We start from the raw sequence: 72089 nt of genomic DNA on the forward strand, positions 1-72089 counted from the left end.
CACGCCAACGATTACTTCTACTTCTATGGCTAACGCGTTTAGCAATAAAGTAAAGTAATTTACATGGCGTTATTCAATGACACCCAGGTCATACAAAATAATAAAGACAACTCCTATGGCTCCTGCCGGTTGTCATACTCATCGACATGCAAGTCGTGATTCCTATTACAAGAATATGATCAATCTCATACATCACATATAACATTCATCACATCTTCTGGCCATATCACATCACATAGCACATGCTGCAAAAACAAGTTAGACGTCCTCTAATTGTTGTTGCAAGTTTTTTACGTGGCTTGTAGGTTTCTAGCAAGAACGTTTCTTACCTACGTATGACCACAACGTGATATGCCAATTTCTATTTACCCTTCATAAGGACCCTTTTCATCGAATCCGTTCCGACTAAAGTGGGAGAGACAGACACCCGCTAGCCACCTTATGCAACTAGTGCATGTCAGTCGGTGGAACCTGTCTCACGTAAGCGTACGTGTAAGGTCGGTCCGGGCCGCTTCATCCCACAATGCCGCCGAAACAAGATAAGACTAGTAGCGGCAAGAAGAATTGGCAACATCTACGCCCACAACTGCTTTGTGTTCTACTCGTGCATAGTAACTACGCATAAACCTGCCTCTGATACCACTGTTGGGGATCGTAGCATAATTTTAAAATTTTCCTACGCTCACCAAGATCCATCTATGGAGTATACTAGCAACGAGGGGAAAGGAGTGCATCTACATACCCTTGTAGATCGCGAGCGGAAGCGTTCCAATGAACGGGGTTGATGGAGTCGTACTCGTCGTGATCCAAATCACCGATGACCGAGTGCCGAACGGACGGCACCTCCGCGTTCAACACACGTACGGTGCAGCGACGTTCTCCTCCTTCTTGATCCAGCAAGGGGGAAGGAGAGGTTGATGGAGATCCAGCAGCACGACGGCGTGGTGGTGGATGTAGCGGGGTCTCGGCAGGGCTTCGCCGAGCTTCTGCGAGAGGGAGAGGTGTTGCAGGGAAGGAGGGAGGCGCCCAAGGCTGTTGTACTACTGCCCTCCCCCCCCCCTTTATATAGGCCCCCTGGAAGGGGGGGCGCCGGCCAAGACCCATCTGGAGGGGGGGCGGCGGCCAGGGGGGAGACTTGCCCCCCAAGGCAAGTGGGGCGCCCCCCCCACCCTAGGGTTTCCAACCCTAGGCGCAGGGGGGAGGCCCATGGGGGGCGCCCCAGCCCACTAAGGGCTGGTTCCCTTCCCACTTCAGCCCATGGGGCCCTCCGGGATAGGTGGCCCCACCCGGTGGACCCCCGGGACCCTTCCGGTGGTCCCGGTACAATACCGGTGACCCCCGAAACTTTCCCGGTGGCCGAAACTTGACTTCCTATATATAATTCTTCACCTCCGGACCATTCCGGAACTCCTCGTGATGTCCGGGATCTCATCCGGGACTCCAAACAACTTTCGGGTTTCCGCATACTCATATCTCTACAACCCTAGCGTCACCGAACCTTAAGTGTGTAGACCCTACGGGTTCGGGAGACATGCAGACATGACCGAGACGCCTCTCCGGTCAATAACCAACAGCGGGATCTGGATACCCATGTTGGCTCCCACATGTTCCACGATGATCTCATCGGATGAACCACGATGTCGAGGATTCAATCAATCCCGTATACATTTCCCTTTATCAATCGGTATGTTACTTGCCCGAGATTCGATCGTCGGTATCCCAATACCTTGTTCAATCTCGTTACCGGCAAGTCTCTTTACTCATACCGTAATGCATGATCCCGTGACTAACTCCTTAGTCACATTGAGCTCATTATGATGATGCATTACCGAGTGGGCCCAGAGATACATCTCCGTCATACGGAGTGACAAATCCCAGTCTCGATCCGTGCCAACCCAACAGACACTTTCGGAGATACCCGTAGTGTACCTTTATAGTCACCCAGTTACGTTGTGACGTTTGGCACACCCAAAGTACTCCTACGGTATCCGGGAGTTGCACGATCTCATGGTCTAAGGAGAAGATACTTGACATTGGAAAAGCTCTAGCAAACGAACTACACGATCTTTGAGCTATGCTTAGGATTGGGTCTTGTCCATCACATCATTCTCCTAATGATGTGATCCCGTTATCAATGACATCCAATGTCCATAGTCAGGAAACCATGACTATCTGTTGATCAACGAGCTAGTCAATTAGAGGCTTACTAGGGACATGTTGTGGTCTATGTATTCACACATGTATTACGATTTCCGGATAACACAATTATAGCATGAACAATAGACAATTATCATGAACAAAGAAATATAATAATAACCATTTATTATTGCCTCTAGGGTATATTTCCAACACAACCGTGGCTGACGGTCCCGACGATGCGGCCGTTTCCTCCGTTGGCGCCGGCCACGGCTGCGACACCGACGAGCTGTGCGATTGCAACTTCGGCGACATCAGCCGTCGATTTGAGACAGGATTGCAGCAGACCCATGGTGGCTGCAACGGCTGGTTGCAGCACTCCCCCCGGCGAGATTCTCCGGTTGTAGCGCCGGTGAGCGCTGCCGCGAGCGGCGCATCCAGGGCCTTGTAGCGCCGGCGAGATTCAATAGACAGTTTGTGAGTGGTTTGCAGTCAACGCGTGGTGTACGGGGAGAGAAGAGACGTGTGGTGAGTGCTTCTCGGTTGAGAATTGGGATAAGCACGAAGGGTGGAAGCTGTGATGCGCGAGGCCCACCTGGACACGTGTCAAACGTTAGACGCGGCTTACGCTTGGGATAGATCATCCGGCTGATTTTAACACTTTCCCATTTCATAACTGTTCCTCTTGTGGTAATTAGCAGAATTACAAGCACGTGACTTGACTTTCTTATTTATTTATTTTTCTTTGAGCGAATGCGCATCATAGAAATGTTTATTAACTTCACAGTTAATAAAATGTTTATTACAAGCCAGAGTCACCAACTACACAAAAAGGACCGGAAAATGTTTATTAACTTCACAGTTGACAAACTTGGTGTTTCCTCTGTGAGTGATTCTTTGAAGTGCAGTAATTTCAGTGCGAAAAAAGAACATGAAAGACAAACTGGTGTTTTAACAAGGAAATCAGGCTCAAAGTTACAGCCACGCTCTCTTCAAGTAGCATCAGCCGTTTTGAAGATCACGAGATACCAGAGTATCATCAAGTACAACAATTAAGATTTCAATTTTAAACTTCAAAAGGCTACTAACAGAAATACAAAACATTCAAGTGGAGCAAGCAGCTGAGATATCATCCTCACAAACTTATTTCATTCTTTTCTTTAGAAAAAAAGCATCACACAAAATTCAAACAAGCAGGATAGTACTCCAAGTTACATAACAGTTCTGCAACTTATGACTGAATCTTTGCCATCCCTCACGCGCGCTTGCTCTTTGTGACTCAACAGGATATTCACACACCTTCATAACCCGGCCACGAGACCTCAGATGCCAGCAGACCAATCGTGGATTTCGCCTTCTTGCCTGCCAATAAGTTGAGGATTCAACAGCAACCCTGCCTACCAAAATTATATAGACATATAGTTCTTGCTTCTATCACATCAGACATGGCAATATTGTGGCTACCACGAGTCAACATCTAGGCATCAAAATTTTGCTTATCTAGCACACCGGAAATTCAGTTTTTTTCTCTCTTAAATTTTCTAATAAAAGTTTACAATCATGCGCTAGAAAAATGAATTATATGCTCTACTTTTTTCGAAATGTGTTGACATCTTAAAAACAGCTGGGAGAGGAGGCATTTCAGCCTTGATATGAGTTATTAATCATCTCATTGCATTAACCAAGATAATTGCTGGCCAAACAGCTGGTACAGTACTTCATGCTCTAATAGTACCTTGCAGAAAACAATTTCATTAGTCACCATCGCACAAGAGATAGCACAACAAGATCAGCATATATCACCTTCATAATTAGGAACCTAGCTTATGCCTGCCTGAATATTTGGAATCGGGCCTATCCAGCAATATTAGGTAAAATAGCATTTCAATGAACGGGAAAATCAGGAAAGACAAACTTAGCGCTTCATCATCTGCTGTTAGATTTAGAATAATTCATTCGTAATTTCATATACTACATGTAGTGGGATCAAACCGCGAACCTGTCCAGAGTCTGCATCCCATTTTTCACTGATAGTAGATAATAATTTTTCTAGGAAAAAGTCTACTTTTGTCATTCTGTTGCCTCGGTTTAATATAAACCTCCAAATTTGAGAACTTTCTAAAATTAGCACCCTCGACCTCCAAACTTTAGAACGTTCATTAGTGACTGAAGTAAGAGCAAGTAAAAGCTCATCCAAGGGCCAAGGCTCCAAAAGCCAACAACAAACAAACATAAGACATGACAACTATTACAAAAAATGCGACTAAGGGGGGAAAACCCGTCCCTCAGCTTTGCATTTGAAGTAGTTGGTGGCTTGAGTAGTAGTATGATGATGCACTAGCCATTACGTTTCTGCTACACCAGCGCCCTCACCATTGTTCAGTTGCGTCGACGGGCCTGGTAATCATATAATTATGGGTTAGAAAGTATGTGAACCTTTGTATCTATCATATGCTATAATAAATTAGTCAAAATAGGTCAATAACAAAGTCGTTAGTGAACACTTCAAAGCACAGTAAAGGCATCCCAGAAACCATGTATGAAAGAAAATACTGATTAAGGCCACTCCTTTAATGTTAAGATAAGCATTTACCTGCAGTATAGACACTGTCGAATGGATGATATGAATACGAATACTCCCTCTGAAATTCTACATCAAGTTGCTTGCATTGCATTGACTCAAGTTGAACCGTAAAGACACAGGTGTACCTCCCGCTGTCCACCGATATAAGAATCGCATTAGCATCCTCGGCATACCCCAAAACACACGAGTTCCATCCCTGCATCGATGACGGCAGATCAAGGATGAGGTCCATGTTAACGCTCTTGTGCAGCACCCATTTCGCAACACCGTGGGAATCGACCTTGCGGTTCCACATTTCGATGGTAGGGTAAAACAATACGGCAAGGCCAACAGCGCCATCCTCTCCCCGGATGATCCAGCTGCTGCCATTACCGATAACCAGACAGGAAGGACTCTTGATCACGGCAAGGCTCTGTGTATCCAGATTTAACTCTAGTATGCGATCCCCTGGCTCAGGCAGCCACCAGTAAAGGCAATTGCCCACAAAGGTGCCGGCTTTACTGGTAAAACTACATCGTTCAGTACTGGTAAAACTACATCGTTGAGTAGTGGAGATGATGTCTCCCCAGGAGCCGGGCGCCGAGGAGTAGATCCGGGCGTCAACTCGGCCACCGCCATTGGAGCAGCTTACAAAGACCAGCTTGAGTGGGCTCTTTTCGTCGCAGAGCACAGCCCCGTTGGCGTTGTGTGCGCCGTCGACAAAATCAGGCGGGAAGGCCACGCGGAGGCGGTCGCCGGAGACAGGGTCAAAGACGAGGAGCTCGCGCCGCGTCCAGTTGACGACGAGGATGCGGCCGGCGCGGCACCCCAGCACGCGCCAGGAGTCCCCGGAGCGGCAGGCCTGGAGGGAGAGGCGCTGGGCGGGGATGCGGTCGGGGGGGTCGAGGGCGGGGATGAACAGGAGCGTCGAAGACTGCTTCTCGAAGACGCCGAGGATGGGGGGTTTCCGGCAGTGGTGCTCGCGGAAGCGGCGGCGGAAGTCGGGGGAGGCGGCGAGGCGGCCCCAGAGCTTGCAGACGGCGGTGGCGCGCGTGAGCGAGAGGGCAGCGGGGGGAGGCGGAGGAGGATCTCGCCGACGAGGTCCTCGTAGTCCAGCGGCGCTGCCGCCTCCGGCGAAACACGGCGGCCGCGCCTGGCCATCTCGTCGCCGCCGGCGTTGCTAGTGTGGGAGGGAATGGGGAATTGGGGATTCGAGGGTTTTCAAACGCAGCTCGGGGAGAAGAAGCAACGCGATTTTTTTGATTTTTTTGAAGACCCGTTTGGGTTGTGGGGTATACTGGAAAAAAATAGATTTTTCTTAAATCTATACTTTTTTTTACTAACTAGCAAAAGAATTCATGCGTTGCAACGGAAGGAAAAATAACAGATGCCTCTAACCAATAACCGTGACTCAACACCCCAAGAGGTCCATGTTATTTATTCGAACACGGCATCCGATCTGTGTTGCCGCTTATTTCCTCCCACCCGCACAGACGGTGGCATCAGTGCTCACACAATCACAACATGTTTGAATGTGGTCAATCATAAGGCGTCTCTCTCTCCGCATTAGATGAGAAATCTGCTTTCCTTTTTTCCATGCAAGGTTTTGCCAGCGCGTCCATGTTTTGTCACAGATGATCTCTTTCGTATCCTATCTAATTTTACTAAGGTGTTTATTTTTAATCCGGATCTACAACGATACAAAAGAGAGGCGGTTCGTGCATTATTGATTAAGGCATCATCTTAAATAACATGTTTTAAATGGTTAACAAGTAAAATAACATCATATTAAAAGGTCTACTGACTCCCGACCCCGGCGTCGCCCTCAGGCGACTCGAGGGAACCCTAGCCGTCGGTCAGCCGACGTCGCCCTCTCCTACCTCCCCCTCGCCGCCGCCAGAAGATGCGGCCAGGCTAAGCCTGCGCCACGGACGGCGGCGGCGAGGCATTCGCTGCATAGCGGCTTGGTTTCCTCGGTGGTGGGAGGCTCTCGTTCCCCCGGCTCGGCGGCCCAGCCGCAGCGGCGGCTCCCTGCGCGGATCTCGCGCTTCCGGATCTGGCTGGCACGGGTGAGGAGGGGTGGCGGCCCTCCTCCCTCTGCTCGTGGACGTCTCGGCGGCTATAGCGTTCTGGTGGTTGGCTTCTCCATGGATGCCTTGTGCTGCGGCGGCGGCCCATAGTGTGCAGCGACGGCGACCCGCTGTGTGTAGTGACGACGGCTACCGGCGCGGATCCGGATTCGGCCGATGCGGATGCAGAGGGGTGGTGGCCCTGCTGCCCCGGCTCGCCTGCTGGTTGCGGTCCTTTGGCTGCCTGAGGTGGGGGAATGCGCATCTGGAAGGCGGCCAGGTCTGGCTTGCCGGTGCTGCTTCGGCTGCCGGTGAGGAGTGGTTTTGTGGTGGCTCTCTGAGGGTGCTGGCACGGTATCTTCGTGGAGGTGGGCTGGTGGTGACGGGTGCTCTGGGCGAAAGCTTGCCGGGTTCTTGCTGCCCGGCAGCGTCGGTGTGTGTGGGCGTCGTTTCACCTTCTTCGAGGCGCCGTCGTGGAGCCTCGTGGCCGCCACCCTCTGATCTTGCTCTTCGGGTGAAAGCCTAAGGCCCGGCTGGGTCGGGCGACGGCGTCGTCATCGTCGCTTTCCCCTTGGGGGCGCCGCCTTGAAGAGCATTGGGTCCCGTTTGCGCGCTCCATGGGCTGGACGCACATGACATTGCGATCGGCCGGTGTCCGGCCGGTGATGTGGATGTTTGCCTGGCTTCTTGTGTGGCAACGCTGGCGGCTTTGAGCGGAGTTGACTTTCTGATGGGTCTTGGTAGTGTTGGGTAACGTAGTAATTTCAAAAATTTCCTACGCACACGCAAGATCATGGTGATGCATAGCAACGAGAGGGGAGAGTGTTGTCCACGTACCCTCGTAGACCGAAAGCGGAAGCGTTAACACAACGCGGTTGATGTAGTCGTACGTCTTCACGATCCGACCGATCAAGTACCGAACGCACGGCACCTCCGAGTTCAGCACACGTTCAGCTCGATGACGTCCCTCGAACTCCGATCCAGCCGAGTGTTGAGGGAGAGTTTCGTCAGCACGACGGCGTGGTGACGATGATGATGTTCTACCGATGCAGGGCTTCGCCTAAGCACCGCTACGATATTATCAAGGTGTAATATGGTGGAGGGGGGCACCGCACACGGCTAAGAGATCAATAGATCAATTGTTGTGTCTTTGGGGTGCCCCCTGCTCCCGTATATAAAGGAGCAAGGGGGGAGGCGGCCGGCCTAGGAGGAGGGCGCGCCAAGGGGGGAGTCCTACTCCCACCGGGAGTAAGACTCCTCCTTTCCTTGTTGGAGTAGGAAAAGGGAAGGGAGAAGGAGAAGGAAGGAAGGGGGCGCCCCCCTCCCTAGTCCAATTCGGACTAGTCCATGGGGAGGGGTGCGGCCACCCTTTGGGGCCTTTCTCTCCTTTCCCGTATGGCCCATTAAGGCCCAATACCCCGTAACTCTCCGGTACTCCGAAAAATACCCGAATCACTCGGAACCTTTCCGATGTTCGAATATAGTCGTCCAATATATCGATCTTTACGTCTCGGCCATTTCGAGACTCCTCGTCATGTCCCCGATCTCATCCGGGACTCCGAACTCCTTCGGTACATCAAAACTCATAAACTCATAATAAAGCTGTCATCGTAACGTTAAGCATGCGGACCCTACGGGTTCGAGAACTATGTAGACATGACCGAGACACGTCTCTGGTCAATAACCAATAGCGGGACCTGGATACCCATATTGGCTCCCACATATTCTACAAAGATCTTTATCGGTCAAACCGCATAACAACATACGTTGTTCCCTTTGTCATCGGTATGTTACTTGCCCGAGATTCGATCGTCGGTATCTTAATACCTAGTTCAATCTCGTTACCGGCAAGTCTCTTTACTCGTTCCGTAATACATCATCTCGCAACAAACTCATTAGTTGCAATGCTTGCAAGGCTTAAGTGATGTGCATTACCGAGAGGGCCTAGAGATACCTCTCCGACAATCGGAGTGACAAATCCTAATCTCGAAATACGCCAACCCAACAAGTACCTTCGGAGACACCTGTAGAGCACCTTTATAATCACCCAGATACGTTGTGACGTTTGGTAGCACACAAAGTGTTCCTCCGGTAAACGGGAGTTGCATAATCTCATAGTCATAGGAACATGTATAAGTCATGAAGAAAGCAATAGCAACATACTAAACGATCGAGTGCTAAGCTAACGGAATGGGTCAAGTCAATCACATCATTCTCTAATGATGTGATCCCGTTAATCAAATGACAACTCATGTCTATGGCTAGGAAACATAACCATCTTTGATCAACGAGCTAGTCAAGTAGAGGCATACTATTGACACTATGTTTGTCTATGTATTCACACATGTATCATGTTTCTGGTTAATACAATTCTAGCATGAATAATAAACATTTATCATGATATAAGGAAATAAATAATAACTTTATTATTGCCTCTAGGGCATATTTCCTTCAGGTAGTAGGTCTCTTTCGGCGTGTTCGAGGGGTCGTCGTGCCTCGCTTTGTCTTCCTGAAGTCGGAGCTGCTGAGGAGGGGCCCTTGCGGTGTCGATGACACGAGACGGGTGGTCGGCTCTGGCGCTGGCTCGGCGCAAGCCCAACACTTTTCCCTGCAATGCTCGTTGACAGAGTCGGAGCTGCCTGGTCACCAATGCGTGTGGGTGACTGTTTGGCATCGGCCGGTGTAGGACTCGACGCTTGTTTGCGGTGAGGGCTTCTTCGATGGTCGTTGATGGTGGAGTCAGAGTCGCCCTCGCGGAGGCATGATGACGATGACGCTAGGCTACAACCTCGACGACAATTTTCTCCTCGGTGGCGTGTGCGCGTTCTGATAGAGGCAAAGGTGTCCCGTCTTTCGATGAGATGGTGGCTATCATTTTGGAGGAAGTCGACTTTGACGATCCGACCACGAACGTGTGAGGACGTCGCGCCTTAGCAATCGCTAAACCAACTCCGAGAGGTTATTGACCACGCCGGAGCACGATCAACCTGACCACGAAGGTCTGTTTCCTCCAGGCAAACGAAGAACAAGCAAGAAACTAAGATTGCAATCTGGATATTGCGAATATAAGAGGAAAACTTTATTGATCAAGGTGGGGTTCTGTGACGTCTTTGTCTGGTCGTTGAACACAAACGAAGTACGCGAAGTTGCAACTATGACAAACTTTAATCTAAACAAAACCCAAAGTCTAAACGATGCCCTAAGGGCTGTATATATGGAGGAAAAGAGGGGGAATTTCGTGGCCCTTGGAGGAGGGGTCCGAAACCAACCCTAACTCTTGTTTCCCCACACATACGGACTCTAAAAACAACCTATATTGAAGTATTTCGAAATTACATGGGCCTGGCCTAAAAATAAGGTGACGCAGCACCTAGAATAGCCTCTGGACGAAAATTATGAAGTGGCATCTTGTATATTTCGTCCAAGGCTTCATGCACTCATTATGGTGGCTTCAAAGTCCTGAAATCATCACTTGAAACTCTGTTCTTGTCTCCCTTGCGCATGCCATCAACTCCATACTTGTTCTTGCTCCAATGTTCATCCTTCTCCAAGCTAGGCCCTTGATTTGTAAGCAAAACAAATGTATCCAATTTAGGCAACATCATATTCTCATGAACATTAGAATCATTACCACGAAACGAAAGTACCGGGTAATTTAATTGGCGTGCGCGAGCTCTAGTAATCGGTCCAGTATGTATAGTAGTAGGGGCCGTGGGTGTAACAATGGTATTGATGTCCTCATCACGTTCTTGTGTGGGTTGCCAGGTCGCCCAGTGTGCCTTGTTTTTGTGGGCATGATGTAACAGTTTTCGCCCGATTTCCCGATAATTAACTGGTTAATTCTCTTCGAGCTTTTTTAATGAATCGGGTGTTTCAGAAAAAAAAACATCATATTCAGTTCTACATATTTTTTCAATCAAATTTCATATATGATATATAAAAATCAGTGTTACTGTTTAAAAGATACGACTATTTTTAAAAACATATGATATATACTGCGGGTTAATTAAACTAAATGTCAGGGTATTTTCCGCAAACAACAAACAACTTTTCTGGAGTCACTTGAACCCGGACTGCAAGTTGTTTTGAGAGAAACTGCTCGGGGTTTTCCGCAAACAGCGAAACAGCCAAGCGCACCCGCACAGGTGAATATCCAAGCCTTAACTTTCGTTCCCTTGACTGATCATGTATCTGCCTTCGGTTTAATTTTGAACTCCTTCGCAACTTTATATTTCAACAACATGATTGGTGCAAAAGTACATAACTAAAAAGTATCACCAAAAACTGCAACTGTTCTTCCAGCCCAACGTTTACAACAGGGGCCAACTGTAAAAGATATTCTACTCCATGAAGAACGGGATTACAAAGTTATCCATCTTCTCTTTTCTCTCAAGCTCGTCCTTCTCAGCGATCTGCTTCAGCGTAGTCCACCCTTTTCTTGCCCGCTTCCTTGAACTGCCAGCCGGCTGAGTAGAATCACCTGGCGCAGATTTGGTATTCGAAGCTGACTTGCTATAACTTCCAGGGGCCTTGCCAGCAACTGAACCATAATTCTGCGCTTTGCTGTTCGGTGTACTTCTAGTCTTCAATGCTTCTACTGAAGCTATAGGCGCGGCCACTTCCGCCAGTTTGTTCTTCTGAGGAGTAACAAAGTTTGACCCAGCTAGAAATTCTGCTTGAGAAGTGACATCATGTTCGCATGTACTAGTATTTTTAGAAGCCGCGGGCTCAATTCCATTCACACATTTATCACGTGCGCTTTCTACTTCGATTTTCTGCAGGATGCCTTTGTGTGCAGCCGCTAACTGACCACGATCCACCATTGAGAAAACTGCCCCTTTCTCCATTTTATAATCTTCAGGAAGATTAGATTTAGGCCCATTACCTTGTTTATTATCCTTTTCAAGAGTGGATATTCTCAACCTGGATGATTCCAGTTGCGAGGCTGCTGTCACAGAATGCTCGATCCCCTTTTTAGTAGTTACTGTTGGCGCGTTCATATGTTCTGCTTTCAACATTGTGCTAACAGGCTTTCTTGATGATAACAGTACCTTCACGATACCCTTTCCACTACCCCGTATCAGGTTTTGGTCTCCACAGAAATGGCATGCATAGACAACACTATTTTGGCCAGGATTTGACTTCTTGCGCCGTTTTGCTTTCTTTTTGTTGTTCTTTATGCGGATTGTGCAGTTGAAGCCTGGCTGTAAGATTGATTCACACCTGCAATGTTTGGATAAGCTTTCTTCAGAGGTCCATATAAGGCTTATTGATATGGACAAAGGTACAAAAATAGAAAATAAAATGCAGCACAACTAGCAAACAGCATTAACCACGTACATAATCTATAAACGTAGAAGAATATCGTAGACCCTTCAACCTGGCCGCTGATAAACTTAGTGTAGATCAATAACCTTCCCATGTAAAAGTGAAAACAAAATTGAGGTACATCTAATTCGCTCAGTAATTATTCTGCCTATGTGAACCAAAGATCAAAACTCGGATAATACGCCTGAAGCCTTCCCATTTTACTCTAATCAAAGATTATCAGCAACAGGCCAACAATACAACCATCATATCAACCTAGAAAACATCTACCATATTGCTCTGGAAAGCTCATATAGACATGCTACTTTGCTAGAACAAGCATTTTCCCGAAAACAATGTAATGCTAGTATGATACACATGTCAAACACAAATAATTATAACTCCAATCAGATATTATCAGAAACAGGTCAACAATACAACCATCATGTCAACCTAACAGACAAAACATGCGTATTGCTCTGGGAAGCTCATACAGACATGCTACTTTGCTAGAACAAGCATTTGTCTGAAAACAATGTAATGCTAGTATGCTACATATGTCAAACACAGATAAACTATAACAGAAGTTAAAATGCGAAGGTAATAGTCAGATTGATACGGTCAAATAACTAGACAAACGAATGCATAACTTTTAAGGCCACACAGTAAGCTCTAACTCTCACCTCTGGCAAAGGAAGGTGGAAGCACCTACGGGGATCCCGGCCGCCTCGGCGTCCGTGGCGAAGCGGCGGCCCAGCAGCGCTCCGATCGAGCCAACTCCCGCCTCACCGCTTGCCCACGCCCCCAGCCGCTGCAGGTGCTGGACCCTCAGCAGGGAGGGCGTGCCGGCCGGCGTCTTTCCGGAGGTCTCCTCGCGGAGCGACAGGGCCTGGTTCATGGGCCTGGATGCCGAGGAAGGGCCAGCGCTGCCCGGCTTCTTCCCCATGTAGAAAATTCTCTGGTTACACAGAGGGTTAATTAGTCAGACAAATCTGGGTATCTACTTCAACACAAGATAATGCATATTGTACTAACATTTCCCCACAATCTAAGAAACCCTAAATGGCCTAATAAAAATAAATCCACTCGGAAGATGCAAATAAGATGAAAAACAGTGAAGAGAGAATATATTAATACTCCCTCTGTCCCAAAATTCTTGTCTTAGATTTGTCTAAATACGGATGTATCTAGTTACGTTTTATACTAAGCACATGTGTCTATAGCATTTATTTCCAACGAGAAATTATAATCGTACATTGATGAATGAAAATCAAACTAATGCCTACTAATTTCTCTATTCTACTCTGATGCTATTTGGTGGTAATTCGCTATAGTATCAATTTGAGTTCAAGATATGAATGAATAGACAGGAAACTGTAAATGAAATTACCAAGAACGGCGCCAGTCAGGGGAGCCAGCGCGGGAGTGGACGGCGGCCGAGCAGGCGGCGGCGCGTGCGTCCAGTCCTGCGTGCGTGTTAGGTCGCCCAGTCAAGCCACCAAGCTTTGGGCCTCCCTTTGACAGTCTGAGTGGGCTGAACTCCGGGCCCATGAGAAACTCGGTGGGGAAAACTTCACGGGCCGGGCCTGGACCCACTCCTCCCGGTACAAGATTTCTGTTCAGTAGTTTCTTTTGTATTAAATAAAAAAAAGCAAGCAGCAGACTACATCTCTCACCCCTAAAAAATTGGAATTTTTTGAATTTTTCTAGTATTTGTTTTGATTTTTTTCTGACCGGGTGCAGATGAGCCTGGGCACCGAAACGCCGCACTCAAAAATTGCACACTAGTTACACAGAAAAATGACATTTTTATATAATGCAAGAATAAGCATATAATAGTGATTTTTTCATTAAAAAAGGGACGTTTTAAAAAAAATGAAGAAGTGGCATTGATATTACCATTAAAGAAGAAATAAAATAGAAACTAAAAAAATCAAAATAATGAAATTTTCTAAGAAAGAATACATTAGTGGCTTTGGTATTGCCCTTTAAGAAAATGAAATTGAAATAAAACCTAAAACAAAATCAAAATAAAGAGGATTTGTGAAAACATGCACTTAAGGCGCTGTTTAGGATTTGCCAAAATTCCAATTCTACATACCCACCCTCTTGCTTGCCTAAGGTCGCTGGCCCACGAAGAATCCAAGTCATTATTATTGCACCCTGATAAGTCCAGAATTTTTGGAGAACGTTTTTTATGGCAACTTTAGTTGACGCGAGGATGTCAAGTTTAATTGGTAAGCATGGCAATTCCGCCTACAGTTTGTTTATTTTTAGCCAGAACTTTTCATGTGTGCCAACTAAAGTTGCCATAAAAAATAAACTTCACCGAAAATACAAGGAATTCCAGGCTGACTGGCTGAAGCATTAGGCTATTCTACCGAAACAAACATGTACTGTATGTATGTATGTATGCCTTTTGACAGTGACAAAGCATATCTTGTGCTACTGAAAAGCCTGGATAGAAACTGAAGGCATTGCAAAAATTAAAGCAAGCCATGTTCAAGGCAACCAACACCATTTCATTTCTCCTGACCCTATAGAATCAGAGATTGGCTTTAAAAAGGGGTGAAACCATGAAATTTACAAACATCAGCCCAGTGGCGACACTATCGAACTGACCGGTCGATACAACCCGCATGGGAAACCGCGTCCACATTTACAAGTTTCACCGGATATTTATATCATCTCATTTGAACCCTTATGTCAATAACGTGGCATATACTCAATATTCCTATCGTATGCGTGCTATATATATAACTGTACCATATACGTACGTGTTCCTACAAACTACTGGAAGCAGAGTTCCTGGTCTTCAGCCGTCGTCGGGGAAGTCTTCCAACCTCTGCCCGATGACAACACGCTCATCCCTGACAGAATCATGGAGTTCTTCGAAGCAGAAGATCCAGAACAGCTTGGCGCGAGAGCAGAGCGCACTGAAGAACCAGAACAGCTTGGCGCGACAGTCGAGCGGTTTCAAGACCCAGAACAGCTTGGCGAGATGGCAGAGCACGCAGAGGCCGATGCAGCCCAGCCACGCCGAGCGGCGCACCGTCGAGTTCACGGCGGCGGAGTAACCGAGACTCGGAAAGACGCTCCCGGCGAGCACATAGGGAACACCCAGAGCGGCGAGCAGTTTCGTCGCGACTGGCACGAAAATATCTCGGAAGAAGCACGGCAGAGGCATCATCGCCCCTCGAGGCCAATCCAGCTTCGCCCGAGTAAGCCTCGGGACCCGTGATTCGTCGGTTAGATAGGCCAGGAATGGTGATAATGGCCAATGAACCTTCAAGATATGCATGCAGATGACTGGTCAGTTAAATAAATGTTTCCCTGTTTTCGACCTAAATACTACTCCCTCCGTTCGGTATTACTTGTCTCGGAAATGGATGTATCTAGAACTAAAATACGTCTAGATACATCCATTTCCGAGACAAGTGATTCCGAACGGAGGGAGTACAACCTAGTTTGCATAATTTGGTAGTCAGCTCCATGCTACCCCCCAAGAGTGGCAAATAGAAAGAATAATAATTCTGAAATTGCTTGGGGTGGCATATGATACAAGGGGAGAGGTGTTACTATAGTATGAGTTTGACAACGGGCATAACAACGATAAGCAAACTCTGGAAATGAAAATTTGTGCGTTTTTTGTTTTGTTTTTTGTAATTCACTTTACGACTGATTACTATTTGAGTGCAATCTAACAAATTATTCCATCTCTAATATTGTCAAGTTTAGCACATGCAGTACAACAATGTAGGCTAAGAGGTCACAGAACGACAGGGGAAGTTTCAACTCACCCATTTTACCCAGATTTTCAGCAATAGCCACCCCAGGAACCAAGTGTAGAACAAGTCTAGAACTGGAACACCATCATCAGGCCCAGTGAATGGCGATATTAGCGATAAATCAACCAGCAGCCCGATCAGGAAGGGAATGATGGCAAACTGAGAGCAGACAGCTTTGAGTTATTTTACTGTATCATAAAAGAAAAAAAAGAAGGAATCGGCCTGAAGTAAACTGCTCACCCATAAGAACACAATAAGACAACGATTCAAAGCTACAAGGTGCTTTCTCCCAGAACTCATGTAGGCAAATAAGTCTCTTGAGGTGGCAATAATAGTTGATATGATGCCAAATCCGACAACCAAAGCAAGTAGATCTAGCAGGAAATATTGCACCAATAAGCCAAAGCAAGGTAAATATATTTACTTTGTTTACAAAGGAAATCCATGAATTAAACATTACCATTATTGGACTTCAATCCACCTGTAAGTGGCAGCTGAGGGATGGTAAATAACAGTGCACGCCCCACTGAGATTGTCAAAATAAGCACAGCTGAATTGCATATCATAACAGTCAAACACCCAAGCATCACATGCAGGATTATGCGAAGTGAGACCAATCTCCTTGTGCAAGGGTAAGTATTGAGAACACCTCTGCGTCTGCAAAAAATTTAATTAATTAAATTGTAAGTATAAAATATGAGAAGACAGGTACATCCAACAAATTATGAGGTTTCTTGTGCTGTTCTGAAGAGTAGTTGTTTTTTCGCGATCAAGCGCAAAAATAGATGTGCTTCAGTTTTTCCCATGTCTCGCTGTGTGACGGATGCTGTTTCTTGTACGTCTAGTGTACTTGATCTTTGGTGCGAGGACAATCTGTCTCTTACAAAAGTAGCCTATATTTTCCTTTTATGTAATTTGTTTGTAAGAATCATTATGGTGTCATTAATGAAATCGGTGAGTTATCCCTTATTTGAAAAAGAAAAAGATTGACACTACACAGAGCCCCAAAGGAACATGATAAAGCCCTCGTGAGAAGAGACATATCTTGGAATCAAAGTGACGCACGCTGACAGCTTAAAACTACCGCGTATCCAGTAACCACCAGAATCCAAGTCTCATAAATCAACAGTGAACACTAAACTTAGATGAAAGTAAAAATTAGATCATATCAGAAAATGAAACAAAACTACGGGGGTTTACCTTTTATCCTTAGCCTCATTAGTGCTACCATATTTGTCTTTTGGTGCGACACTGCTCCCACCGTCATGATCAAAAGCTCCATTGGGCCAGACAGTCACCGAAACTGACAGGCCAAGAGTCTGTCCAGTGGGAAATGTATAATGCATCACCTTCTTCACTATCCACTCAAAGCCTATGAGTGCATGCGTATGGCCAATGAGAAACCTCACTAGAAGAACACCACAAAGCGAATCTGTGTAGTTCTGTGGTGCTGACCAAAATGATGTGCCCTTTGTAGGAATATTGAAGTAGCTGCGGATCACAAACATTACAATAAGGTGTTGAGTCACAAAAAAATGGCATCTGGAACGAAGCTGAATACTTACATGATATCTACTAGGAACTTCCCGGTTGACAATCGACCGGCAATTTGAATAGGAACAACAATGACCATAGCAATAAGGATGATGCCAATAAAAAGACCAGGAAGCTTCTTGAAATAAAATTTGTAGAACGGATCACGGATGTTTACATTATGGTCGACAAAAGGAGATGTAACTCCTGGCCTCAAAATCTAGTAACAGAAAACATCATTCGTTATAACCCTGAAGCATCCATTGAATACACTATTAAAATGATGAGATGACAAATCCGATGCGACCAATACCATGGAATGAAGTCCAGAGAATATGGAGACTAGATCCAAAAGTGCGCATCCAATAAGCCATTGAAGAGCAGTAGAAACGTAAATCGAAGCAAACAGAGGTTTAAACCTTTCAAAGATGGTTGCATCAAACATTTTTGAAGTGCAGATATCAAGTGACCAGGCAAACAACAGTGGCCATATTATAGCTGTGTTTATGAGGTTAAGAGAAATATTCACAACAATGATAAACTTTATGATCCCGCTGAAGAATATATCAAACAGACTCTCGAAGAAAATGTCCTCGCTCCTCAAGTATTGATGAAAAGTATGCAGCCCAGCAAAAGTTGCTCCCAGTGAGAAGATAAATCCATATCCAAATAGGAGGGTAGAAGGTGTTGAAGCATATGAGTCAACTTCAGCTCTGCACAATAGAGCAATCCTTCCAAGTGTGAAAGGGAGAAATGCAAATATACAGGCTAGAGCCATGTCACCCATTACCACCTGATTACATATGCATATTGTTAGAATTTTGCAGATATGTAAAAAAGAAAAGCAGAAAAAAATGTGAAGCATCAATTCCAAAAGCATGGAACGAAGCCAAAACCATGTAAACAAAGCCCGGTTAGGATTAGCCTAAAAAAATACTACATTAGCACAACGAATAAAGTGGCAAAATGAACAAGTTAAGCAGTTGTGGAACTGGATTAATGAGCAGAAAGGGTTAAAACGCTTTCAGACTCTCTGCTGAGTGGGCTGGACCTTTTCTCTCTTGCCTAAACTCCCCTGTTTAGGCCCCTTTCCTGTTGCACATTACCCCCACCCACCCACTCTCCTTTCTCATGTATATACGTGTACAGTTTCTCCTTGTTTAATACAATTTACTGTTGGGGCCTGCCCTACAGTTTCCCGGTCAAAAAATATACAAAAGAAAACTCTGCGCCTACATTTTGGAACGGTCCTCCTATCAATGTATTTATCAGTACTGATTGACAGCCGGCACAATTGCAGGGCAGAAAACAGAGTAACGGAGTGTCATCTTTATTTGGAGTTGCATTAGCCTTGTAGAACAACTCATACAAATTTCTTCAATATGGGCATCCATTACTTCTTCACTATCTAACCAATGTGGGGAGCCATGGCAACAAGATGGGCTAAATGCTACCCCTCCTCTGTTCACAAATATAAGATGTTTTAACTTTTTTCTGATTCGGATGTATATAGACAGGTTTTAGTGTGTTTGTTCACTCACTTCAGTCCATATGCTGTCCATATTTGAAATATCCAAACCATATTATATTTGGGAACGGATGGAGTAGTACAGAACACAAACACACTAATTGGTGCTTTGCTAGTATGGGGAAAATGTAGGAGGATCACATCACCGTAGCATAAAAACGATATAATAATGCTAATATAAGTACCAGCAGATGTACTACGTACACTGGTTGAGGAGCAAGAAGAAGAAGAAGCATACCGACAAGGAAAACCGAAGGAGGCGCAGCGTGACATCTTGGCAGCGGCGCAGACGTGCCCCGTAGTTTGCACGAAACGTGTGTTCTGCCTTGAGCGCGAGGTGAGCAAGGGCGGCGGGGCCATAGAGGCGGATCGAGAGCAGCAGACGGAACGCCTCGTCGCGGCTCCTGGCGAGCGCGAGGCGCCATGTACAGAGGCCGGCGAGCGCCCAAGCGACCAGGGCTGTCAAGATGAGGTACAGCAGCGCTAAGAGCAGGCACACGGGCCTCGCCAGGGCCGGGGCAGGGGCCGGGGTGCCCGCGGCGTAGATGGGGCGGGTGAAGATCTGGCGCCTGCACACCTGATGATCAATCAATGGAGCACATCATCAGACACTGCACAGCCTAGGAAATGTTAGTACTATGAAATGTTCAGACGCCCCCCGAAAAAAACCACATCATCGTGTGAAGATTTTGCGGCGGAATCGAAGTGGAGCAGGAAGAGGAAGTAAGCGCGAGCACGGCGGCGGGACGGATCCGCCGCCGGAGTCAGGGACAGGCGACGAGGCGACGGACCAAATTCGGGGCATGATCCGCCGGGGGAGGCGGGGGAGGAGATGGAGATGGAGATGGAGATGATGATACGTACCTCGCACAAGGATTGGCGGCGGGATTTGAGCCACCGGATCTGGCAGTGGTCGTGGACGAAGCGCATGCTGCCCTTGCAGCCGCAGGGGCGGCGCAGCGGGCGGTCCGCGTCGGCGGGGTCCCGGCAGATGCGGCACTGCTCCTCCTCCTCCGCCGCCTCCTCGCCCGCCGCCGTTCTCCGCAGAACGGCCACGGCGGCGCCCATCCGTGCCGTGGAGCTTGGAGAGATAGTGGGGGTTTAGGAGGGGCAGAGGGTGAGAGGGGAAAGGAAAGGAATGTTCGTCCAACTCAGCACTGGAGTGTGACGTGGCGCGGACGCGGAGGCTGGCGTGGTGGGAAACTTTGCACTTGGACCCTGTTTTATTTGCTTCTTCACTCTCCCTGCTTTTTCTTAACGAAGTAAAAACGTAAATGCTTATACATATATACACATACACATACGCTCTGACACTCACCCCTACCCCTATGAGCACCTTCGAGAGGCTGAGTCGGCACATTATCTTGACCTTCGTAGTCGATGGGAACATCTTCTCTCACTGAATACATCGCCGGAAGGCCTAAAATAAATACGATACATGAGCAAGGATCGAGGCGGCACATCCTTTGTGGTGAGCTACATCGATACCCACAAGTAGGCCACATAAAAGCACCAGGAGGGAGTTCTAGGAGCGCCTGCAGGACATGGTTAGGACTGCACCTGTTGGCGAGAAGCTCTTCATAGGAGGAGACCTCTCAATGGCCACGCGGGTGCATCTAACACAGTTTTTTGAAGGGGTTCATGGGGGCTTGGCTATGGCAGGAGGAATCAAGAAGGAGAGGAGGTCTTAAGCTTCGCTCTAGCCTACTACATGATCATAGGTAACACTCTCTTTTAAAAAGAGAGAATCTCATCTACTAACTACTAGTAGTGGTAATTGACTTCGTCTTCTCAAGAAGAGAACCTTGTGAACCCCCTCGCACGAGGTGCTCCCACGTCAACACAAAACAAAGAAGGACGTATGGAATTTATTACCTCACCATGAGGGCCTGAACCTGTGTAAACTCCCTGTGCAAACACCCCTTTGGTTCTCCCGACTGTCAATTGGTGACAGGCACAGGCTGCGTTGGCCGGAGACCAACTCAAGATCGGATCTTCCATAAACCCTGGTGAACTTGCGATGGGGCAAAGCCTCACCTTTGGCTCTAATCTCACCTTCATTGCGGACGGTGAAGGATGGGTAGACACCAACCGGCCTCTCTTCCCGACTTGCCCCATCTTCTTCGGGAAGCTCACCTTCGCCATCAACCTCTACGGCGACCTCATGCTCTACGTCCTGCCAATCCAGTAGACTGAAACGCGGCCTCCGACTCAGAATACGATGATGTTCCTCCAATAATGCTCCCGGCCGAAGCCCGGATCGCGGCTGCCAGGCCAGAACGCTGGTCCGACAGTGCAACAACCCACCAGCATGTCCTCACATCACAGCTGGTCACAATGGTATACACGAACTGCCTGCTAATCGACGACCACAACCCAGAAGATTGCATCTGGGGCGGGCACATCCCGGGCAATGGTGCCTCTTTTGTAAGCCTGATCTTGCTTCCGGAAACAGAGCGCGATGACGACTGTTGGAACAGCCCCGTCGGTGCATCACCAACAGACGACAGGACGCCACCGCAGGGTTCATCATCAGTTTGAAGCACGAATAATACAGTATATGACAAGACATGTACATCCAACACATTAACTCGGGTGAACCAACCCGTGGTTGGATGGTTAGCGGGACTGTGGTATCCCTAACCCATCGATTTATTTCAGGATTTCCGGCGATGCGCATTCAGTGGGAGGAGACGTTCACATCAATGATGAGGTGCCTACAATGACTTTGTAAATTTTAAGATGATATGCCGGCTCAGTCTTTCGAATGTGTTCATAAGGGTAGGGTGTGCATTCATAGGGATGAGTATATGCATGTGTATATGAACGCTTGCGTCTGTACTGTGTTAAAAAAAACACATTAACTCGGCTTGACTCGTTAGTCACCGCGTTTAGCTCGTGAGTTCCGAGCTTAAATTCCACCCCTAACTGCAGGTCACACTCGCAGAGGACCTCGGACAAGGCAGCCTCAGAATGCCTCGCAGGTCTGCAGAGACCGTTTCTAGTGCTCTCCTGATGGAGATCAAGTGGAGGGCCAGCCATTTTTGCGACCGTGAATTTCAAGCATGAAAAACAAAAACTCAGAATTTCTAAACCATTCTCGAGAGAATTTTCGTTATTCATAATTAGTTTCAACATAGTCTTATACAACAAAGGATAGTCTTCAGCACCTCACACACACACACACACACACACACAGACTGCCTTCTTGGTAGTAAGAAAAACAGCTTACATATAACAAATAAGTTTGTGCTTCATTGGGTTGGTCTAAAATTATTCAGCACATAATGCAGATATCATCTCATCCGGGTCGACAATTTTCACCGTGCACCGTCCACATCACCTGCAAACACATAAGAAATAAAACATGCTCACCTTGGCCTGATCGAAAGAAAACCAGAAATCAAGCAAGAAATGGATAGGCTGTGCATAAAAGAACGAATAAGACAAAATTTTACATTGACACACTACAAATACAACATGCAAGAAAATTTGCACAGAAATAGGATGTAGGCGTACAACTTTCCTAATAAGCATAAAAGGAGGCAAGCTAAAGTTTCGGCTCCTCAACGATATGAAACCTGGTCTAATACTAACATATAATCAGCAAGGAGTATTCACGGATGAGACAGAGAATAGAAACAAAAGTGAAGGCAAAAGCATACGGTGTCAAGAGATCGGCACCTGTGGTATAAAAGCCAGTGTAGGGGAAGATAGTTGCAGGGACTTGAGCCTCAAAAACTTTGTTGCACCACATTGACTTGAGCTCCACTGCAAAGACACCCTCTCTCGTCCACATAAAAAACATATCATCGTCCTCAATGAGACCCAATATCCTGACCGGACGCCCACTGGCAGAATGATTATTTACCAACGGCACTGATGACACATTCGGTGGAAGGAATGCATCCAACTGAATGGTCCTGCGCAGCACCCATTCCATAACACCCTCCGGACCTGTCTCCCAAGCCCATAGGCGAAGGTTGAACTCCGTCAAGGCAGCAAGGCCTAGCCCACCGTCCTCTGCCTTCATGATGTGGACATTCCTTCTGTACACACTATGTGTATCTTCTGGACACTCAATATGGTATAATTTACGCGTATCCAACTCAAAGGCAAGGATATATTTTGACTTCAGCGGCCAGTACAAGATGTTCCCAACAAGGACACTAGGCCTTGAATCAATATCAGATGGTGTTGGTGAAGAAACCATCTGGTGCCAGCTGCTACTCTCTGACGAGTATCTACAGGCATAGGCATAGCGTGTGCAAGTGAATACCCACACTACGAGAAAAGGGCAAGAGTGGCAGTCACCACTGTCCTTGTGGCCAGCTGCACAAAGCACTGTAGCTTGGCTCTCAGGAACAATGCCATGATTAAAACGCCGATCAGCATCCGGAGTAGCCGGTACATATTGCCTGTTGCCAGTCATGGGGTTCCATACCTGGAGCTGAGTCCAAGTTGAGCTAACGAGGAGGACAAGGCTGTGGCGGCAGCCAAGGACCTGCCAGCAGGGGTCAGGTAGGGAGAAGGCTGCCGTTGAGACACAATTAGGAGGGTCCCCTGTGGGGATAAAACGGGGGATGCTAGTGGAGTTGCTGAAGAAGCAAAGCACAGGGAGTTTCTGATGAAGCATGCGAAAGCGGCTGACGAATTGGCGGTTTTTGATGAGGCAGTGCCATCGCTTGCAGACTAGGGACGTGCGAATCAGGCAGGTGGGGTGTGCTGGGAGGCAGAGAAATATCTCGATGAGCAGATCATCTGGCAGCTGGCTTGATGAGGCAGGCAACAACCCCGAAGGGTCCATCATCTTCCTGATCTTAGAGCAGTTCTAGCAGTAGTAATATTTCAAGGTTTGTTGATTCTTCCGATCATACATCCCGGTATCTCAACTTACTCCAGTTTGCTTCAGAAACACATGCGCAACCGCTTTAACCTCTGCTTCTCAACTGCTGCTACAATTATTCTGGCAAGAGGTCGGGAACATTGACCTGCGCATCAACAAACTCTGCCAGTATACAGAGCATTGAAATTTGTTAGCAGCAAGTTCACAAATATAAGGCCTACACTGAAACAAATAAACATGTGTTCTGACGTTTAGCCTATATATTTTTCGTGTCCGCTTGTATCCAGTTTAGGATAATCAAATCCGGCAAGACGTGGTTAAAACATCTTGCCGGTTTAAATACATACAGAATTACAGATCAATACCCACTTAGAACCAGATCCGGGAAACAGAAAAACTAGAACAAAAACCGGCTGTTCTGACGAGCATCAGTAAGCTGCAGTGAGGATAGGCCTCTGTATTTCTAACAGCCTTTGTTCGTTTGCTATTTGAGTTCAGTTGTCATGCGAAACAACAAAAGATTTGCAGATCCACGATGCCCTACATAGGATTGATACTAACTAGCATAAAAATCTGAGTTCGGATACATGTTGTCGATGCATCGGAGGCAAACTGAATTTTTTTAATCCGAGCGCAAATTTCATATGCAAAAATCAGAGTTGATGCGTCAGAGGAAGGCAGGACGGCCGGATCTGGGAGGGAGGAGGAGAGAGCGGCTGACCTGGTTGTCGGGGCGGGGCGGATGGGTCCAGCGGCGGGTCGCCGGCGGCGTGGGAGTCGGCGGTGGGTCGGCGGAACTTGGAAGGGGAGGGAGGGGCGGAGGCAGGGCTCTTGGGGCGTACTTGAAGACTTGCTGGGCTTGGACGACATGGGCCGTGACCCATCTGGACACGAAAGAGGAAACCGTGCAGCAGCCGAGAGGACCGTTTGCTCAAAAAACAAATATAAAAAGCCGAGAGGAACACGAAAGGAAACATAATTGGACGTGCTAAAAAAGGAGAGAGAGATAAATGGGCTCGCGATGAACAGTAAAATCCAAAAATATTTAAAGTAAATTCAGAAAACTCTTAAATGATTTTGTGGCGAGCTTTGTTAAATGTTTTGAGCGGCTGCAAAATTTCATTATAAAATGACGTTAATGGAAATCGTGGCAAAGAAAAAAAACATAGTCAGCACTTCAAAATAATTTTGAAAATAACACTTTTGAAGCACCGATTTTGTTTTTCTTCATGATTTCCACGAATGTCGTTCCATAATGAAATTTTGTGTGCACTCAAAACATTTGTTAATGTTTGTAACAAACAAATTTTAGAATTTTTATTTTTTTTAATTTTTTTTCAGATTTTATTGTTCAGCTTGAGCCTAGAAACACCATGCCCGATTCCCAGTCCTATGTATCTTATTATTCTAAAAAATAAATATCTTTTTCTTCCTTCAAGTGTAGCTGCTCCCCACAAGCCATATGATTTGTTATGTAAAGCTCCCCACAAGTGTAGTTTTACCATCACTCCATATCATGCTGGGAGCGGGGAGGTTGGGGAAAAACTATTCAGGGACAGAACTTTGGGGGAAATTGCAAGGGACTCATTTCTATATATACACGTGACAACTTAGTTGTAATTTTCTTTGACTAATGGGACCGCGCGAGGAGAAGGGTGGACGCCGGAGTCGAGAAGCTCGAGGAGCCTCTGGCACGTGTCAGGCTTCCTTACCAACATGAAACCGAATCATATACAAAAATAAACACTTTTAATGGCATCTCTGTCCCATCTTAGGGCTATGTAACATCGCAAATTTTGGAATCCAAAAAATACTTTGTTTGTTTGTTTTATCTCTACTACTTATAAAAGAGCAAGCTCAAATTCCCCTAAAGTCTCCAATGCATATGTGTTTTAACTTGTTGTAGCTAAGCTCCCTTCATTTACTACTAAACTCTTCCATGCATTAACAAGCTTCCTTCATTTAAGTGTTTTACATAGGTTCACGCGTATGGCATTGTTTCTTCACGGGGTCACCAAAGTGCTCTCTTTCCTCTTTAATTGTTTTGCCACGTCATATTCTCACTTATGTGGCATGCTTACCACCTGTACACCGTGGAGCACTCGAAAGGGTCAATACAGTGCTATCCTAATGGAGACCAAGTGAAGGGCCACCCGTTTTTGCATCGGTGAATTTCAAGCATGAAAAACAAAAGCTGAAACTCACGCACTTTGCATCATCATTTGGCTGGATAAGCCTCCAGATGGTCTTTCTACCTTTATAAACAATACTAAATAATAAAACGAGTTGTTAAAAAAATCCCTCACCATGTACTCAATTTTCCTTGACATGCACTTTGATACAAGCGATAAGCTTCTGTTTTTGACAGATTACTACGGGTTGTTCTGTTTTTGACAGATTCTGTTTTTCGCGTGTTGTTTGCTTATTTTGATGCATCTATGGCTAGTATCGGAGGGTATGAACCATGGAAAAGTTGGAATACAGTAGATATTACACCAATATAAATAAAGAATGAGTTCACAACAGTACCAAAAGTGGTGATTTATTTTCTTATACTAACGGAGCTTACGAGATTTTCTGTTGAGTTTTGTGTTGTGAAGTTTTCAAGTTTTGGGTAAGGATTTGATGGACTATGGAATAAGGAGTGGCAAGAGCCTAAGCTTGGGGATGCCCAAGGCACCCCAAGGTAATATTCAAGGACAACCAAGAGCCTAAGCTTGGGGATGCTGATGACCCACAAGTATAGGGGGATCAATTGTAGCTCTTTTCGATAAGTAAGAGTGTCGAACCCAACAAGGAGCAGAAGGAAATGACAAGTGATTTTCAGCAAAGTAATGTCTGCAAGTGCTGAAATTGTAAGTAGCATAGTAGTTTGATAGCAAGATAATTTGTAACGAGCAAGTAACGATAGTAGCAACAAAAGTGCAGCAAGGTAGTCTAATCCTTTTGAGGCAAAGGACAGGCAAAAAATGTCTCTTATGATAAGCAAAGCGTTCTTGAGGGTACACGGGAATTTCATCTAGTCACTTTCACCATGTTGGTTCGATGTGTATTCGCTACTTTGATAATTTGATATGTGGGTGGACCAGTGCTTAGGTGCTGTTCTTGCTTGAACAAACCTCCTACTTATGATTAACCCTCCCGTAAGCATTCGAAACCTTGAGAAACGTATTAAGAATAAATTCTAACCATAGCATTAAACTTTTGGATCCAATCGGCCCCTTACGGAATAACGCATAAACTGGGGTTTAAGCTTCTGTCACTCGCAACCCATCATCTAATTGCTACTCCATAATGCATTCCCTTAGGCCCAAATATGGTGAAGTGTCATGTAGTCACGTTTCACATGACACCACTCAGGGAATCACAACATACATACTATCAAAATATCTAACACATATCAAGTTCACATGATTAGTTGCAACATGATTTCTCTCGTGACCTCAAGAACAAAAGTAACTACTCACAAATGATAATCATGCTCAAGATCAGAGGGGTATTAAATAGCATATTGGATCTGAACATATAATCTTCCATCAAATAAACCATATAGTAATCAACTATAAGATGTAATCAACACTACTAGTCACCCACAAGCACCAATCTATAGTTCCGGTAACGAGATTGAACACAAGAGATGAATTAGGGTTTGAGATGAGATGGTGCTATTGAATATGTTGATGGAGATTACCCTCCCCAAGATGGGAGAGTTGTTGGTGATGATGATGACGATGATTTCCCCCTCCGGGAGGGAAGTTCCCCCAACAGAATCGCTCTGCCAAAGGGAAAAAGTGCTCCTGCCCAAGTTCCGCCTCGAGATGGCAGCACTCCGTCCCAAAATTCCCCTCCTTATTTTTTTCTATGTCAAAATGACTTATATAGCAGAAGATGGGCACTGGAGGTGGGCCTGGGTGAGCACAACCACCAGGGCGCGCCTAGGCTCCCTAGCGCTCCCAGGTGGGTTGTGCCCACCTGGTGGGCCCCCTCTGGTAGTTATTTGCTCCAATATTCATCATATATTTGATAAAAAATCTTCGTAAAGTTTCAGCTTGTTTGGAATTGTGCAGAATAGGTGGCCTGACGTAGGTTTTCCAGGTCCAGATTTCCAGCTGCCGCAATTCTCCCTCTTTGTGTGTACCTTGTAAATTATGAGAGAAAAGGCATTAGAATTACTCCAAAAAAACATTATTATGCATAAAAACATCATAAATAACAGTAAGGAATCATGATGCAAAATGGACGTATCAACTCCCGCAAGCTTAGACCTCGCTTGTCCTCAAGCGAAAAACCAAAATCAAAAAACATGTCCACATGCTTAGAGAGAGTGTGATCACCCACAAGTATAGGGGATCTATCGTAGTCCTTTCGATAAGTAAGAGTGTCAAACCCAACGAGGAGCGGAAGGAAATGATAAGCGGTTTTCAGTAAGGTATTCTCTGCAAGCACTGAAATTATCGGTAACAGATAGTTTTGTGATAAGGTAATTTGTAACGGGTAACAATTAATGAAAGTAAATAAGGTGCAGCAAGATGGCCCAATCCTTTTTGTAGAAAAGGACAAGCCTGGACAGACTCTTATATGAAGGAAAACGCTCCCGAGGACACATGGGAATTATCGTCAAGCTAGTTTTCATCACGCTCATATGATTCGCGTTCGTTACTTTGATAATTTGATATGTGGGTGGACCGGTGCTTGGGTACTGCCTTTCTTGGACAGGCATCCCACTTATGATTAACCTCTATTGCAAGCATCCGCAACTGCAAAAGAAGTATTAAGGTAAACCTAACCATAGCATGAAACATATGGATCCAAATCAGCCCCTTACGAAGCAACTCATAAACTAGGGTTTAAGCTTCTGTCACTCTAGCAACCCATCATCTACTTATTACTTCCCAATGCCTTCCTCTAGGCCCAAACAATGGTGAAGTGTCATGTAGTCGACGTTCACATAACACCACTAGAGGAAAGACAACATACATCTCATCAAAATATCGAATGAATACCAAATTCACATGACTAATTATAGCAAGACTTCTCCCATGTCCTCATGAACAAACATAACTACTCACAAATCATATTCATGTTCATAATCAGAGAGGTATTAATATGCATAAGGGATCTGAACATATGATCTTCCACCAAATAAACCAACTAGCATCAACTACAAGGAGTAATCAACACTACTAGCAACCCACAGGTACCAATCTGAGGTTTTGGGACAAAGATTGGATACAAGAGATGAACTAGGGTTTGAGATGAGATGGTGCTGGTGAAGATGTTGATGGAGATTGACCCCCTCCCGATGAGAGGATCATTAGTGATGACGATGGTGATGATTTCCCCCTCCCGGAGGGATGTTTCCCCGCCAGAACAGCTCCACCGGAGCCCTAGATTGGTTCTGCCAAGGTTCCGCCTCGTGGTGGCAGTGTTTCGTCCCGAAAGCTTGCTTATGATTTTTTCCAGGGTAAAAGACTTCATATAGCATAAGATGGGCATCGGAGGCCTGCCAGGGGGCCCACGAGGCAGGGGGCGCGCCCAGGGGGCTAGGGCGCCCCCCCACCCTCGTGGATGGTGGGTGGCCCCCCTCTGGTTGATTCTTTCTCCAGTATTTTTTATTAATTCCAAAAACTGCCTCCGTGAAGTTTTAGGACTTTTGGGGCTGTGCAGAATAGGTCTCTAATATTTGCTCCTTTTCCAGCCCAGAATTCCAGCTGCCGGCATTCTCCCTCTTCATGTAAACCTTGTAAAATAAGAGAGAAAAGGCATAAGTATTGTGACATAACATGTAATAACATCCCATAATGCAATAAATATCGATATAAAAGCATGATGCAAAATGGACGTATCAACTCCCCCAAGCTTAGACCTCGCTTGTCCTCAAGCGGAAGCCGATAACGAAAAATATGTCCACATGTTTAGAGATAGAGGTGTCGATAAAATAAAATACATACATGAGGGCATCATGATCATTCTTATAACAGCAACATATATATAAATTGTCATATGATTTCTTATGCTCAAGTAACAATCTGGTCACAATGTAAAGTATGAATCAGACACTTCATTGAGGACTAACAAACTATATCTCAGTCATTGAAGCAATTGCAATTTATCATAACATCTAAAAGAGTCAATATAAGAGCTTTTCAGCAAGTCCACATACTCAACTATCATTTAGTCTTTCATAATTGCTAACACTCACGCAATACTTGTGGTTATGGAGTTTTAATCGGACACAGAGAAAGATAGGGGTTTATAGTGTTGCCTCCCAACCTTTTACCTCAAGGGTAATGTCAACAATAATAGTTCATGCTAACTTACATCCAATTGGATATATATATCAGGATCTTTCCAACACAAGGTGCTTGCCAAAGGATAAAATGTAAAAAGGAAAGGTGAAGATCACCATGACTCTTGCATAAGGGTAGAAGATAAAAGTAAAAGATAGGCCCTTCGCAGAGGGAAGCAGAGGTTGTCATGCGCTTTTATGGTTGGATGCACAAAATCTTAATGCAAAAGAACGTCACCTTATATTGCCACTTGTGATATGGACCTTTATTATGCAGTCCGTCGCTTTTATTGCTTCCATATCACAAGATCGTATAAAGCTTATTTTCTCCACACTAATAAATCATACATATTTAGAGAGCAATTTTTATTGCATACAACAATGACAACTTACTTGAAGGATCTTACTCAATCCATAGGTAGGTATGGTGGACTCTCATGGCAAAAACGGGTTTAAGGATATTTGGAAGCACAAGTAGTATCTCTACTTGGTGCAAAGAATTTGGCTAGCATGAGAGGGAAAGGCAAGCTCAACATGTTGGATGATCCATGACAATATACTTTATTTCAGATATAAGAGAACATAACTCATTACGTTGTCTTCCTTGTCCAACATCAACTTTTTAGCATGTCATATCTTAATGAGTGCTCACAATCATAAAAGATGTCCAAGATAGTATATTTATATGTGAAAACCTCTCTTTCTTTATTACTTCCTATTAATTGCAACGATGACCAAAACTATGTTTGTCAACTCTCAACAACTTTTATTCATCATACTCTTTATATGTGAAATCATTACTCTCCATAAGATCAATATGATCTCTTTACTTCTTTTTATTCTTTTATTCCCTCAAGATCATAGCAAGATAATCAAGCCCTTGACTCAACACTAATCTTTATTATATATAGCTCACGGACTAGATTACATAGAAGGATCATAAGGCAAAACTCAAAACTAAATCATACTAAAACTTTATTCTACTAGATCAAGATATTACCAAAAGGATCGAACTAAGAAAAACGGTAAAGATAGGAGTGTGATGGTGATACGATACCGGGGCACCTCCCCCAAGCTTGGCAGTTGCCAAGGGGAGTGCCCATACTCATGTGATTATATCTCTTTCCTCGGGGGTGGTGATGATGGAGTTGTTGATGATGTAGGCTTGTCGTCCATCTTCCAAGGCATGGGCTGACCATCATAGAAGGATGATCGAGTCTCCGGGATCCTCAAATCTGCAGCCAAACTCATTCTCTTGAATCTATATTCATACTCACAGTTTTGATTCTGCAGGTCATAGATCTGGGCTTGGAGGTGCTCGATTTTCTCGCGAAGCTTGAAGATGGCCTCCCCAATGTTCTTGGCATCCAGCTTGTGGTTGTCGGTGAACTCCGCGATCATCATGTGGTTGGTGTCGAGTCCGCGTTCCACCATCCCTTGGCACTTGAAAACTTGCTGCTCCATTGCTTCGAGCCTTGTCTCCACGCTTCCGGTCCTCCTTGGTCCCTCAACATCGCGGATGTGCAGCAACCCCTCACGCATCTCAATGGTTTGAGGATGTTGCAGCACTTCCGCGAGGTAGGGGTTGATGACCTTCTCGAAGAACTTGTCCTTGGGGGCACTTGGAGACGTCATGGTGATCTAGATCTGTCAAAAAAAACAGCTCGAAACAAAAACAGAGGATATTTGCGTGGTACGGTGGTCAAAACCTTCGGGAGGTTATATAATGAATTTTTACTGACCAAAAGAAGTATCGTGCAAGAAAACGGAGTCCGGAGGGCACACGAGGTGCCCACGAGGCAGGGGGCGCGCCCAGGGGGGTAGGGCGCGCCCTCCACCCTCGTGGATGCCTCGTGTCCCTTTTGGACTACTTCTTATTTTCCTATTTTCTTAAATATTCCAAAACGGAGAAAAATTGCCATTAGAACTGTTTTGGAGTCGGTTTACTTACTATACCACATACCTATTCCTTTTCGGAGTCTAAAACGTTCTAGAAAGTGTCCCTTATATATTCCTCCGGGGTTACGGTTTCAATAACATTAGTTTCAACATTTATAGGATTACCTGAGATATAATGTTTGATTCTTTGACCGTTCACCACCTTCGGATTTGTGCCTTCGAAGTTGTTGATTTTTATGGCACCGGAACGATAGACCTCCTCGATAACGTAAGGACCTTCCCATTTAGAGAGAAGTTTTCCTGCAAAAAATCTTAAACGAGAGTTGAATAGCAACACATAATCACCTACATTAAACTCACGCTTTTGTATCCTTTTGTCATGCCATCTTTTAACTTTTTCTTTAAACAGTTTGGCATTCTCATAGGCCTGGGTTCTCCATTCATCAAGTGAGCTAATGTCAAATAGTCTCTTCTCACCGGCAAGTTTGAAATCATAATTGAGCTCTTTAATGGCCCAATATGCCTTATGTTCTAGTTCGAGAGGTAAGTGACATGCTTTTCCATAAACCATTTTATACGGAGACATACCCATAGGATTTTTATATGCAGTTCTATAGGCCCATAATGCATCATCAAGTTTCTTGGACCAATTCTTTCTAGATCTATTAATAGTCTTTTGCAAAATTAATTTGAGCTCTCTATTACTAAGTTCTACTTGACCACTAGACTGTGGGTGATATGGAGATGCAATCCTATGATTAACATCGTACTTAGCAAGCATATTACGAAAAGCACCATGAATAAAATGTGAACCACCATCAGTCATTAAATATCTAGGGACTCCAAACCTCGGAAAAATAACTTCTTTAAGCATCTTAATAGAGGTGTTATGATCAGCACTACTAGTTGGAATAGCTTCTACCCACTTAGTAACGTAATCAACAGCAACTAAAATATGTGTATACCCATTAGAGGAAGGAAACGGTCCCATATAATCAAAGCCCCAAACATCAAATGGTTCAATAACAAGTGAATAATTCATAGGCATTTCTTGACGTCTACTAATATTACCAATTCTTTGACATTCATCACAAGACAAGACAAACTTACGGGCATCTTTGAAGAGAGTAGGCCAATAAAAACCGGATTGCAATACCTTATGTGCAGTTCTATCTCCAGCGTGGTGTCCTCCATAAGCTTCGGAGTGACACTTGCGTAGGATCTGTTCCTGTTCATGCTCAGGTACACAACGTCTAATAACACCATCTACTCCTTCTTTATAAAGGTGTGGGTCATCCCAGAAGTAATGTCTTAAATCATAGAAAAACTTTTTCTTTTGCTGGTATGTGAAACTAGGTGGTATAAATTTAGCAACAATGTAATTAGCATAATCAGCATACCATGGAGCAGTACGAGAAGCATTTATGACAGCTAATTGTTCATCAGGAAGCTATCAATAGGTAGTGGGTCATCAAGAACATTCTCTAACCTAGACAAGTTGTCTGCAACGGGGTTCTCAGCTCCCTTTCTATCAATAATATGCAAATCAAATTCTTGTAGCAAGAGAACCCATCTAATAAGTCTAGGTTTAGCATCTTTCTTTTCCATAAGATATTTAATAGCAGCATGATCAGTGTGAACAGTTACTTTAGAATCAACAATATAAGGTCTAAACTTATCACAAGCAAATACGACTGCTAAAAATTCTTTTTCAGTAGTAGCATAATTTATTTGGGCACTTTCTAGAGTTTTACTAGCATATTGAATAACATTTAATTTCTTATCAACTCTTTGTCCTAGAACAGCACCTACAGCATAATCACTAGCATCACACATAATTTCAAAGGGTAAATTCCAATCAGGTGGCTGAACAATAGGTGCAGAAATCAAGGCTTTCTTAAGTATTTCAAATGCTTCTACACAATCATCATCAAAGACAAAAGGAACATCTTTTTGTAAGAGATTAGTCAGAGGCCTAAAAATTTTAGAGAAGTCCTTAATGAACCTCCTATAAAAACCGGCATGACCAAGGAAACTTCTTATACCTTTAATGTCCTTGGGACACGACATCTTTTCAATAGCATCAACTTTAGCTTTATCAACTTCAATACCTCTTTCAGAAATTTTATGCCCCAAGACAATACCTTCATTAACCATAAAGTGGCACTTCTCCCAATTCAAGACAAGATTAGTTTCTTCACATCTCTGCAAAACTCGATCAAGGTTGCTCAAGCAATCATCAAAAGAAGTTCCATATACGGAGAAATCATCCATGAAAACCTCAACAATCTTTTCACAAAAATCAGAGAATATAGCCATCATGCATCTTTGAAAGGTAGCAGGTGCATTACATAAAGCAAAAGGCATACGTCTATAAGCAAAGGTACCGAAAGGGCAAGTAAAAGTGGTCTTTTCTTGATCCTCTTTTGACACAGGTATTTGAGAGAAACCAGAATAACCATCTAGAAAGCAAAAATGTGTATGTTTGGATAATCTTTCTAGCATTTGATCAATAAAAGGTAAAGGGTAATGATCTTTTTAGTAGCTTTATTTAGTTTACGAAAATCAATTACCATTCTATAACATGTAACAATTCTTTGTGGGATCAATTCATCTTTATCATTAGGAACAACAGTAATACCTCCCTTCTTGGGGACACAATAGACATGACTTACCCACTGATTGTCAGCAACGTGATAAATTATACCTGCCTCCAGAAGCTTTAGTATTTCTTTTCTTACCACTTCTTTCATCTTAGGATTTAACCGTCGTTGGTGATCAACAACTGGTTTAATGTCTTTCTCCAACTTTATTTTGTGTTGGCATAGAGTGGGACTAATGCCCTTAAGATCATCAAGAGTATATCCAATAGCAGCACGGTGCTTCTTCAGAGTTTTCAATAATTTCTTTTCTTCATGCTCTGAAAGGTTAGCACTAATAATAACAGGATATATCTTGTTTTCATCAAGATAAGCATATTTAAGAGTATCATGTAATGGTTTAAGCTCAAACACGGGATCACCCTTGGGTGGAGGAGGATCTCCTAGGATTTCGACAGGCAAGTTGTGTTTCAAAATAGGTCCCTGTTTAAAGAATACATCATCTATTTCCCTTCTTTCATTCATAAACATATCACTTTCATGGTCGAGGAAATATTGTTCTAAAGGATCATGAGGAGGCACGGCAATAGAGGCAAGACCAATAATTTCATCTTTACTAGGCAATTCTTTATCATGGGGTTGCCTACGAAATTTAGCAAAATTAAACTCATGAGACATATCCCCCAAACCAATAGTAACAACATCCTTTTTGCAATCTATCCTAGCATTAACAGTATTCAAGAAGGGTCTACCTAATATGATGGGACAAAAGTTATCTTGTGGGGAACCAAGAACAAGAAAATCAGCAGGATATTTAACTTTCCCACATAAGACTTCAACATCTCTAACAATCCCAACTGGTGAAATAGTGTCTCTATGGGCAAGCTTAATTGTAACATCAATTTCCTTTATCTCAGCAGGTGCAATATCATGCATAATTTCTTTGTATAAGGAATGAGGTATTGCACTAGCACCCATATCACATAAGCCATGATAGCAATGATCTCCTATTTAACAGAAATAACATGCATGCCTACAACAGGTCTATGTTTATTTTTAGTGTCAGGTCTAGCAATTCTAGCAGCTTCATCACATAAGTAAATAACATGCCCATCAATATTATCAGCCAAGAGATCTTTAACCATAGCAACACTAGGTTCAACTTTAATTTGCTCAACGGGTGTAGGTGTTCTAGTGTTACTCTTACGAACCACAGTTGAAGCTTTAGCATGATCCTTTATTCTAACAGGGAAAGGTGGTTTCTCAATATAAGCAGTAGGAATAATAGGATCAACATTATAAGTGATAGTCTTTTCTTCAACTTTAATAGGTGCAACTACTTTTACTTCAATGGGAGGATTATATTTAAACCACTTCTGCTTAGGGAGATCAACATGAGTAGCAAAGGATTCACAGAAAGAAGCTACTATCTCAGAGTCAAGTCCATATTTAGTGCTAATTAAATTCATGGAAAACAACGGTATCCATAAAAGATTTAACACAATCAAACTTAGGTGTTATACCTGACTCCTTACCTTCGTCGAGATCCCAATCTTCAGAGTTGCGTTTAATTCTTTCCAATAAATCCAATTTGAATTCAATAGTCTTCATCATAAAAGAGCCAGTACAAGAAGTATCGAGCATGGAGCGATTGTTGAGAGAAAGCCGAGCATAAATTTTTGAATAATAATTTCTCTTGAGAGCTCATGATTGGGGCATGAATATAACATTGACTTAAGCCTCCCCCAAGCTTGAGCGATGCTTTCTCCTTCGCGAGGCCAAAAATTATATATATAATTACGATCACGATGAACAAGATGCAAAGGATAAAAGTTCTAATGAAATTCCAATTTCAATCGGTTGTAGTTCCATGATCCCATATCATCACATAGCCTAAACCATGTCAATGCCTTTCCCTTCAAAGATAAAGGGAAGACCTTCTTCTTGATAACATCCTCGGGCATACCTGCAAGCTTAAATAATCCACAAACTTCATCCACATAGATTAGGTGCAAATCGGGATGTAATGTTCCATCTCCTGTAAAAGGATTAGCTAGCAGTTTCTCTATCATACCCGAAGGAATTCAAAGTAAACATTTTCAGTAGGTTCAGTAGGTTGAGGAGCAACTCTTTGCTCTACTGGTCGGGGTGAAGATACCCCGAACAAGCCCCTCAAAGGATTATGTTCCATAGTAACAAGTGACAGTAAATTTCAGCACACTATATAAATTTTTCCTTACCAAATTCCACCTACCAAAGGCGCTTCACTCCCCGGCAACGGCGCTAGAAAAGAGACTTGATGACCCACAAGTATAGGGGATCTATCGTAGTCCTTTCAATAAGTAAGAGTGTCGAAACCAACGAAGAGCAGAAGGAAATGATAAGCGGTTTTCAGTAAGGTATTCCCTGCAAGCACTGAAATTATCGGTAACAGATAGTTTTGTGATAAGGTAATTTGTAACGGGTAACAATTAATGAAAGTAAATAGGGTGCAGCAAGATGGCCCAATCCTTTTTGTAGCAAAGGACAAGCCTGGACAAACTCTTATATGAAGGAAAACGCTCCCGAGGACACATGGGAATTATCGTCAAGCTAGTTTTCATCACGCTCATATGATTCACATTCGTTACTTTGATAATTTGATATGTGGGTGGACCAATGCTTGGGTACTGCCCTTTCTTGGACAAGCATACCACTTATGATTAACCCCTATTGCAAGCATCCGCAACTACAAAAGAAGTATTAAGGTAAACCTAACCATAGCATGAAACATATGGATCCAAATCAGCCCCTTACGAAGCAACTCATAAACTAGGGTTTAAGCTTCTGTCACTCTAGCAACCCATCATCTACTTATTAGTTCCCAATGCCTTCCTCTAGGCCCAAACAATGGTGAAATGTCATGTAGTCGACGTTCACATAACACCACTAGAGGAAAGACAACATACATCTCATCAAAATATCGAACGAATACCAAATTCACATGACTACTTATAGCAAGACTTCTCCCATGTCCTCATGAACAAACGTAAGAACTCACAAATCATATTCATGTTCATAATTAGAGGGGTATTAATATGCATAAGGGATCTGAACATATGATCTTCCACCAAATAAACCAACTAGCATCAACTACAAGGAGTAATCAACACTACTAGCAACCCACAGGTACCAATCTGAGGTTTTGGGACAAAGATTGGATACAAGAGATGAACTAGGGTTTGAGATGAGATGGTGCTGGTGAAGATGTTAATGGAGATTGACCCCCTCCCAATGAGAGGATCGTTGGTGATGACGATGGTGATGATTTCCCCCTCCCGGAGGGATGTTTCCCCAGCAGAACAGCTCCACCGGAGCCCTAGATTGGTTCCCCCTCGTGGCGGCGGTGTTTCATCCCGAAAGCTTGCTTATGATTTTTTCCAGGGTAAAATACTTCATATAGTAGAAGATGGGCATCGGAGGCCTACCAGGGGGCCCACGAGGCAGCGGGGCGTGCCCAGGGGGGTAGGGCGTGCCCCCACCCTCGTGGATGGTGGGTGGCCCCCCTCTGGTTGATTCTTTCTCCAGTATTTTTTTATTAATTCCAAAAACTACCTCCGTGAAGTTTCAGGACTTTTGGGGCTGTGCAGAATATGTCTCTAATATTTGCTCCTTTTCCAGCCCAGAATTCCAGTTGCCGACATTCTCCCTCTTCATGTAAACCTTATAAAATAAGAGAGAAAAGGCATAAGTATTGTGACATAACGTGTAATAACAGGCCATAATGCAATAAATATCGATATAAAAGCATGATGCAAAATGGACGTATCAGAGAGGTGTCGATAAAAACAAAATACGGACATAGAAGAATCATGTTCATTATTATAACATCAACAAACTTAAACATAAGACTCTTATCATAAAGCTCTTATCATAGACTTCTCATGAATAAGTGACAATTCATCACACTATTGAAGTATAAAGTAAAAACTCTATTAGAAACCAACAAACTATGTTCTCAGTCAACTTTGCAACTACAATTCATCATCTTTTCAGGAAGGGTCACGTATCGGGGCCTTTAGGCAAGTCCACATACTCAACCATCATATAGTCTTCTATGATTGCTAACACTCACCGCGTACACATGAGCAAAACGTTTCAACCGAACACATAGAAAGATAGGGGCTTATAGTTTCGCCTCCCAACGTATTCACCTCAAGGGTGATGTCAACAATAATAACTCATGCTATATATATTCGACTGGACATATGTGTTTGGATCTTTCCTCACCACATGATGCTTGCCAAAGGATAAAAATAAAAAGGAATAGAAGGAAAACTTTGACTCGTTGCATAAAAGTAAATACATAAAAGTAAATGATAGGCCCTTCGCAGAGGGAAGCAGAGGTTGCCATGCGCTTATTTGTTTGTATGCTCAACCCCTTAGTGCAAAAGAACGTCACGTTGCATTGCCCCTTGTGACAGCGACCTTTATTATGCTGTCTGTCGCTTTTATTCTTCATCATCACCAGTTCGTGCAATGCTCAATTTTCTCTTACACTAAATGATCTCATACTTTTAGAAGCAATTTTTATTGCCTTTTTGCACCGATGAAAACTTACTTGAGGGATCTTGCTCAATCCCTAGGTAGGTATGGTGGACACTTGAAAATAAGATTTGGGTTTAAGGGTTTTTGGATGCACAAGTAGTATCTCTACTTAGTGCGGAATTTTTGGCTAGCAAAGATAGGGGGCAAGCACCACATGTTAAAGGATCCATGACAATATGACTTCTATGTGAATATAAACAAACATAAACCATTAAGTTGTCTTCCTTGTCCAACGTCAACAATTTTGGCATATAATATTTTGAGAGGGCTCACAATCACAAAAGATTTTTCTAGGATAGTATATTTATATGTGAATCTTCTCTTCCCTTATTAATTCTTTCATGAGTTGCATCTTTGACTAATGCTATGTTTGTCAATCTCTAATAAAATTTTCTACTTATACTTTTCCTTATGTGGTGTCATCACCTACCATAAGATTAGTATATGATCTTCTTGATTTATTTCCTTTATTTTATTTACTTTCTTTGTTATTTATTTTCTTTTATTTGCAACATGAAAGTAAAGAAAGCAAAAACTCAAACTAAACTTTATTATATATTGATACGTCTCCAACGTATCTATAATTTTTGATTGTTCCATGCTATATTATATTTTTTTGGATGTTTAATGGGCTTTATTATACACTTTTATATTATTTTTGGGACTAACCTATTAACCGTAGGCCCAACCCAAATTGCTGTTTTTTGCCTATTTTAGAGTTCACAGAAAAAGAATATCAAACGGAGTCCAAACGGAATGAAACCTTCGGGAACGTGATTTTTGGAACAAACGTGATCCAGAGGACTTGGAGTCCACGTCAAGAAAGCAACGAGGAGAGCACGAGGCAGGGGGCGTGCCTACCCCCCTTGGGCGCGCCCTCCACCCTCGTGGGGCCCACGTTGCTCCACCGACATACTTCTTCCTCCTATATATACCTACGTACCCCCAAACCATCAGAGGCATCCACGAAAACCTAATTCCACCGCCGCAACCTTCTGTACCTGTGAGATCCCATCTTGGGGCCTTTTCCGGCGTCCTGCCGGAGGGGGCATTGATCACGGAGGGCTTCTACATCAACACCATAGCCTCTCCGATGATGTGTGAGTAGTTTACCTCAGACCTTCGGGTCCATAGTTATTAGATAGATGGCTTCTTCTCTCTCTTTGGATCTCAATACAAAGTTCTCCACGATTCTCGTGGAGATCTATTCGATGTAATCTTGTTTTGCGGTGTGTTTGTTGAGACCGATGAATTGTGGGTTTATGATCAAGTTTATCTATGAACAATATTTCAATCTTCTCTGAATTCTTTTATGTATGATTGGTTATCTTTGCAAGTCTCTTCGAATTATCAGTTTGGTTTGGCCTACTAGATTGATCTTTCTTGCAATGGGAGAAGTGCTTAGCTTTGGGTTCAATCTTGCGGTGTCCTTTCCCAGTGACAGCAGGGGAAACAAGGCACATATTGTATTGTTTCCATCGAGGGTAACAAGATGAGGTTTATATCATATTGCATGAGTTTATCCCTCTACATCATGTCATCTTACTTAAAGCATTACTCTGTTCTTATGAACTTAATACTCTAGGTGCATGCTCGATAGCGGTCGATGTGTGGAGTAATAGTAGTAGATGCAGGCAGGAGTCGGTCTACTTGTCACGGACGTGATGCCTATATACATGATCATACCTAGATATTCTCATAACTATGCTCAATTCTATCAATTGCTCAACAGTAATTTGTTCACCCACCGTAATACTTATGCTCTTGAGAGAAGCCACTAGTGAAACCTATGGCCCCCGGATCTATTTTCCATCATATTAATCTTCCAAAACTTAGCTATTTCTATTGCCGTTTATTTTACTTTGCATCTTTATTTACTCTTTATCATAAAAATACCAAAAATATTATCTTATCATATCTATCAGATCTCACTCTCGTAAGTGACAGTGAAGGGATTGACAACCCCTTTATCACGTTGGTTGCGAGGTTCTTATTTGTTTGTGTAGGTGCGTGGGACTCGAGCGTGGTCTCCTACTGGATTGATACCTTGGTTCTAAAAAATTGAGGGAAATACTTACGCTACTTTACCGCATCACCCTTTCCTCTTCAAGGGAAAACCAAAGCAGTGCTCAAGAGGTAGCATATATCTTGCACATGATTACAAGGATAGATCACTAAGCAAACTCTCAAAGAAGAAAGGATCGAACTAAACTTTTATTCATCTAAAGCAAAAGATCAAACTAAAATAAGTAAAAGAAAAAGATAGTGGGATGATACGATACCGGGGCACCTCCCCCAAGCTAGGCGGAAGCCAAGGGGAGTGCCCATACCCGATACCCAATTTTCCTTTGGCGGTGAAGAAGATGATGGTGGTGATGAAGTAGTATTATCCAATATAACCATGAGTAGATCCTTCAAACCTTGAATCTCCCGAAGGGCTTGATGAATTAATTCACTGTTTTTCTTCACCTCAGCCATTTTGTGTTTATTCTCCGGGCCCCACGGTTTTGTTCCTGCACCGTTTTCTCTTGGCCGAGATATGTCCCAATTGGACGGTATGTGCCTGCGAGGAGTATTCTCGAACCCATATTTGTGAATCAAATTGCGAAAATTATTACTATGTAACCTGTGGAAAGGCCTCCTCGGAGGGAGTTCTTCTTGCACTTCTAGGCTCGCTTGATTGTCTGAAGATCCCATGGCTTGATGAGGATTGGGGTGAGTAGAGATGCCGGCTAGTGTGCCTCTCTCGGAGGCCGGAGAGTGAACCCCAAAAGGATTTCCCTCCTCTTCCTCCATAGCAGCCTCTCCAGCTTCATCTCTCCTTAGATCCTCCTGAACCACCCTTGTGTCTTTGTCTCCATTATTGAAAGGTGAGGAATACACGATGTTGGTCTAGCTGAATCTGTTAGAAAACAACAAAGAAAAGAAAACAGAGGATTTCGTGATATGGTAGTTAACAGGTTCAAGGAGTATATATAGATTTTTTATCTTGGGGGACAAGCAAACTGTAGAAAAACGGAGTCCAGAAGGTGTCCCAGGTGGGTTGTGCCCACCAGGGTATGCTTCCTGGAAGTTTCTTATTTTCCTATTTTTCTAAGTATTCCAAAACTGACAAAAAATTATTTTGCAGATTTTTTGGAGTCCGTTTACTTATCGTATCACGTACCTCCTTATTTTCACGATTCTGGAGTGTTCCGGAAGGACTTTTTATGTGTTCTTCCGGTGTCAAAGTTTGGATAATATTACTTTCAACTTTAATGGGTGTACCTGAGATATAATTTTTTATTCGTCTCCCATTGACAACCTTCGGGTTAGTACCTTAGGCATTATTTATTTTGATGGCTCTAGTCCGATAAACCTCCTTGATAACGTAGGGGCCTTCCCATTTTGAGAGGAGTTTTCCTGCAAAGAATCTGAAATGAGAGTTGTACAAAAGAACATATTCTCCGACTTTAAACTCACGCTTTTGGAATCTTTTGTCATGCCATCTTTTAACTTTTTGTTTGAATAATTTTGCATTTTCATAAGCTTGGGTTCTCCATTCATCTAATGAGATAATATCAAATAACCTCTTTTCACCGGCAAGTTTGAAATCATAGTTGAGCTCTTTGATGGCCCAATATGCTTTATGTTCTAACTCAAGAGGCAAATGACAAGCTTTTCCATAAACCATTTTATAAGGAGACATACCCATAGTATTTTTATATGCTGTTCTATAAGCCCAAAGTGCAACATCTAATTTCTTAGACCAATTCTTCCTAGACCTATTGATGGTCTTTTGCAAAATTAATTTTATTTCTCTATTGCTAAGTTCAAGTTGACCACTAGACTGAGGATGATAAGGTGATGCAATTCTATCGTTAACATCATACTTGGCAAGCATTTTACGGAAAGTACCATGAATAAAGTGTGAACCACCATCAGTCATTAAATATCTAGGGACTCCAAACCTTGGGAAAATAACTTCCTTAAGCATTTTAATAGATGTGTTGTGATCAACACTACAGGTTGGAATAGCTTCTACCCATTTAGTAACATAATCAACAACAACCAAAATATGTTTATACCCATTAGAGGAAGGAAAAGGTCCCATGTAATCAAATCCCCAAACATTAAATGGTTCAACAACAAGTGAATAATTCATAGGCATTTCTTGACGCTTACCGATATTACCTATTCTTTGACATTCATCACAGATAAGACGAACTTACGAGCATCCTTGAAGAGAGTAGGCCAATAAAATCCAGATTGCAATACCTTGTGAGCAGTTCTATCTCCAGCATAATGCCCTCCATAAGCTTCGGAGTGACATTTCCGTAGCATTTGTCCCTGTTCATGCTCAGGTACACAATGTCTAATAATACCATCTACTCCTTCTTTATAAAGATGTGGGTCATCCCAAAAGTAATGTCTTAAATCATAGAAGATTTTTTCTTTTGTTGGTATGTAAAGCTAGGTGGTAAATATTTAGCAACAATGTAATTAGCATAGTCAGCATACCAAGGAGTACTATAAGCAACATTTATTGTAGCTAACTGCTCATCAGGAAAACTATCATCAATAGGTAGTGGGTCATCAGACACATTTTCAAGCCTAGATAAATTATCAGCTACGGGGTTCTCAGCTCCTTTTCTATCAACAATATGTAAATCAAATTCTTGTAACAAGAGAACCCAACGAATAAGTCTAGGTTTAGCATCTTTCTTTGCCATAAGATATTTAATAGCAGCATGGTCCGTGTGAACAATTACTTTTGAATCAACAATATAAGGTCTAAATTTATCACAAGCAACACCACTGCTAAGAATTCTTTTTCAGTAGTAGCATAATTTTGTTGACCACTCTCTAGAGTTTTACTAGTATAATGAATAATATTCAGTTTCTTATCAACTCTTTGTCCTAGAACAACACCAACATCATAATCACTAGCATCACACATAATTTCAAAAGGAAAGTTCCAATCAGGTGGTTGAACAATAGGTGCGGAAATTAAGGCTTTCTCGAGTGTTTCAAAGGCTTCTAAACAATCATCATAAAAAAGGAATATCCTTTTGCAAAAGACTCGTAAGAGGCCTAGAAATTTTAGAAAAGTCTTTGATAAATCTCCTATAGAAACCAACGTGACCTAAGAAACTACGAATACCTTTTATATCTTTAGGACATGGCATTTTCTCAATTGCATCAACCTTAGCTTTGTCCACTTCAATACCTCTTTCAGAAATTTTATGAACCAAGACAATGCCTTCATTAACCATAAAGTTGCACTTCTCCCAATTCAAGACAAGATTTGTCTGCTCGCATCTCTGCAAAAGTCGATCAAGATTGCTTAAACAATCATCAAAAGACTTCCCGAAAACAGAGAAATCATCCATGAAAAGCTCAACAATCTTTTCACAAGGCATAGCCTAGTGGTGGGAAGGGGCAGATGCCTTCCCACCCACCCAGGTTCAAGGCATGGTACTTGCAATTTGGGGTTGTTGCACCAATTATACTGTAGGGGGTTCCCTTACAGTCTTTCTGTAAAAAAAACAATCTTTTCACAAAAGTCAAACAATATAGAAGTCATACATCTTTGAAAGGTAGCAGGTGCATTACATAAACCGAAAGGCATATGTCTATAAGCATAGGTTCCAAAGGGACAAGTAAAAGTGGTCTTTTCTTGATCAGGTTAAGAAACAGGTATTTGTGAAAAACCAGAATATCCATCAAGGAAGAAAAATGTGTGTGCTTAGATAATCTTTCAAGCATTTGATCAATAAAAGGCAGAGGGTAATGATCTTTTCTAGTTGCTTTGTTTAATTTTCTAAAATCAATTACCATTCTATAGCCTATAACAATTCTATGTGGAATAAGTTCATTCTTATCATTAGGAACAACAGTTATACCTCCTTTATTAGGGACACAATGAACAAGACTTACCCATCTACTATCAGCTATGGGATAGATTATACCTGCTTCCAGAAGTTTTAATATTTCTGTTCTTACCACTTCCTTCATTTTTGGATTTATCCGATGTTGGTGATCAACAACGGGTTTAGCATCAGGTTCCATATTAATTTTGTGCTGACATAGAGTGGGACTAATGCCCTTTAAATCATCAAGAGTATATCCAATAGCAGCTCGGTGCTTCCTTAGAACTTTCAATAATCTTTCTTCTTCATGTTCTGAAAGGTTAGCACTAATAATAACAGGATATATCTTCTTTTCATCAAGATAAGCATATTTCAAAGTGTTTGGCAATTGTTTTAATTCAAACACAGGATAACCTTTAGGTGGAGGAGGACCTCCTAGAGTTTCAATAGGCAAGTTGTGTTTAAGCAGAGGACGTTGTTCAAAGAAAATCTTATCTATTTCATTTCTTTCATGCATATGTAAATCATTTTCATGGTCTAGCAAATATCGTTCTAATGGATCAGTAGGTGGTACAACAACAGAAGCAAGACCAATTATTTAATCCTCACTAGGCAATTCTTTTTCATGAACTTTCTACTAAACTTGGAAAAATTAAACTCATGAAAGTCATCAACAAAAACTAACACCGACAGTTTGTTTCTCACAGTCTATTCTAGCATTAACGGTGTTCAAGAAAGGTCTACCAAAGATAATGGGACAAAAATCATCTTGTGGGGAACCAAGAACATGAAAATCAGTAGGGTATTTTATTTTCCCACACAAGAGTTCAACATGTCTAACAATCCCAATTGGGGATATAGTGTCTCTATTAGTAAGTTTAATAGTAACATCTATGTCTTCTATCTCCGCGGCTACTATGTCATTCATAATTTCTTTATATAAGGAATAAGGAATAGCACTCGCACTAGCACCTTTGTCACATAAACCATGATAACAGTGATCTCCTATTTTAACTGAGACAACAGGCATGCCAACAACAGGTCTATGTTTATCCTTTTTATCAGGTTTGGCAATTCTAGCAGCTTCTTCCCAGAAGTAAATAACATGCCCATCTACATTTTCTTCCAAAAGATCCTTAACCATAGCAATAATAGGTTCTACTTTAATTTGTTCATCAGGTTTAGGTGTTCTAATATAACTTTTGTTGACCACAATTGAGACTTTAGCATGTTCTTTTATCCTAACAAGGAAGGGTGGTCTCTCAATATAAGCAGTAGGAACAACTGGATCAACATTATAAATTATAGTTTCTTCTTTAACTGGTACTGGTTCTTTAATTTCTTATTTAATAGGTGGGTGATATTTAGACCATTCTCTTTAGAGAGATCAACATGAGTAGCAAATGATTCACAAAAGGAGGCTACTATCTCAGAGTCAAGTCCATATTTAGTGCTAAAATTTTGAAAAGCATCGGTATTCATAAAAGATTTAACACAATCATACTTAAGCTTAATACATGACTCTTTACCTTCATCGAGTTCCCAATCTTCAGAGTTGCGTTTAATTCTTTCCAAAAGATCCCACCAGAATTCAATAGTCTTCTTCATAAAAGAACCAGCACAAGAAGTATCGAGCATGGTTTGATCATTACGAGAAAGCCTAGCATAAAAGTTCTGGATAATAATTTCTTTTGAGAGCTCATGATTGGGGCATGAATATAACATTGACTTAAGCCTCCCCCAAGCTAGAGTGATACTTTCTCCTTCACGAGGCCAAAAATTATATATATATATATATATATATATATATATATATATATATATATATAATTCCGATCACGATGAACTAGATGCATAGGATATTTTTTTGGTGGAACTCCAATTTCAAACGATTCCAATTCCAAGATGCAATATCATCGCAGAGCCTATACCATGCCAATGCTTTTCCTTTCAAAGATAAAGGGAAAAACTTTTTCATAACTTCATCCCTGGGTAAACCTACAAGCTTGAACAATCCACAAATTTGTTCTACATATATCAAGTGCATATCAGGATGTTCGGTTCCATCTCCTGCATAAGGATGTGCGGTAGGTTGAGGGGTAGCTAATTGTGGTTCCGGTCGAGGTGAAGATACCCCGAACAAACCCCTCAAAGGATTGTTCTCCATAGCAACAAGTGACAATAAATTTCAGCACACTATATAAATGTTTCCTTACCAAATTCCACTTACCAAAGGCGCTTCACTCCCCGACAACGGCGCCAGAAAATAGCCTTGATGGCCCCCAAGTATAGGGGATAAATTGTAGCTCTTTTCGATAAGTAAGTTTATCAAACCTAACGAGGAGCAGAAGGAAATGGCAAGTGGTTTTCAGCAAGGTAATGTCTGCAAGTGCTGAAATTGTAAGTAGCAGAGTAGTTTGATAGCAAGATAATTTGTAACGAGCAAGTAACGATAGTAGCAACAAAAGTGCAGCAAGTTAGCCCAGTACTTTTGAGGCAAAGGACAGGCCAAAACGGTCTCTTATGATAAGCAAAGCGTTCTTGAGGGTATACGGGATTTTCATCTAGTCACTTTCATCATGTTGGTTTAATTCGTGTTCGGTACTTTGATAATTTGATATGTGGGTGGACCGGTGCTTAGTTGCTGTTCTTATTTGAGAAAACCTCCTACTTATGATTAACCCTCCTGCAAGGATCCGCAACTACAAGAAAAGTATTAAGAATAAATTCTAACCATAGCATTAAACTTTTGGATCCAATCGGTCCCTTGCGGAATAGCGCATAAACTGGGGTTTAAGCTTTTGTCACTCTCGCAACCCATCATATAATTGCTACTCCAAAATGCATTCCCTTAGGCCCAAATATGGTGAAGTGTCATGTAGTCGACGTTCATATGACACCACTAAGGGAATCACAACATACATACTATCAAACTATCGAACACATATCAAGTTCACATGATTGCTTGCAACATGATTTCTCCCGTGACCTCAAGAACAAAAGTAACTACTCACAAATGATAATCATGCTCAAGATCAGAGGGGTATTAAATAGCATATTGGATCTGAACATATAATATTCCACCAAATAAACCATATAGTAATCAACTACAAGATGTAGTCAATACTACTAGTCACCCACAAGCACCAATCTATAGTTCCGGTAACAAGATTGAACACAAGAGATGAACTAGGGTTTGAGATGATATGGTGCTGTTGAAGATGTTGATGGAGATTGCCCTCCCCAATATGGGAGAGTTGTTGGTAATGATGATGACAATGATTTCCCCCTCCGAGAGGGAAGTTCCCCCGGCGGAATCGCTCCGTCGGAGGGCAAAAGTGCTCCTGCCCAAGTTCCGCCTCGAGACGGCGGCGCCCCATCCCAAAAGTCCTCTCCTTATTTTTTCTAGGTCAAAATTACCTATATACCAGAAGATGGGCACCGGAGGTGGGCCTCGGTGAGCACAACCCACCAGGGCGCGCCTGGGCTCCCCGGCGCGCCCAGGTGGGTTGTGCCCACCTGGTGGGCCCCCTTTGGTAGTTATTTGCTCCAATATTCATCATATATTTGATAAAAAATCTCTGTGAAGTTTCAGCTTGTTTTGAGTTGTGCAGAATAGGTGGCCTGACGTAGCTTTTGCAGGTCCAGATTTCCAGCTGCCAGAATTCTCCCTCGTTGTGTGTACCTTGTAAATTATAAGAGAAAAGGCATTAGAATTACTCCAAAAAGAATTATTATGCATAAAAACATCATAAATAACAGTAAGGAAAAATGATGCAAAATGGACGTATCACATGCCCCGGAAGGCATCCCCTCTTTCATCTTCGTCTATCGGTAACTTTACTTGAGGCTATATTTTTATTCACCACATCATATGTGTTTTGCTTCGAGCATCTTGTATGATTTGAGTCTTTGCTTTTTAGTTTGCCACAATCATCCTTGCTGTACACAGCTTTTGGGAGAGACAAGCATGAATCGTGATTTATTATAATACTCTATGTGCTTCACTTATATCTTTTGAGCTAGGAAAATTTGTGTTGGAAATATGCCCTAGAGGCAATAATAAATTAGTTATTATTATATTTCCTTGTTCATGATAAACGTTTATTATCCATGCTAGAATTGTATTGATAGGAAACTCAGATACATGTGTGGATACATAGACAACACCATGTCCCTAGTAAGCCTCTAGTTGACTAGCTCGTTGATCAATAGATGGTTACGGTTTCCTGACCATGGACACTGGATGTCGTTGATAACGAGATCACATCATTAGGAGAATGATGTGATGGACAAGACCCAATCCTAAGCCTAGCACAAGATCGTGTAGTTCGTTTGCTCAGAGCTTTTTCTAATGTCAAGTATCAGTTCCTTAGACCATGAGATTGTGCAACTCCCGGATACCGTAGGAATGCTTTGGGTGTACCAAACGTCACAACGTAACTGGGTGACTATAAAGGTGCACTACAGGTATCTCCGAAAGCGTCTGTTGGGTTGGCACGAATCGAGACTGGGATTTGTCACTCCGTGTAAACGGAGAGGTATCTCTGGGCCCACTCGGTAGGACATCATCATAATGTGCACAGTGTGACCAAGGAGTTGATCACGGGATGATGTGAGTTACGGAACGAGTAAAGAGACTTGCCGATAACGAGATTGAACAAGGTATCGGGATACCGACGATCGAATCTCGGGCAAGTAACATACCGATAGACAAAGGGAATTGAATACGGGATTGATTGAATCCCCGACATCGTGGTTCATCCGATGAGATCATCGTGGAACATGTGGGAACCAACATGGGTATCCAGATCCCGCTGTTGGTTATTGGCCGGAGAACGTCTCGGTCATGTCTGCATGGTTCCCGAACCCGTAGGGTCTACACGCTTAAGGTTCGATGACGCTAGGGTTATAGGGAATAGATATACGTGGTTACCGAATGTTGTTTAGAGTCCCGGATGAGATCCCGGACATCACGAGGAGTTCCGGAATGGTCCGGAGGTAAAGATTTATATATGGGAAGTCCTGTTTTGGACACCGGAAAAGTTTCGGGTGATATCGGTAATGTACCGGGACCACCGGGAGGGTCCCGGGGGTCCACCAAGTGGGGCCACCAGCCCCAGAAGGCTGCATGGGCCAAGTGTGGGAGGGGACCAGCCCCAGGTGGGCTGGTGCAGCCCCACCAAGGCCCAAGGCGCATGGGAGAGTGGGAGGGGGCAAACCCTAGGTCCAGATGGGCCTTAAGGCCCACCCTAGTGGCGCCCCCCCTCTCTCCCCTCTTGGCCGCCACCCTAGATTGGATTGGGGCTGCCGCCACCCCTGGGGAGGGAACCCTAGGTGGGGGCGCAGCCCTCCCTCTCCCCCCATATATAGTGGAGGCAAAGAGGCAGCCCAAGACACGAGAACGTCTCTCTTTCGGCGCAGCCCTACCCCTCTCCCTCTTCCTCCTCTCCCGCGGTGCTTGGCGAAGCCCTGCGGGATTGCCACGCTCCTCCATCACCACCACGCCGTCGTGCTGCTGCTGGATGGAGTCTTCCCCAACCTCTCCCTCTCTCCTTGCTGGATCAAGGCGTGGGAGACGTCAACGGGCTGCACGTGTGTTGAACGCGGAGGCACCGTTCTTTGGTGCTTAGATCGGAATCAACCGCGATCTGAATCGCTACGAGTACGACTCCTTCATCCGCGTTCTTGCAACGCTTCCGCATCGCGATCTACAATGGTATGTAGATGCACTCCCCTTCCCCTCGTTGCTAGATTACTCCATAGATTGATCTTGGTGATGCGTAGAAAATTTTGAATTTCTGCTACGTTCCCCAACAGTGGCATCATGAGCTAGGTCTATGCGTAGTTTCTATGCACGAGTAGAACACAAAGTAGTTGTGGGCGTAGATGTTGCCAATTCTTCTTGCCGCTACTAGTCTTATCTTTCTTCGGCGGCATTGTGGGATGAAGCGGCCCGGACCGACCTTACACGTACGCTTACGTGAGACAGGTTCCACCGACTGACATGCACTAGTTGCATAAGGTGGCTAGCGGGTGTCTGTCTCTCCCACTTTAGTCGGAACGGATTCGATGAAAAGGGTCCTTATGAAGGGTAAATAGAAATTGGCATATCACGTTGTGTTTTTACGTAGGTAAGAAACGTTCTTGCTAGAAACCTATACAAGCCACGTAAAAACTTGCAACAACAATTAGAGGACATCTAACTTGTTTTTGCAGCATGTGCTATGTGATGTGATATGGCCAGAAGATGTGATGAATGATATATGTGATGTATGAGATTGATCATATTCTTGTAATAGGAATCACGACTTGCATGTCGATGAGTATGACAACCGGCAGGAGCCATAGGAGTTGTCTTTATTTTTTGTATGACCTGCGTGTCATTGAATAACGCCATGTAAATTACTTTACTTTATTGCTAAGCGCGTTAGCCATAGAAGTAGAAGTAATCGTTGGCGTGACAACTTCATGAAGACACAATGATGGAGATCATGATGATGGAGATCATGGTGTCATGCCGGTGACGAAGATGATCATGGTGCCCCGAAGATGGAGATCAAAGGAGCAAAATGATATTGGCCATATCATGTCACTATTTGATTGCATGTGATGTTTATCATGTTTTACATCTTATTTGCTTAGAACGACGGTAGTAAGTAAGATGATCCCTCACTAAAATTTCAAGAGACGTGTTCCCCCTAACTGTGCACCGTTGCGAAGGTTCGTTGTTTCGAAGCACCACGTGATGATCGGGCGTGATAGATTCTAACGTTCGAATACAACGGGTGTTGACGAGCCTAGCATGTACAGACATGGCCTCGGAACACATGCGAAACACTTAGGTTGACTTGACGAGCCTAGCATGTACAGACATGGCCTCGGAACACAAGAGACCGAAAGGTCGAACATGAGTCGTATAGTAGATACGATCAACATGGAGATGTTCACCGATGATGACTAGTCCGTCTCACGTGATGATCGGACACGGCCTAGTTTGACTCGGATCATGTATCACTTAGAAGACTAGAGGGATGTCTGTCTGAGTGGGAGTTCATTAATCAGATGAACTTAATTATCATGAACATAGTCAAAAGGTCTTTGCAAATTATGTCATACGCTTTAGTTCTACTGTTTAAGATATGTTCCTAGAGAAAATTTAGTTGAAAGTTGGTAGTAGCAATTATGCGGACTGGGTCCGTAAACTGAGGATTGTCCTCATTGCTGCACAGAAGGCTTATGTCCTTAATGCACCGCTCGGTGTGCTGAACCTCAGCGTCGTCTGTAGATGTTACGAAACATCTGACATACACGTTTTGATGACTACGTGATAGTTCAGTGCGGTTTAGAATTGTGGCACCAAAGACGTTTTGAAACGTCGCAGAACATGTGAGATGTTCCGAAGACTGAAATTGGGATTTCAGACTAGTGCACACGTCAAGAGGTATGAGACCTCTGACAAGTTTCTTAAGCCTGCAAACTAAGGGAGAAAAGCTCAATCGTTGAGCATGTGCTCAGATTGTCTGAGTGCCACAATCGCTTGAATCGAGTGGGAGTTAATCTCCCAGATGAGATAGTGATAGTTCTCCATAGTCACTGCCACCAAGCTAGTAGAGCTTCGTGATGAACTATAAACATATCAGGGATAGTTATGATGATCCTTGAGCTATTCGCGATGTTTGACACCGCGAAAGTAGAAATCAAGAAGGAGCATCAATTGTTGATGGTTAGTAAAACCACTAGTTTCTAGAAGGGCAAGGGCAAAAGGGATACTTCATGAAACAGCAAGTCGTTTGCTCCTCTAGTGAAGAATCCCAAGGTTGAACCCAAACCCGAGACTAAGTGCTTCTGTAATGAGGGGAACGGTCACTGAAGCAGTACTACCCTAGATACTTGGTAGATGAGAAGGCAGGCAAGGTCGATAGAAGTATATTGGATATACATTATATGAATGTGTACTTTACTAGTACTCCCAGCAGCACTAGGGTATTAGATACCGGTTCGGTTGCTAAGTGTTAGTAACTCAAAATAAAAGCTGCGGAATAAATGGAGACTGGATAAAGGTGAGATGGCGATGTGCGTTGGAAGTGTTTCCAAGGTTGATGTGATCAAGCATCGCATGCTCCCTCTACTATCGAGATTTGGTGTTTGCATTGAACATAATTGGATTATGTTTATCGCAATACGGTTATTCATTTAAGGAGAATAATGGTTACTCTGTTTATTTGAATAATACCTTCAATGGTCTTGCACCTAAAATGAATCTCGATCGCAGTGATACACATGTTCGTGCCAAAAGATATAAAATAGTACCACATACTTGTGGCACTGCCATTTGAGTCATATTGGTATAGAACGCATGAAGAAGCTTCATGTAGATGAATCTTTGGACTCACTCGTTTTTGAAAAGATTGAGACATGCGAACCATGTCTATTGGTATATATGCATGAAGAAACTCCATGCAGATGGATCGTTTGGACTCACTTGATTTTGAATCACTTGAGACATGCAAATCATACCACATGGGCAAGATGACTGAAAGTCCTCATTTTCAGTAAAATGGAACAAGAGAGCAACTTATTGGAAGTAATACATTTTGATGTATGCAGTCCAATGAGTGCTGAGGCATGCAGTGGATATCGTTATGTTCTTACTTCACAGATGATTTGAGTAGACGATGCTGAGTGTATTTACTTGATGAAACACAAGTCTGAATTATTGAAAGGTTCAAGTAATTTCAGAGTGAAGTTGAAGATCGTCGTGACAAGAGGATAAAATGTTTGTGATATGATCATAGAGATGAGTATCTGAGTTACGAGTTCGGCACACAATTAAGACATTGTGGAAAGTGTTTCACAATTAATACCGCCTGGAACACCATAGTGTGATGGTGTGTCCGAACATCATAACTGCACCCTATTGGATATTGTGCATGCCATGATGTCTCTTATCGAATTACCACTATCGTTTATGGGTTAGGCATTAGAGACAACCGCATTCACTTTAAATAGGGCACCACGCAATTCCGTTGCAATGACACCGTTTAGAGAAACCTAAGTTGTCGTTTCTTAAAAGTTTGGGGCTGCGATGCTTATGTGAAAAAGTTTTAGGCTGATAAGCTCAAACCCAAAGCGTATAAATGCATCTTCATAGAATACCCAAAACAGTTGGGTATACCTCCTATTTCAGATCTGGAAGCAAAAGTAATTGCTTCTAGAAACGAGTCCTTTCTCGAGGAAAAGTTTCTCTCGAAAGAATTGAGTGGGAGGATGGTGGAGACTTGATAAGGTTATTGAACCGTCACTTCAACTAGTGTGTAGCAGGGCACAGGAAGTTGTTCCTGTGGCACCTACACCAATTGAAGTGGAAGCTTATGATGGTGATCATGAAACTTCGGATCAAGTCACTACCAAACCTCGTAGGACGACGAGGATGCGTAACACTTCAGAGTAGTACGTGATCCTGTCTTGGAAGTCATGTTGTTGGACAACGATGAACCTATGAGCTATGGAGAAGCGATGGTGGGCCCATATTCCGACAAATGGTTAGAAGCCATGAAATCCGAGATAAATGGATCTTTAAGAAGAAGACGAACGTGGATGGTAAGGTTACCGTCTATGAAGCTCGACTTGTGGCAAAGAGTATTTTCACAAGTTCAAGGAGTTGACTACGATGAGATTTTCTCATCCGTAGCGATGCTTAATTCCGTCGGAATCATGTTAGCATTAGCTGCATTTATGAAATCTGGCAGATGGATGTCAAAACAAGTTTCCTTACCAGTTTTCGTAAGGAAAGGTTGTATGTGATACAATTAGAAAGGTTTTGTCGATCCTAAGGATGCTAAAAGGTATGCTGGCTCCAGCGATCCTTCTAAGGACCGGAGTAAGCATCTCGGAGTTGGAATGTACGCTTTGATGAGATGATCAAAGATTTTGGGTTTATACAAAGTTTGTTAGAAACTTGTATTTACAATAAAGTGAGTGGGAGCGCTGCAACATTTCTGATAAGTATATGTGAATGACATATTGTTGATCCGAAATGATGTAAAATTTCTGGAAAGCATAAAGGGTTGTTTGAAAGGAGTTTTTCAAAGGAAGACCTGGATAGAAGCTGCTTACATATTGGGCATCAAGATCTATAGAGATAGATCAAGACGCCCGATGATACTTTCAAAGAACGCACACCTTGACATGATTTTGAAAGAGTTCAAAATAGATCAGCAAAGAAGGAGTTCTTGGCTGTGTTACAAGGTGTGAGTATTGAGTAAGACTCAAGACCTGACCACAGCAGAAGAGAGAGAAAGGACGAAGGTCGTCCCCTATGCTTTAGACGTAGGCTCTACAGTATGCTATGCTGTGTGCCGCACATGAAGTGTGCCTTGCCATGAGTTGGTCAAGGGGTACAATAGTGATCCGGGAATGGATCACATGACAGCGGTCGAACTTATCCTTAGTATATAGTGGACTAAGGAATTTTATCGATTATGGAGGTGAAAAGGAGTTCGTCGTAAAGGGTTACGTCGATGCGAACTTTGACACTAATCCGGATGACTCTGAGTAGTAAACCGGATTCGTATAGTAGAGCAATTATTTGAAATGGCTCCAAATAGCGCGTGGTAGCATCCACAAGATGACATAGATATTCGTAAAGCACACACGGATCTGAAAGGTTCAGACCCGTTGACTAATAACCTCTCTCACAAGCATAACATGATCAAACCAGAACTCATTGAGTGGTAATCAGATAGTGATGTGAACTAGATTGTTGACTCTAGTAAACTCTTTGGATGTTGGTCACATGGTGATGTGACCTATGAGTGTTAATCACATGGTGATGTGGACTAGATTATTGACTCTAGTGCAAGTGGGAGACTGTTGGAAATATGCCCTAGAGGCAATAATAAATTAGTTATTATTATATTTCCTTGTTCATGATAAACGTTTATTATCCATGCTAGAATTGTATTGATAGGAAACTCAGATACATGTGTGGATACATAGACAACACCATGTCCCTAGTAAGCCTCTAGTTGACTAGCTCGTTGATCAATAGATGGTTACGGTTTCCTGACCATGGACACTGGATGTCGTTGATAACGAGATCACATCATTAGGAGAATGATGTGATGGACAAGACCCAATCCTAAGCCTAGCACAAGATCGTGTAGTTCGTTTGCTCAGAGCTTTTTCTAATGTCAAGTATCAGTTCCTTAGACCATGAGATTGTGCAACTCCCGGATACCGTAGGAATGCTTTGGGTGTACCAAACGTCACAACGTAACTGGGTGACTATAAAGGTGCACTACAGGTATCTCCGAAAGCGTCTGTTGGGTTGGCACGAATCGAGACTGGGATTTGTCACTCCGTGTAAACGGAGAGGTATCTCTGGGCCCACTCGGTAGGACATCATCATAATGTGCACAGTGTGACCAAGGAGTTGATCACGGGATGATGTGAGTTACGGAACGAGTAAAGAGACTTGCCGATAACGATATTGAACAAGGTATCGGGATACCGACGATCGAATCTCGGGCAAGTAACATACCGATAGACAAAGGGAATTGAATACGGGATTGATTGAATCCCCGACATCGTGGTTCATCCGATGAGATCATCGTGGAACATGTGGGAACCAACATGGGTATCCAGATCCCGCTGTTGGTTATTGGCCGGAGAACGTCTCGGTCATGTCTGCATGGTTCCCGAACCCGTAGGGTCTACACGCTTAAGGTTCGATGACGCTAGGGTTATAGGGAATAGATATACGTGGTTACCGAATGTTGTTTAGAGTCCCGGATGAGATCCCGGACATCACGAGGAGTTCCGGAATGGTCCGGAGGTAAAGATTTATATATGGGAAGTCCTGTTTTGGACACCGGAAAAGTTTCGGGTGATATCGGTAATGTACCGGGACCACCGGGAGGGTCCCGGGGGTCCACCAAGTGGGGCCACCAGCCCCAGAAGGCTGCATGGGCCAAGTGTGGGAGGGAACCAGCCCCAGGTGGGCTGGTGCGCCCCCCACCAAGGCCCAAGGCGCATGGGAGAGTGGGAGGGGGCAAACCCTAGGTCCAGATGGGCCTTAAGGCCCACCCTAGTGGCGCCCCCCTCTCCCCCCTCTTGGCCGCCACCCTAGATGGGATTGGGGCTGCCGCCACCCCTGGGGAGGGAACCCTAGGTGGGGGCGCAGCCCTCCCTCTCCCCCTATATATAGTGGAGGCAAAGAGGCAGCCCAAGACACGAGAACGTCTCTCTTTCGGCGCAGCCCTACCCCTCTCCCTCTTCCTCCTCTCCCGCGGTGCTTGGCGAAGCCCTGCGGGATTGCCACGCTCCTCCATCACCACCACGCCGTCGTGCTGCTGCTGGATGGAGTCTTCCCCAACCTCTCCCTCTCTCCTTGCTGGATCAAGGCGTGGGAGACGTCAACGGGCTGCACGTGTGTTGAACGCGGAGGCACCGTTCTTCGGTGCTTAGATCGGAATCAACCGCGATCTGAATCGCTACGAGTACGACTCCTTCATCCGCGTTCTTGCAACGCTTCCGCATCGCGATCTACAATGGTATGTAGATGCACCCCCCTTCCCTTCGTTGCTAGATTACTCCATAGATTGATCTTGGTGATGCGTAGAAAATTTTGAATTTCTGCTACGTTCCCCAACAATTTGCTCTAGTGCTTCACTTATATCTTTTTGGAGCACGGCGGTGGTTTTATTTTATAGAAATTGATTAACTCTCGCACTTCACTTATATTATTTTGAGAGTCTCTAAACAACATGGTAATTTGCTTTGGTTATAAAATTAGTCCTAATATGATAGGCATCCAAGAGGGATATAATAAGAACTTTCATATAAAGTGCATTGAATACTATGAGAAGTTTGATTCCTTATGATTGTTTTGAGATATGAAGATGGTGATATTAGAGTCATGCTAGTAAGTAGTTGTGAATTTGAGAAATACTTGTGTTAAGGTTTGTCAGTCTCTTAGCATGCACGTATGGTGAACCGTTACGTAATGAAGTTGGAGCAAAATATATGTTTTGATTGTCTTCCTTATGAGTGGCGGCCGGGGATGAGCGATGGTCTTTTCCTACCAATCTATCCCCCTAGGAGCATGCACGTAGTACTTTGTTTCGATGACAAATAGATTTTTGCAATAAGTATGTGAGTTCTTTATGACTAATGTTGAGTCCATGGATTATACGCACTCTCACCTTTCCGCCATTGCTAGCCTCTCTTGTACCACTCAACATTCGCAGGTACCATAAACCCATGATACGTCCATTTTGCATCATGTTTTCTTACTGTTGTTTATAATGTTTTTATCCATAATAATGCTTTTTGGAGTAATTCTAATGCCTTTTCTCTCATAATATGCAAGGTATACACAAAAGGGAGAATTCCGGCAGCTGAAAATCTGGACTTGAAAAAGCTACGTCAGGCTACCTATTCTGCACAACTCCAAATGAGCTGAAACTTCTCGAGGATTTTTTATGGAATATTTAAGAATTATTCGAGCAAATAACTACCAGAGGGGCCCCACCAGGTGGGCACAACACACCTGGGCGCGCTAGGGAGCCCAGGCGCGCCCTGGTGGGTTGTGCTCACACAGGCCTCCGGTGCCCATCTTCTGGTATATAGGTCATTTTGACCTAGAAAAAATAAGGAGAGGGCTTTCGGGACGAGGCACCGCCGCCTCGAGGCGGAACTTGGGCAGGAGCACTTTTGCCTTCCGGCGGAGCGATTCCGCCGGGGGAACTTCCCTCCCGGAGGGGGAAATCATCGTCATCATCATCGCCAACAACTCTCCCATCTTGGGGAGGACAATCCCCATCAACATCTTCAACAACACCATCTCATCTCAAACCCTAGTTCATCTCTTGTGTTCAATCTTGTTAGCGGAACTATAGATTGGTGCTTGTGGGTGACTAGTAGTGTTGATTACATCTTGTAGTTGATTACTATATGGTTTATTTGGTGGAAGATTATATGTTCAGATCCAATAAGCTATTTAATAATCCTCTGATCATGAGCATGTTTATCATTTGTGAGTAGTTACTTTTGTTCTTGAGGTCAGGGGAGAAATCATGTTGCAAGTAATCATGTGAACTTGATATGTGTTCGATATTTTGATAGTATTTATGTTGTGATTCCCTTAGTGGTGTCATGTGAACGTCGACTACATGACACTTCACCATATTTGGGCCTAAGGGAATGCATTTTGCAGTAGCAATTAGATGATGGGTTGCGAGAGTGACAGAAGCTTAAACCCCAGTTTATGCGCTATTCCGTAAGGGACCGATTGGATCCAAAAGTTTAATGCTATGGTTAGAATTTATTCATAATACTTTTCTCGTAATTGCGGATGCTTGCGGGAGGGTTAATCATAAGTAGGAGGTTTGTTCGAATAAGAATAGCACCTAAGCACCGGTCCACCCACATATCAAATTATCAAAGTAGCAAACACAAATCAAACCAACATGATGCAAGTGACTAGATGAAATTCCCGTGTACCTTCAAGAACGCTTTGCTTATCATAAGAGACCATTTTGGCCTGTCCTTTGCCTCAAAAGGATTGGGATACCTTGCTGCACTTTTTTTACTACTATCATTACTTGCTCGTTAGAAATTATCTTGCTATCAAACTACTTGGCTACTTACAATTTCAGTACTTGCAGACATCACCTTACTGAAATACTTGTCATTTCCTTCTGCTCCTCGTTGGGTTCGACACTCTTACTTATAGAAAAGAGATAAAATTGATCCCCTATAATTGAGGGTCATCAAGGCTATTTCTGGCGCCGTTACCGGGGAGTGAAGCGCCTTTGGTAAGGAAACATTTATATAGTGTGCTGAAATTTATTGTCACTTGTTACTATGGAAAACAATCCTTTGAGGGGTTTGTTCGGGGTATCTTCACCTCGACCGGAACCACAATTAGCTACCCCTCAACCTACTGCACCTACTGGAAATATTGAATATGAAATTCCTTCGGGTATGATAGAACAATTGCTAGCTAATCCTTATGCAAGAGGTGGAACCGAACATCCTGATATGCACTTGATATATGTAGAACAAATTTGTGGATTGTTCAAGCTTGCAGGTTTACCCAGAGATGAAGTTACGAAGAAGGTTTTTCCCTTTATCTTTGAAGGGAAAATCATTGGCATGGTATAGGCTATGCGATGATATTGGATCTTGGAATTGGATTTGTTTGAAATTGGAGTTCCACCAAATTTTTTATCCTATGCATCTAGTTCATCGTGATCGGAATTATATATATAATTTTTGGCCTCGTGAAGGAGAAAGTATCGCTCTAGCTTGGGGGAGGCTTAAGTCAATGTTATATTCATGCCCCAATCATGATCTCTCAAGAGAAATTATTATCCAGAATTTTTATGCTCGGCTTTCTCGTAATGATCAAACCATGCTTGATACTTCTTGTGCTGGTTATTTTATGAAGAAGACTATTGAATTCCGGTGGGATCTTTTGGAAAGAATAAAATGCAACTCTTAAGATTGGGAACTCGACGAAGGTAAAGAGTTAGGTATTAAACTTAAATATGATTGTGTTAAATCTTTTATGGATACCGATGCTTTCCCAAAGTTTAGCACTAAATATGGACTTGACTCTGAGATAGTAGCCTCCTTTTGTGAATCATTTGCTACTCATGTTGATCTCCCTATAAAGAAGTGGTTTATATATCACCCACCTATTAAAGAAGAAATTAAAGAACCGGTACCAATTAAAGAAGAAACTATACTTTATAATGTTGATCCAGTTGTTCCTTCTACTTATATTGAGAAACCACCTTTCCCTGTTAGGATAAAGGAACATGCTAAAGTTTCAACTGTGGTTAACAAAAGCTATATTAGAACACCTAAACCTGATGAACACATTAAAGTAGAACCTATTATTGCTATGGTTAAAGATCTCTTGGAAGAAGATATGGATGGGCATGTTATTTACTTTTGTGAAGAAGCTGCTAGAATTGCCAAACCTGATAAAAAGGATAAACATAGACCTGTTGTTGGCATGCCCATCATCTCAGTTAAAATGGGAGATCACTATTATCATGGTTTATGTGACATAGGTGCTAGTGTGAGTGCTATTCCTTACACCTTATATCAAGAAATTATGAAAGACATAGCACCTGCAGAAATAGAAGACATAGATGTTACTATTAAACTTGCTAATAGAGACACTATATCACCAATTGGGATTGTTAGAGATGTTGAAGTCTTGTGTGGGAAAATAAAATACCCTACTGATTTTATTATTCTTGGTTCCCCACAAAATGACCTTTGTCCCATTGTCTTTGGTAGACCTTTCTTGAACACAGTTAATGCTAAGATGGATTGTAAGAAACAAACTGTTGGTGTTAGCTTTGGTGATGAGTCTCATGAGTTTATTTTTTCCAAATTTAGTAGAAAGCTTCATGAAAAAGAATTGCCTAGTAAGGATGAATTAATTGGTCTTGCTTCTATTGCTGTACCACCTACTGATCCTTTAGAACAATATTTGCTAGACCATGAAAATGATTTACATATGCATGAAAGAAATGAAGATAAGATTTTCTTTGAACAACGTCCTCTACTTAAACACAATTTGCCTATTGAAACTCTAGGAGGTCCTCCTCCACCTAAAGGCGATCCTGTGTTTGAATTAAAAAAATTGCCAGACACTTTAAAATTTTCTTATCTTGATGAAAACAAGATATATCCTGCTATTATTAGTGCTAACCTTTCAGAACATGAAGAAGAAAGATTATTGAAAGTTCTAAGGAAGCACCAAGCTGCTATTGGATATACTCTTGATGATTTAAAGGGCATTAGTACCACTCTATGTCAGCACAAAATTAATATGGAACCTGATGCTAAACCCGTTGTTGATCACCAACGTCGGTTAAATCAGAAGATGAAAGAAGTGGTAAGAACGGAAATCTTAGAGCTTCTGGAAGCAGGTATAATCTATCCTATAGCTGATAGTAGATGGGTAAGTCCTGTTCATTGTGTCCCTAAGAAAGGAGATATTACTGTTGTTCCTAATGACAAGAATGAACTTATTCCACAAAGAATTGTTATAGGCTATAGAATGATAATTGATTTTAGAAAATTAAATAAAGCAACTAGAAAAGATCATTACCCTCTACCTTTTATTGATCAAATGCTTGAAAAGATTATCTAAGAACACACAATTTTTCTTCCTTGATGGATATTCTGGCTTTTCACAAATACCTGTTTCTCAACCTGATCAGGAAAAGACCACTTTTACTTGTCCCTTTAGAACCTATGCTTATAGATGCATGCCTTTTGGTTTATGTAATGCACCTGCTACCTTTCAAAGATGTATGACTGCTATATTCTCTGACTTTTATGAAAAGATTGTTGAGGTTTTCATGGATGATTTCTCTGTTTATGGGAAGTCTTTTGATGATCGTTTAAGCAATCTTGATCGAGTTTTGCAGAGATGTGAACAAACAAATCTTGTCTTGAATTGGGAGAAGTGCCACTTTATGGTTAATGAAGGCATTGTCTTGGGTCGTAAAATGTCTGAAAGAGGTATTGAAGTGGACCAAGCTAAGGTTGATGCAATTGAGAAAATGCCATGTCCTAAAGATATAAAAGGTATTCGTAGTTTCTTAGGTCATGCTGGTTTCTATAGGAGATTTGTCAAAGACTTCTCTAAAATTTCTAGGCCTCTTACTAGTCTTTTGCAAAAGGATATCCCTTTTGTTTTTGATGATGCTTGTTTGGAAACCTTGGAAACACTCAAGAAAGCCTTAATTTCTGCACCTATTGTTCAACCACCTGATTGGAACCTGCCTTTTGAAATTATGTGTGATGCTAGTGATTATGCTATCGGTGCTATTTTAGGTCAGATAGTTGATAAGAAACTGAATGTTATTCATTATGCTAGTAAAACTCTAGACAATGCTACTACTGAAAAAGAATTCTTAGCAGTGGTGTTTGCTTGTGATAAATTTAGACCTTATATTGTTGATTCAAAAGTAACCGTTCACACAGACCAGGCTGCTATTAAATATCTTATGGAAAAGAAAGATGCTAAACCTAGACTTATTCGATGTGTTCTCTTGTTACAAGAATTTGATTTACATATCATTGATAGAAAAGGAGCTGAGAACCCATTAGCTCATAATTTATCAAGGCTTGAAAATTTTCCTGATGACCCACTACCTATTGATGATAGTTTTCCTGATGAGCAGTTAGCTGCAATAAATGTTGCTCACAATACTCCTTGGTATGCTGATTATGCTAATTACATTGTTGCTAAATATTTAGTGCTACCTCTTGAGCACTGCGTTGGTTTTCCATTGAAGAGGAAAGGGTGATGCAGTAAAGTAGCGTAAGTATTTCCCTCAGTTTTTGAGAACCAAGGTATCAATCCAGTAGGAGACCACGCTCAAGTCCCAAGCACATACACAAACAAATAAGAACCTTGCAACCAACACGATAAAGGGGTTGTCAATCCCTTCACGGCCACTTGCAAAAGTGAGATCTGATAGAGATGATAAGATAATATTTTTGGTATTTTTATGATAAAGACAAAAAGTAAAGAAAGCAAAATAAACGACGAAAGAAATAACTTGTTGATGGAAGATTAATATGATAGAAAATAGACCCGGGGGCCATAGGTTTCACTAGTGGCTTCTCTCAAGATAGCATAAGTATTACAGTGGGTAAATGAATTATTGTCGAGCAATTGATAGAACTGAGCATAGTTATGAGAGTATCTAGGTATGATCATGTATATAGGCATCACGTCCGTGACAAGTAGACCGACTCCTGCCTGCATCTACTACTATTACTCCACACATCGACCGCTGTCCAGCATGCATCTAGAGTATTAAGTTCATAAGAACAGAGTAATGCTTTAGGCAAGATGACATGATGTAGAGGGATAAACTCATGCAATATGATATAAACCCCATCTTTTTATCCTCGATGGCAACAATACAATACGTGTCGTTTCCCCTACTATCACTGGGATCGAGCACCGCAAGATTGAACCCAAAGCTAAGCACTTCTCCCATTGCAAGAAAGATCAATCTAGTAGGCCAAACCAAACTGATAATTCGAAGAGACTTGCAAAGATAACCAATCATACATAAAAGAATTCAAAGGAGATTCAAATATTGTTCATAGATAATCTTGATCATAAACCCACAATTCATCGGATCTCGACAAACACACCACAAAAAGAAGAGTTACATCGAATAGATCTCCAAGAGAATTGAGGAGAACTTTGTATTGAGATCCAAAGAGAGAGAAGAAGCCATCTAGATAGTAACTATGGACCCGAAGGTCTGAGGTAAACTACTCACACATCATCGGAGATCCTATGGTGTTGATGTAGAAGCCCTCCGTGATCAATGCCTCCTCCGGCGGAGCGCCGAAAAAGTCCCCAAGATGGGATCTCACGGGTACAGAAGGTTGCGGTGATGGAAATAGGGTTTTGGCTCCATATCTGATGGTTCCAGGGTATATGAGTATATATAGGCGAAGGAGGTCGGTCAGGAGAGCTACGAGGGGCCCACGAGGGTGGAGGGCGCGCCCAGGGGGTAGGCGCGCCCCCTACCTCGTGGCCTCCTTGTTGATTGCTTGACGTCCACTCCAAGTCCTCTGGATCACGTTTGTTCTGAAAATCATGTTCCTGAAGGTTTCATTCCGTTTGGACTCCGTTTGATATCCTTTTCCTTCGAAACACTGAAATAGGCAAAAAAACAACAATTTGGGCTGGGCCTCCGGTTAATAGGTTAGTCCCAAAAATAATATAAAAGTGTATAATAAAGCCCATTAAACATCCAAAACAGAATATAATATAGCATGGAACAATAAAAAATTATAGATACGTTGGAGACGTATCATTTACCACCTAGCTTTACATACCAACAAAAGAAAAAAAATCTTCTATGATTTAAGACATTACTTTTGGGATGACCCACATCTTTATAAAGAAGGAGTAGATGGTATTATTAGACGTTGTGTACCTGAGCATGAACAGGGACAAATCCTACGGAAATGTCAATCCGAAGCTTATGGAGGGCATCATGCTGGAGATAGAAATGCTCACAAGGTATTGCAATCTGGATTTTATTGGCCTACTCTCTTCAAGGATGCTCGTAAGTTCGTTTTATCTTGTGATGAATGTCAAAGAATAGGTAATATCGGTAAGCGTCAAGAAATGCCTATGAATTTCTCACTTGCCGCTGAACCGTTTGATGTTTGGGGATTTGATTACATGGGACCTTTTCCTTCCTCTAATGGGTATACACATATTTTGGTTGCTGTTGATTATGTTACTAAATGGGTAGAAGCTATTCCAACCAGTAGTGCTGATCACAACAACTCTATTAAAATGCTTAAGGAAGTTATTTTCCCAAGGTTTGGAGTCCCTAGATATTTAATGACTGATGGTGGTTCACACTTTATTCATGGTTCTTTCCGTAAAATGCTTGCCAAGTATGATGTTAACCATAGAATTGCATCACCCTATCATCCTCAGTCTAGTGGTCAAGTTGAACTTAGCAATAGAGAAATAAAATTAATTTTGCAAAAGACTGTTAATAGGTCCAGGAAGAATTGGTCTAAGAAATTAGATGATGCACTTTGGGCTTATAGAACAACATATAAAAATCCTATGGGTATCTCTCCTTATAAAATGGTTTATGGAAAAGCTTGTCATTCGCCTCTTGATTTAGAACATAAAGCATATTGGGCCGTCAAAGAGCTCAATTATTATTTCAAACTTGCTGGTGAAAAGAGGTTATTCGATATTAGCTCATTAGATGAATGGAGAACCCAAGCTTATGAAAATGCAAAACTATTCAAAGAAAAAGTTAAAAGATGACATGACAAAAGAATCCAAAAGCGTGAGTTTAAAGTTGGAGAATATGTTCTTTTGTACAACTCTCGTTTCAGATTCTTTGCAGGAAAACTCCTCTCAAAATGGGAAGGCCCCTATGTTATCGAGGAGGTTTACCGGTCTGGAGCCATCAAAATAAATAATTCCGAAGGTACTAACCCGAAGGTTGTCAATGGGCAAAGAATAAAGCATTATATCTCAGGTACGCCCATTAATATTGAAAGTAATATTATTCAAACTTTGACACCGGAAGAACACATAAAAGAGTCCTTCCGGAACACTCCAGAATCGTGAAAATAAGGACGTACGTGATACAGTAAGTAAACAGACTCCGAAAAATCCGCAAAAATATTTTTTATCAGTTCTGGAATATTTAAATTTTTTGGAAATAAAGAAACTTCCACGAAGCCTCCCCTGGTGGGCACAAGACACCAGGGCGCGCCAGGCTTGCCTGGTGCACCCAGGTGGGTTGTGCCCACCTGGGACACCTTCCGGACTCCATTTTTCTACCGTATGCTTGTCCCCCAAGATAAAAAAATCTGTATATACTTCCCGAACCTGTTGATCACCGTATCGCGGAGAAATCCTCTATTCTCTTTTTCCTTGCTGTTTTCTGTCAGATCCCATCTACCATGGCCTCTTCAAGCTCCTCCAAGGACAAGTTCTTCAAGAACGTCATCCACCCATATCTGCGGGAAGTGGTGCAGCACCCTCAGGTCATCCAGATGCATGAGGGGCTGCTTCACCTCCGCGATGTGCCATGTCCCAAGGGGACGGGAACCATGGAGGCCAGGCTTGAAGCCGTGGAGCAAGACGTCTTCCGGTGCAAGGGGATGGTGGAGCGTGGACGCAACGCCAATCACCTTATGATCACAGACCTTTCCCGTGATCTCAAGGTGGATGGCAGGCCCATGAAGGACATCGTATTCACCCTCAATGAGCAAATCAACTTCCTCCAAACCCAGATCTATGATCTCCAAAACCAAGTCTTTGAATACGAGGCGAGGTTTAAAGGCATGAGTTTGGCTGCTAGTTGCAGCACCGGTGAGACTCACTCCTGTTATGATGGTGGACCACTGGCATGGAAATACGAGGACAAGATCTCTCCTTCATCACCATCATCTTCTTCACCACCAAAAGAGAACTGAGTATCGGGTATGGGCACTCCCCTTGGCTTCCACCAAGCTTGGGGGAGGTGCCCCGGTATTGTATCATCCCACTATTTTTTGCTTTTACTTATTTTAGTTCAATCCTTTTGCTTTAGATGAATAAAATTTGGTTCGATCGTTTCTTCTTTGAGAGTTTGCTTAGTGATCTATCCTTGTAATCGTGTGCAAGTTATATAATAAAGTTTAGTTTGAGTTTTTGCTTTCTTTACTTTCATGTTGCAAAGAAAACAAAACAAATAAAGAAAGAAAAAGAGAAATAAATAAAGAAAAGATCATATACTAATCCTATGGTAGGTGATGACACCACATAAGGAAAAATATAAGTAGAAAATTTTATTAGAGATTGACAAACATAGCATTAGTCAATGATGCAACTCATGAAAGAATTAATAAGGGAAGAGAAGATTCACATATAAATATACTATCCTAGAAATCATTTGTGATTGTGAGCCCTCATCAAAATATTATATGCCAGAATTGTTGACGTTGGACAAGGAAGACAACTTAATGGTTTATGTTTGTTTATATTCACATAGAAGTCATATTGTCATAGATCCTTCAACATGTGGTGCTTGCCCCCTATCTTTGCTAGCCAAAAAAATTCCGCACTAAGTAGAGATACTACTTGTGCATCCAAAAACCCTTAAACCCAAATCTTATTTTCAAGAGTCCACCATACCTACCTAGGGATTGAGCAAGATCCCTCAAGTAAGTTGTCATCGGTGCAAAAAGGTAATAAAAATTGCTTCTAAAAGTGTGAGATCATTTAGTGTAAGAGAAAATTGAGTGTTGCATGAACTTGTGATGGTGAAGAATAAAAGCGACAGACTGCATAATAAATGTCGCTATCACAAGGGGCAATGCAACATGACATTCTTTTGCATTAAGGGGTTGAGCGTACAAACAAATAAGCGCATGGCAACCTCTGCTTCCCTCTGTGAAGGGTCTATCTTCTAATTTTATGTATTTACTTTTATGCAAAGAGTCAAAGTTTTTCTTCTATTCCTTTTTATTTTTATCCTTTGGCAAGCATCATGCGGTGAGGAAAGATCTAGGAACATATGTCCAGTTGAATATAGATAGCATGAGTTATTATTGTTGACATCACCCTTGAGGTGAATACGTTGGGAGGCGAAACTATAAGCCCCTATCTTTCTATGTGTCTCCTTGATAAGTTTTGCTCATGTGTACGCGGTGAGTGTTAGCAATCATAGAAGACTATATGATGGTTGAGTATGTGGACTTGCCTAAAGGCTCCGATACGTGAACCTTCCTGAAAAGATGATTAATTGTAGTTGCAACTTTGACTAGGAACATAGTTTGTTGTTTTTTAATAGAGTTTTTGCTTCATACTTCGATTGTGTGATGAATCGTTACTTATTCATGAGAAGTATATGATAGAAGTTCTATGATAAAAGTCTTATGTTCAATTTTGTTGCTATTATAATAATCAACATGATGCTTCTATGTCCGTATTTTGTTTTTATCGACACCTCTCTCTTAAAGCATGTGGACATGTTTTTCGATTTCGGTTTTCTCTTGAGGACAGGCGAGATCTAAGCTTGGGGGAGTTGATACGTCCATTTTGCATCATGTTTTCTTACTGTTGTTTATAATGTTTTTATCCATAATAATGCTTTTTGGAGTAATTCTAATGCCTTTTCTCTCATAATACGGAAGGTATACACAAAGAGGAAGAATTCCGGCAGTTGGAAATCTGGACCTGAAAAAGCTACGTCAGGCTACCTATTCTGCACAACTCCAAATGAGCTGAAATTTCACGAGGATTTTTTATGGAATATTTAAGAATTTTTGGAGCAAATAACTACCAGAGGGGGCCCACCAGGTGGGCACAACCCACCTGGGCGCGCCAGGGAGCCCAGGCGTGCCCTGGTGGGTTGTGCTGACCCAGGCCCACCTCCGGTGCCCATCTTTTGGTATATAGGTCATTGTGACCTAGAAAAAATAAGGAGAGGACTTTCGGGATGGAGCGCCGCCGCCTCAAGGCGGAACTTGGGCAGGAGCACTTTTGCCCTCCGGCGGAGCGATTCCGCCGGGGGAAATTCCCTCCCGTAAGGGGAAATCATCGTCATCATCATCACCAACAACTCTCCCATCTTATGGAGGGCAATCTCCATCAACATCTTCAACAGCACCATCTCATCTCAAACCCTAGTTCATCTCTTGTGTTCAATCTTGTTAGCGGAACTATAGATTGGTGCTTGTGGGTGACTAGTAGTGTTGATTACATCTTGTAGTTGATTACTATATGGTTTATTTGGTGGAAGATTATATGTTCATATCCAATATGCTATTTAATACTCCTCTGATCATGAGCATGTTTGTCATTTGTGAGTAGTTACTTTTGTTCTTGAGGTCACGGGAGAAATCATGTTGCAAGTAATCATGTGAACTTGATATGTGTTCGATATTTTGATAGTATTTATGTTGTGATTCCCTTAGTGGTGTCATGTGAACGTCGACTACATGAAACTTCACCATATTTGGGCCTAAGGGAATGCATTGTGCAGTAGCAATTAGATGATGGGTCGCGAGAGTGACAGAAGCTTAAACCCCAGTTTATGCGCTATTCCGTAAGGGACCGATTGGATCCAAAAGTTTAATGCTATGGTTAGAATTTATTCTTAATACTTTTCTCGTAGTTGCGGATGCTTGCGGGAGGGTTAATCATAAGTAGGAGATTTGTTCAAGTAAGAACAACACCTAAGCATCGGTCCACCCACATATCAAATTATCAAAGTAGCGAACACAAATCGAACCAACATGATGAAAGTGACTAGATGAAATTCCCGTGTACCCTCAAGAACGCTTTGCTTATCATAAGAGACCGTTTTGGCATGTCCTTTGCCTCAAAAGGATTGGGCTACCTTGCTGCACTTTTGTTACTACTATCGTTACTTGCTCGTTACAAATTATCTTGCTATCAAACTACTTGGCTACTTACAATTTCAGCACTTGCAGACATCACCTTACTGAAAACTACTTGTCATTTCCTTCTGCTCCTCGTTGGGTTCGACACTCTTACTTATCAAAAAGAGCTACAATTGATCCCCTATACTTGTGAGTCATCAACCCACCACATATCCTTCCTCAAAACAGCAACCATACCTACCTATTATGGCATTTCCATAGCCATTCGGAGATATATTGCCATGCAACTTTTCCACCGTTCCGTTTATTATGACACACATCATCATTGTCATATTGCTTTGCATGATCATGTAGTTGACATCGTATTTGTGGCAAAGCCACCGTTCATCATTTTTTATACATGTCGCTCTTGATTCATTGCACATCCCGGTATACCGCCGGAGGCATTCATATAGAGTCATATTTTGCTCTAGCATCAAGTTGTAATTTTTGAGTTGTAAGTAAATAGAAGTGTGATGATCTTCATTATTAGAGCATTGTCCCATGCGAGGAAATAAAAAAGAGAGAGAAAAGGCCAAAAAAAGAGAAGGCCCAAAAAAATGAGAGAAAAAGAGAGAAGGGACAATGTTACTATCCTTTTTGCCACACTTGTGCTTCAAAGTAGCACCATGATCTTTATGATAGAGAGTCTCCTATGATATCACTTTCATATACTAGTGGGAATTTTCATTATAGAACTTGGCTTGTATATTCCAATGATGGGCTTCCTCAAAACGCACTAGGTCTTCATGAGCAAGCAAGTTGGATGCACACCCACTTATTTTTCTTTTTGAGCTTTCATAAACTTATAGCTCTAGTGCATCCGTTGCATGGCGATCCCTACTCACTCACATTGATATCTATTGATGGGAATCTCCATAGCCCATTGATACGCCTAGTTGATGTGAGACTATCCTCTTCTTTTTGTCTTCTCCACAACAACCTTCTATTCCACGTATAGTGCTATGTCCATGGCTCACGCTCATGTATTGCGTGAAAGTTGAAAAGGTTTGAGAACATCAAAAGTATGAAACAATTGATTGGCTTGTCATCGGGGTTGTGCATGATTTAAATGTTTTGTGTGATGAAGATGGAGCATAGCCAGGCTATATGATTTTGTAGGCATAAGCTTTCTTTGGCCATGTTACTTTAAGAAGACATAATTATTTTGTTAGTATGCTTGAAGTATTTTTTATGTCAATAATAAACTTTTGTTTTGAATCACTCGGATCTGAACATTCATGCCACAATAAAGAGAATTACATGAATAAATATGTTAGGTAACATTCCACATCAAAAATTATGTTTTTATCATTTACCTACTCGAGGACGAGCCGGAATTAAGCTTGGGGATGCTTGATACGTCTCCAACGTATCTATAATTTTTGATTGTTCCATGCTATTATATTATCTGTTTTGGATGTTTATATGCATTTATATGCTATTTTATATGATTTTTGGGACTAACCTATTAACCTAGAGCCCAGTGCCAGTTCCTGATTTTCCTTGTTTTAGAGTTTCGCACAAAAGGAATACCAAACGGAGTCCAAATGGAATAAAACTTTCGCGATGATTTTTCTTGGACCAGAAGACACCCAGGAGAGTTGGAGTGCAAGTCAGATGAGCCATGAGGCGGCCACAAGGGTGGAGGGCGCGCCCCCCGACCTTGTGGGCCCCTCGGTGACCCCCTGCCCTAGATCTTCCTCCTATATATTCTCAAATATCCCAATAACTTCTAGGGGAGCCATGAAACTACTTTTCCACCGCCGCAACCTTCTGTACTTGTGAGATCCCATCTAGGGGCCTTTTCCGGCATCCTGCCGGAGGGGGATTCGATCACGGAGGGCTTCTACATCAACACCATTGCCTCTCCGATGAAGGGTGAGTAGTTTACCACAGACCTACGGGTCCATAGCTAGTAGCTAGATGGCTTCTTCTCTCTCTTTGATTCTCAAATACAAAGTTCTCCTCGATGTTCTTGGAGATCTATTCGATGTAATACTCTTTTGCGGTGTGTTTGCCAAGATCCGATGAATTGTGGATCTATGATCAGCTTATCTATGAATATTATTTGAATCTTCTCTGAATTCTTATATGCATGATTTGATATC

At 42.7% G+C, this 72089-nt stretch overlaps 3 protein-coding genes across 4 annotated transcripts; all 3 read right to left on the bottom strand.

The window, feature by feature from the left end:
- Positions 1-2978: 2978 nt before the first annotated feature.
- On the bottom strand, positions 2979-6657 carry LOC123161388 (uncharacterized). The gene is made up of 3 exons (XM_044579231.1): positions 6580-6657; positions 4730-5879; positions 2979-4533 (listed from the first exon to the last, which is right to left on the bottom strand). Exons 1-3 carry the CDS (start codon positions 6655-6657, stop codon positions 4481-4483), a joined length of 1281 nt encoding a protein of 426 aa, XP_044435166.1. The 3' UTR covers positions 2979-4480.
- A 4315-nt stretch (positions 6658-10972) lies between these two features.
- On the bottom strand, positions 10973-20070 carry LOC123183336 (probable E3 ubiquitin ligase SUD1). Of its 2 annotated transcripts, XM_044596125.1 has the most exons (10): positions 19789-20070; positions 19163-19501; positions 17710-18189; positions 17429-17616; positions 17064-17354; positions 16324-16520; positions 16104-16237; positions 15876-16022; positions 12759-13033; positions 10973-11991 (listed from the first exon to the last, which is right to left on the bottom strand). In XM_044596125.1, exons 1-10 carry the CDS (start codon positions 19990-19992, stop codon positions 11109-11111), a joined length of 3138 nt encoding a protein of 1045 aa, XP_044452060.1. In that variant the 5' UTR covers positions 19993-20070; the 3' UTR covers positions 10973-11108. The 2 variants fall into 2 exon arrangements, with proteins under 2 accessions (XP_044452060.1, XP_044452061.1); XM_044596126.1 differs by lacking the exons at positions 10973-11991; positions 12759-13033 and adding an exon at positions 14514-15361 and having other exon boundaries at positions 19789-20063.
- A 1940-nt stretch (positions 20071-22010) lies between these two features.
- LOC123183338 (putative F-box only protein 9) lies at positions 22011-24678 on the bottom strand. The gene is made up of 3 exons (XM_044596127.1): positions 24492-24678; positions 22609-23932; positions 22011-22267 (listed from the first exon to the last, which is right to left on the bottom strand). Exons 2-3 carry the CDS (start codon positions 23732-23734, stop codon positions 22245-22247), a joined length of 1149 nt encoding a protein of 382 aa, XP_044452062.1. The 5' UTR covers positions 23735-23932; positions 24492-24678; the 3' UTR covers positions 22011-22244.
- Between the last annotated feature and the right edge of the window lie 47411 nt (positions 24679-72089).

The sequence above is a fragment of the Triticum aestivum genome, chromosome 1D (assembly GCF_018294505.1).
Source record: "Triticum aestivum cultivar Chinese Spring chromosome 1D, IWGSC CS RefSeq v2.1, whole genome shotgun sequence".
Classification (NCBI taxonomy): Eukaryota; Viridiplantae; Streptophyta; class Magnoliopsida; order Poales; family Poaceae; genus Triticum; species Triticum aestivum.

What these genes read in the sequence shown, in the direction of transcription:
- LOC123161388 (XM_044579231.1), bottom strand. Translation starts at nt 6,657, where the DNA reads ATGCAGCGAATGCCTCGCCGCCGCCGTCCGTGGCGCAGGCTTAGCCTG. An exon ending in CTGGCGGCGGCGAGGGGGAG is followed by an intron (nt 5,880 to 6,579) that starts GTAGGAGAGGGC and finishes CTCCCACACTAG; the next exon opens with CAACGCCGGCGGCGACGAGA. An exon ending in CGACAGTGTCTATACTGCAG is followed by an intron (nt 4,534 to 4,729) that starts GTAAATGCTTAT and finishes TATGATTACCAG; the next exon opens with GCCCGTCGACGCAACTGAAC.
- LOC123183336 (XM_044596125.1), bottom strand. Translation starts at nt 19,992, where the DNA reads ATGGGCGCCGCCGTGGCCGTTCTGCGGAGAACGGCGGCGGGCGAGGAG. An exon ending in AATGAGGCTAAGGATAAAAG is followed by an intron (nt 16,521 to 17,063) that starts GTAAACCCCCGT and finishes AATTTTTTGCAG; the next exon opens with ACGCAGAGGTGTTCTCAATA. An exon ending in TCCACCTTCCTTTGCCAGAG is followed by an intron (nt 11,992 to 12,758) that starts GTGAGAGTTAGA and finishes CAAACATTGCAG; the next exon opens with GTGTGAATCAATCTTACAGC.
- LOC123183338 (XM_044596127.1), bottom strand. Translation starts at nt 23,734, where the DNA reads ATGATGGACCCTTCGGGGTTGTTGCCTGCCTCATCAAGCCAGCTGCCA. An exon ending in CACTGGCTTTTATACCACAG is followed by an intron (nt 22,268 to 22,608) that starts GTGCCGATCTCT and finishes ATGTGTTTGCAG; the next exon opens with GTGATGTGGACGGTGCACGG.